The sequence below is a fragment of the Panicum virgatum genome, chromosome 4K, assembly GCF_016808335.1.
Source record: "Panicum virgatum strain AP13 chromosome 4K, P.virgatum_v5, whole genome shotgun sequence".
NCBI classification, from domain to species: Eukaryota; Viridiplantae; Streptophyta; class Magnoliopsida; order Poales; family Poaceae; genus Panicum; species Panicum virgatum.
The window spans coordinates 33477586-33548941 of NC_053139.1; the positions used below are offsets into that span (position 1 = coordinate 33477586).

A 71356-nucleotide genomic window follows, 5' to 3' on the forward strand; every position below is an offset into this window, starting at 1 on the left:
TCATCCGACGTAGGGCTCTGCGCACTTCTACAACTATCACCATGCCGTCGACTGGCGCCACAGGATAAGGACGCGCTCCGGGCTTGGGCGGAAGGATTTGCAAGGACGATAACCACGTCTGACGCCATGCTCCACAGCGCTCGGCGACAGGGACAACCAACTGTTCTCCCCCAGACCGCGGGGGGGGGGGGGAGAGAAGGGTAACCTCGTAGATATCCGACACATGTAATCTTCCCCTCCTTGGACTATAAAAGGAGGAGGAAGGCGCCTAGCACACCCAAGGACGCACGAAAAGAAGGACGCACGAAAAGAAGGACGACGACAAGAGCACACGCTCCCACTACACCCGATATTGGCACTCGCCTCAATCACCCCTAGCACACCCAGGGACTTGGGAGCTTCTCTCCCTCTTTCGCTCAAGCTTGTATCTCCTACTACAAGCACCCGGTGCAAGTAATACAGTGCCTCCCTTTCTGCTGGACGTACGGCCTCCTTGGCCGAAACCAGTATAAACCCGGTGTCATTGTATTCCTCTTGTATCAACCATATGGAGACAGAGACGCGCAACACATTTACTAGTTGGTGCTGGACCGCGAGGTCCGGACACCGACAGTTGGCGCGCCAGGTACGGGGGCTGCGTGACAACTCTTTTCTGTTTCCATTTGATCTCCAGATGGCGGGCAGATCAAACCCGTTTCTGATGGGTGTGGCAGATCCGTTCCCAGCTGGTTATGTGATCTGGTTCGGGAGTCTTGTGTTCCGGGCAACCGGCAATGGTTACCACATGGAGCGCCTCCCGCCCAGGGTCAACCCCGAAACCCCAGCACCGCAGCCACGGCGCCGGAGGTATTCGGGACGATGCGCGTGGCAAGTGCGCATGGAGCGGCGCAGAGTGGCATGCCCTAGCTCCCCCATGTGGGTCGAGGCTAGCATACGACAAATCAATGTCACAGAGGGGGGCGCCGCCTCTTCGCCATCAACACCGACTACAACACTGACAGGGGAAGGCGCGTCTAGGCCACCACTCTACCCGCGGTCCTCTACCATGACATACGCGTCATCTGTTAGCACCAACATGAGCGCGTACGATGATTTTCCTGGGCATCATCTGCTCTCGATCCGCAATCTCATCGCGTCAACACATTGCAGCTCATACCTCGACTCTGCCGAAGAAGGGTCTATACCTGAGCAGGGTCACGTGAACCCGGAGTGGGATTACTCTGGGATTCGTGATCTTGAAGCATTTTTGTCATTTCAGGCTGTGACAGACTATTGCCTCACCTGTTCCGACGACTCCAGCGAGGGGGACTATGATCCAACTCGAGAATGCTTCGTCGCCGTGATAGGAGAGCCCAACGACGACGACGACATCGCGACAGATGTGGCTCGCGCCGCGACGGCCGCGGCAGGACCGACTGCAGCTCCTGGGCCATCCACCCCGGCAAACGTGGCGGAACAGCAGGCACAGCTGGCGCAACTCCGAGAGCTTGAAGCCAAGCTCGACGAGGAGCACCGGCAAACGCAGAAGCTGCGCCTCGCGCTCGAGCAAGGACGTGCCGCCACGGTACGGGAGCTCGAGAGTCGGGACGTGTCGCTGTTGACGCTCCTTTGCGCCCCGATTTGTATACCGCAAGCGCACGGTTTGTGTAGCTTTTCCCTTAGAGTATTCCCCCAAGGTTTATCAATCCGTGGATCGGCAAAGAACTACCTAAGGTTTTCCATCTAATCTAATGGATCTATCCTAACATGAAGCATTGATTGCATATTAAGGGTAAACCTTTGACAGATATGAGTGATGTGTAAAGGTTGATCTCATCCATGAACATAGGCTTAATCATAGCAAAACCAAAGACATGACTAGGCCTATCGTCATCTAGTTGTAGTTCAAGCTAACGAGCAAATAAATCATGCATCTCAATCAAAAGCATCTTTAAACTCAAAATCTCCAATCCGATCCCTCGATACTCCGCCTACTCTGTGGAGACGGCCTGTCACGACGCCCCCCTTTTGAACAAAATACCCTGAAGCAAGTCGAACCCAATTTGGTAGTTCCGCCATGAACCTCTAGCCACCATGACTACAAGATCATGTTAAGCGATCTATATCAATAATAGATCTAAGATGAAGCAAACCCAATGAAAAGAACGAAATCGAAAGAGAGAACATGATCGCTAATAGATTCGGAAGACATGATTATCATTACTCACATAATAGATTCGTTTGGATCGTCACCACCGAATACATACCATTGACGACTCCAATTAGCTCATGAACTCCACCATGGCACAACCACGCAGGGAGGCCATGGCAGCTAGGGGTGGCATAAGCCATCTCCTAGACAACTTCGAAGACTTGCGGCGGCCGTCGTCTCCCTCCGGTCTTGGCCCTAGGTTTTCGTCGAGTTCTGGGTGGATGGATCCTTCGAGTTGAATAAGGTGCGAGCTATTTATAAGCCGAGGAAGCCACCGGTCGAAGGGGAGGCCGAACCGCCTCAGAAACGGGCTAGGCCGGCCGGCCCCATGGGCCTAGGCCTGCCGGCCTACCCTCTTTCGGGCACGCCTCGGTCTCATATTTCGCGTGCAGACTCCTCGCATATTCTAGAGTTTATGTCCTTCATGATTGCACCCCTTTGGACGTCGTTATCTTGGAGATATCTTCGAGGAAAGAATAGGATAGGGAATCATTCCTTAAATCTTCATTTGCTTTGCTTAATCCCGAAGTATCTTGATCTCATCTTTGTGGGCTTGGTCCTTTGGGCTCTCTTGGAGGATGGATGTGCATGAATGGGCTTCGAATCAACATGGGCTTTGGTTCTTCCTTTGGGCTTTGGCCTTCGTCTTTCTTCGTGTTAGCGCTCGATCACGGGCCTCGTCATTTCATGCTCCAAAATAGGCCAAAAACCTGCAAAAACGAAGTTCCTCCAAAATATATGTGCAAGTGTGAAAATGACCAATAATTAGGCCGGGGTTAGGACGGTTAGTGATTTTGGTATTAAATTCATGCCATTATTAAGGATAAACAAGGGATAAAAGGGGTACTTAAGGAGCGCCAACAGTCGCCCGGGAGCGGATCCTGGCGGAAGGCCGCGAAGGAAGCCCCCTGGCGTTACCCAGGGCTAGCCAAAAGATCACCGCTGCAGCACTCCTGATCCGCGCAATGCCTGTGCCATCTATGCCCGAGGGTCGCAACTTGCGCAAGGAAGCACAAGCGCTCCTCGAGGACGCTGCGGTACAGCAGGCCGAGAGCTCCGCGTCTCAGATGCGCTCGGTGGCTTCGGCGAGAGCTGGCGGGACGCCACAGCAGGACCGTGAGGTCTCGGCGCGCACCCCACCGGAGAACAGCGCAAAGGCACCCTCGGTGCACGATCGTGTCAAGCTAATTCCTGTAAAGGATCGACTTCGGGACACGCGCGGCAATGCCCACGACAGCGACGCCCGCAACGTCCTGAACCAGAAGAAGGAGAATGGTGCCGCTCATGGCTACCACCCTCGACGTGGTGGATGCTACGATCGCAAGGAGGATAGGAGTCCATCACCAGAGCCTCCGGGCACCCGTCTGTTCAGCCGGGAAATCCGCACTGCTCCTTTCCCCCCACGCTTTCGGCATCCCACCACGCTCACCAAGTACTCGGGAAAGACAGATCCCGGGCTCTAGCTCAACGACTACCGCCTAGCGTGCCAGCTAGGCGGTGCAACTGACGATGCCGTCATCATCCGCAATCTTCCTCTGCACCTTGCAGACTCTGCACGCACCTGGCCTGAGCATCTTCCGGCCAACCAGATCCACGACTGGTCTGACCTGGTCAGGACCTTCGTGGGCAATTTCCAGGGAACGTACGTGCGCCCTGGGAACTCCTAGGATCTCCGAGGGTCCCGTCAACAACCCAATGAGCCTATGCGGGACTACATCCGGCGTTTCTCCAAGCAGTGCAACGAGCTCCCCAGCGTGAAGGACTCCGAAGTCATCAGTGCCTTTCATTTGCGCACCACGTGCAGGGACCTCATGCGCGAGCTAGGACGGAACCCTCCTTCTAGCAACAACGAGCTCTTCGACGTAGCAACCAACTTCGCCTCCAGCGAAGAGGCGGTTGGTGCTATCATCGATAGCGAAAGGGGCAAGCGCAAGATGGACGCGCCCGCGGAGGGCAGCAAAGCCAAGGAAACCGTGAAGAAGCCCAAGCGGGCTAAGAAGGGCAAGAAGAAGGGCCCGCCGAACCAGCGCGGTCAGGGGCAGGAAGAGGACTCCGACGAGGCCCTCGTCGTTGCCCCAGATAGCAAAAGTCCACGAGGCCCCTCTCGAGGCGGAGGCGGCCTATTCGACGATATGCTCAAGAGGTCGTGCCCTTATCATAAGGGTAGGGTTAACCACACCCTCGAAGAGTGTGACATGCTCCGCAAGTACTTCAACCACCTCGGCCGCAAGGACGAGGCCAAGAAGGAAAAGGACAAAGATGACAAGGGTGGCGACGGTTACCCCTCGGTGGAGAACATGTTCCTCATCTTCGGCGGGCCTACGGCGAACATGACTGCTCGGCAGCGCAAGCGAGAGCGCCGAGAGGTCTTCTCCATCACCAGGGCTACGCCAGCCTACCTCGACTGGTTGGAGGACACGAGCTCCTTCGGTCGCAACGATGAAGATGAAGATGTCGGGTCCGAAGGGTGTCATCACCATCGGCCCGTCGTTGGAGCACACCTACGAATGCGACGTCGAGTGCGTCGAGGACGCCGAGGCTCAAGCAGAGGACGAGGCCCTCGCTGCCACCCTCGACAAGATGGCGAGCAAAGCCTTGGACTCCATGCACCGGCACGCAGGCAGTTTCGAGCCTGCCGAGGGTATCAAGACGGTGCCCCTCGACCCAAGCCGCCCCAACGACAAGGCGTTGAAGGTCAGCGCCACCCTCGACAACAAATAGGAAGTGGTGCTCGTCAACTTTCTCCGCGCCAACGCAGACATCTTTGCGTGGAGCTCCTCGGACATGCCTGGCATACCGAGGGAGGTTGCCAAGCACTCCCTTGACATCCGACCTAACTCCAAGCCGGTGAAGCAGCGCCTGCGACTCATCGATGAGCTCAAGCGCCGGGCGATCGGCGAGGAGGTGCAGAAATTTCTGGCGGCCGGATTCATCAAGGAGGTATTCTATCCCGACTGGCTAGCTAATCCTGTATTAGTGAAGAAAAAGAATGGAAGTTGGAGGATGTGCGTAGACTACACTAGTTTAAATAAAGCATGTCCGAATGTTCCTTTTCCTTTGCCACGTATTGATCAAATTGTTGATTCAACTGCGGGATGTGAACTTTTATCCTTTCTTAATGCTTATTCTGGTTACCACCAAATCAAGATGAAAGAGTCCGACCAGCTCGTGACCTCTTTTATCACACCTTTTGGCGTGTATTGCTATATCACGATGCCCTTTGGCCTCAGAAACGCCGGAGCTACATACCAGCGATGTATGCTCCATGTGTTCGGAGACCATATCGGGTGGAACTTAGATGCATATGTCGACGACATCATTGTAAAATCCAGGAAGGTGGACGACCTGGTCGCCGATCTCAGGATCGCGTTCGATTGCCTAAGGGCCAAGGGGGTAAAGCTCAACCTCGAAAAATGCATTTTCGGGGTACCTCGGGGCATGCTCTTGGGTTACATCGTCTCCCAACGAGGCATCGAGCCCAACCCTGAAAAATTCGAGGCCGTCAGATGGATGGGACCGATCCGTGGCTTAAAGGGGGTACAGAGGGTCATGGGCTGCCTGGCAGCACAAAGCCGTTTCATCTCAGGCCTCGGTGAGAAGGGTTTGCCTCTGTATCGGCTCCTGAGGAAGACCGAGTGTTTGATGTGGACCCCCGAGGCTCAAGAAGCCCTCGACAGGCTAAAGACGTCGCTCACTCATGCCCCCATTCTCACACTACTGGTTGACGGCGAGCCCTTCTACCTTTACATAGCCGCGACGACCCAAGTGGTCAGCGCGGTGATCGTCGTGGAAAGATAAGAGGAGAGTCACGCTCTGCCTGTCCAACGGCCGGTGTACTACATCAGTGAAGTACTGTCCGAAACCAAGACGCGGTATCCACAGATCCAGAAACTGCTATATGCAATAGTCTTGGCTTGGTGCAAGCTCTGCCACTACTTTGAGGCCCATCCCATCACCGTGGTCTCGTCTTTCCCTCTGGGAGAGATAGTCCACAATAGGGAAGCCGAGGGTAGAATTGCCAAGTGGTCTGTGGAACTGATGGGTGAGACTCTCACTTACGCGCCCCGCAAAGCGATCAAGTCCCAAATCCTAGCTGATTTCGTTGCTGAGCGGACCGACACCCAGCTGTCCCCACCGCAGATCCAGGCAGAGTGTTGGACCATGTACTTTGATGGGTCGGTGATTAAAACCGGCGCCGGCGCCGACCTCCTTTTCATCTCACCCATCGGAGAGCACATGCGCTACGTGGTTCTCCTACCCTTCCCAGCGTCCAACAACATGGCAGAATACGAGGCACTCATCAGTGGTCTCCGCGTCGCCATCGAACTCGGCATCAAGCACCTCGACGTGCGTGGTGACTCTCAACTTGTCATCGAACAAGTGATGAAGGAGTCTAGCTGTCGCGACCCGAAGATGGAGGCATACTGCAACGCGGTGTGCCGCCTCAAAGATAGGTTCGACGGCCTAGAACTCAATCATATCCCGCGCAAGTACAACGAGGATGTGGGCGAGCTAGCTAAGATCGCGTCAGGGCGGACCACCGTCCCCCCAAACATCTTCACTCGCGACATCACCAAACCCTCTGTCGATTTCAAGGATCCAGAGGAACCGGGCCCGTCAACTGCTGAGCCCTCTGATGGGAACCCCTCGGCAGACGATACGAGCCCATGGAGATGAAAACCGAGACCTCCTCAGCGGACAAGGGTGAGGCCATGCAGATTGACGAGGCTCCGCTTTCGCAAGACTGGCGCGACCAGTACCTCGACTGGATCAACCGAGGGATGCTACCCTCGGATCGCGCTCAGGCGCGACGCGTCGCCAGGCGGGCCAAGTCTTTCGTTGAGATCGACAGGGAGATGTACAAGCATAGCCCCTCGGGAGTTCTGCAGCATTGCATTCCTTTTCCCGAGGGCAAGGAGTTGCTTCGGGACATCCACGCCGGAATTTGCGGTCATCAGGCGGCGCCACGCACCCTCGTGGGTAATGCGTTTAGGCAGGTTTTCTACTGACCCACGGCTATCACTGACGCCACAGAGATCGTTCAAACGTGCGAGGGCTACTAGTTCTACGCCCGTCAAATGCACCTCCCGGCTCATGCTCTGCAGACCATCCCCATCACATGGCCTTTCGCTGTGTGGGGATTGGACCTCGTCCGACCACTGCAGAGAGCGCCCGAGGGCTACACCTACTTGCTGGTGGCGATCGACAAGTTCTCCAAGTGGATCGAGACTCGACCCATCGCCAAGATCAAATCCGAGCAAGCCGTGCAGTTCTTTACCGACATCGTCTACATATTCGGGGTTCCGAATTCAATCATCACAGATAACGGCACCCAGTTCAAGGGCAAGAAGTTCTTGGAATTCTGCGACGACTTCCATATACGTGTGGATTGGTCGGCGGTGGTGCACCCACAAACAAACGGCCAAGTAGAACATGCCAATGGCATGATCTTACATGGCCTCAAACCAAGAATCTTCAACAAGCTGAACAAGTTTGGCCGGAGGTGGCTCACGGAGCTACCCTCGGTCATCTGGAGCCTGAGAACGACCCCGAGTCGAGCCACGGGTTTCAGCCCGTTCTTCCTGGTTTATGGTGCCGAGGCCATCCTCCCCACTGACTTGGAATACGGACCCCTGAGGCTCAAGGCCTACCAAGAACACCAGAACCAGCAAGCCCGAGAGGACTCGCTGGATCAGGTGGACGAGGCTCGAGACATGGTGCTCTTACACTCGGCACGCTACCAACAGTCCCTGCGACAATACCAGGCGCAGAGGGTTCGACGTCGAGACCTCAACAAGGGAGACCTCGTGTTGAGATTGCGGCAAGGTAGCCGGGGGCGCCGCAAGCTTACCCCGCCATGGGAAGGCCCGTACATCGTCGTGGAAGTTCTAAAGCCCGGCACCTACGAGCTAGCTAACGAAAAAGGCAAAATCTTCACTAACGCTTGGAATATCCAGCAGCTACGTCGCTTCTACCCTTAAAATTCCAAGTTGTTTGTACATATTTTGTACTCGTATCTTAAATTTCCCGAGATAATAAAGAAGTACGCTCTACTTACAAATTTCTTGGGGGTTTTTCAATCCCTCGGGGGCTCGGATGTGCACACACACAACTTTGAGTGAGCCTCGGCTTTGCCCTTGGCAAAGCCAAACCTCCCTCGGGGGCTACAAGGGGGGAACCCCCAAATGTCCCCAAAAGTGTCACGTTTTTTTTCCGAAAAATTTCTCGCCCCCAAGTCTCTCGAACACTTAGTAAAAATGGACGCAGGGCGTAAACAACTCGGGCGAGGGATCAGCCGAGCCGTGGGACCGCCTACACCTCCAGGATACAGCGTCCCCACTCACCTCCCAGCGCCTAAGTAGTTTATGAACATGAAAATCCTTGCGGAAGTTTATCAAAGTCACACGCGAGCACGCGAGAGCGCGAGAAAATAAGTAAGAAAAAATAACACGTGAATATACACGAAGGCCTCGAACGGCCATATTGTTAAGATTGTGTCTTTACATCAGGGGGCAAAATCTAGACAAAATTCTAACCAAACTGCTTTGGTCGATCGCCCAGGCAATCTACAAGCTGCCTCCTCCCTCGCCCTCATCCTCGTCGTCGACAGCGTCAAGGAAGAGGTCGCCCTCGAAGAGCCCGGCCAAGGTGGTGGCGGCGCCTTCGGCACCTGCGTCAGCCTGCTCCATGGCCTCGACCTTGGCATCGTCATCGCCATTGGGGATGATGTAGCCCGTGGCCAAGTGCTCGAAGTCAATGACGTAGTGCGTCGAGACAATGCCAAGGGCCTTCTGGACGCCGAGGCGGAGGGCGCCTTTGAGTCGCACGGTTGCCCAAGGATCTCAGACGACTGGTCAACGAGCTGCCCGATTGGCCACCCTCGCCCTCGGCACCCTGGCACGCAGCTAGGGCGGCTTCCTCCAAGTCGTCGTAGTCCCTCTGCATGGATGCGTACGCCGCCTAGAGGGCCTCCTTCGCCGCGGTCTCGTCCAACACCTCCTTCCGTAACTCAGAGTAGAAACAAAGATAAGTCTTCGTAAAATCCAGTAAACGCTTAATCTTGGTACTTACCCGCAATGCGTCTCCTTCCCTCTTCTATCTCCGCGCGCGCAGCTGTGAGGGCAGCCTTGGCGGTGAGGAGGGCGTTCCCCTGCCCCTCGATGAGGGCCTCCTTCTCGATGAGGGAGACGGCCTGCGCTTCGAGGGTCTCCTCCATCTGCTCGCACCGGGCCGCCCTTGCTTCGAAAGCCTCATCCTTCTGCCACAGCGCGGCGGTTTGTAGCTCGACCTCCTGGGCATTCTGCTCTGCCACGGCCGTCTGGGCATCGTGCTCCTTGACGGCTCGGGCCAGCTCCTCCTTCCACGCACGATCTTGCGCCCCCAGGTCGGACACCAAGGTGTTGGCCTCGCCCAGCCGCGCGATCAGATTGGTGTTCCACTGCTCGAGCCATTGCACCTTAGAGTACTGCTGGGCCAGCTCGGCGTTCTTGTCGTGTGAGATTTCCTTCAGCCACTGCGAGCGGAGGGTGTGAGCGGAAGATATATAAATGTGAGCGGAATGGGACAAGTTCTGGGGAAGGGCACTTACATTGCAGATTTGGAAATCCGTTGTCTTATGGAGCTGTAAGGCGCGATTGAGGGCGGCCTGGATCTGGCAACCAACCTCGTACTGCGCCTTCCAGACCTCCTCCTCCTCCTCCGACTCGTTGCGACTAAAATTCGAGGGGGGCTCCGTGCTGGACCATCGCCCACTCAGCTCCCGCGGGGAGCACTTGTCCGGCATCAAGGCCACCCTCCGAAGAAGGGGCAACGCCGGCAGCGCCAGGGGCGGTGTTCAGGGCGACCCGCTCCGGGTCCACGGATTGGCCCAACACCATCACCTCCGGCTCGTCTTCTGGCAGCATCTCCACCACCGGCCGCGCCGGCATCGCCACTGGCCCCATCATAGCTCCCTCGTCCCAGGCCACCGCAGGCTTCGGGATGGGGTCCACCCTCTCCACCTGGCCGACGGGCCGCTCCGTCACGGACCCGTCGGTTCTTCCACCTTCGCTAGCATCTGCCCGGGCGGCATTCTCCGCGCCGCCCCTGCTGGTCTCCCCCTCGGTTTTCGGCCGGGCGGCGTCCTACGCGCCACCCCGGCCGATTTCTCCCTCAGTGCCAAGCCAAATGGCGTCCTCCGCGCCATGCCGACTGGTGTCACCCGCGCCCAGTTGCGCGTGGCCGACGCATCCCCCCGGGCCATCGCCGCCCGGTACTCCTCGGCGATCTCCTCCGCCGTCCGAGGCCCCCTGATCGGGGGCTGCGGCGCCATGCCCAGCGTCGCGGACCTCGCCGTCTTGAGGGCTTTGGTGGGCGCCAACGACGGAACCCGAGTAGTGGGGGTCTTCATGCTGAGCGAAGCAAGGGAGAAATCATGCCAACGAAAGCAAAGGTAGTAGGCAGAATCGAAAAACAAGAGAAGGGAAACTTACCTCGAGGTGGCCTCCATCTTGCTTTTCTTCGAGCCGCTCTTCGGGGCCCGCGCCGGCCCACCAGCTCCTGACAAGCGATCGCCGGGCGCTGCGCCAGGACCGGTCTGGTGCCTCGGCGGTGGCACCCGTTCGAGGGTCCCCACGTTCAGCTGCGCGGGCGACCCCTCCTCCGGCGACGGCGCATGCATATCCTCGCCCTCGGCCTGCGCCGGGGGCTTGGTGCCGACTTCCCGCTGGCCCGGCGACTGGCACTCGACCCCATTCACGTTGGGGTCGGGAAGCGCCGAGTAGTTAAGCTCGACCTCCGCCGAGGCCGAGGACTCTGGCTCGGGCGTGGAGTCGGGCGTTGGGATAGGCGACTTGCTTTGCTTCTCCCGCGTCTGGTTCTCCTTCTCCCTTGCCTCTCGGCCCTTCCTTCTCCTATCACGGTGGCGCTTCTCCGCGTCTTTCCGCTCCTTGTTCCTCTCCGCGAACTCGCGGTTCGCAGCTCGGACTTCTGGGAGTGGAGTGTCTGAGGTGTACACCTGGCCGCGCACCCCCTACGAACAGGGCACGGATTAGGAAAGAAAAGCGATGTCTTTGCCGAGGGCTGGGGATGAGGCTTACCACGTTGATGTACCCCGTGTCAGGGTGCATCGTGACCCTCCAATAGTCCGCGAGGTTGTTCGGGGGCTTGGACACCACCCGCGCCGCTCGCTGAGTGGCCACCTCGTCGGACAGCAGCTCCTCCATCATCCGGGTACCCTCAAATGGGGGCGCTCTCCGTCATCTAGAAAAGAGGAAGCTTCCTCTCCATGACGGTGGAAGTTGGCGATGATGATGGCCGCGGTCTGCCCCTTGCCCGCCAGACGTTGGAGCGCGTCGGTGTACACCTTGAGCCTCGCCTGGCGATCGGGGGGCGACACCCCGAACCCCCGGCGTCCGGCTTCCCCGTCAGGACCTTGCCGGTGTATGCCGGAAGCCTCCCGTCGTCATTCTACAAGTAGAACCACCTTTGGTCCCACTCGCGGTTGTTTGAAGTCATCGTGCAGGGGATGCATAGGTCCTTCCTCGACCCCCGCAGATGGAGTGTCAGGCCTCCGGCGCGAACGGGCCTCCGCACCCTCTGCGAGATGGACTCGGTGTAGAGTTCACCCCGAAACAGATGCCTCCACAAGTCCCAGTGCGCCTCGACCCCCAGGTAGCCCTCGCAGACGGCGACGAAGACTGCCGCCTGCGAAATGGCATTGGGGGCAAAGTGATGTAACTCCACCCCATAGTGGTGGTAGAGCGCCCGGACGAAGCGGCCGGTGGGAACGCCGAAACCCCGCTCGTGGAGCCGCGCCAAGCTGATGACGTAGCCGCTCGGGGCCTCAGCTCCGCATCTGATCCCGGCGCAATCCACTCCGGGCGTGCGGGATCGGTGATCGCCGACAGAAGTCCGGCGGCAACCAGGGTCTCCAAATATGACCCGTCGGCGGTGGACCGGCCCCAGGGCACTAGGTCTTCCATCCTCACTAGCTTCACCATGGCGACGGTGGAGAGGAACGGGGAAGGAGTTGCTCGAACGAGAAGAAGGTGCGCTTGCTCTCTCTCTCTCTCTCTCTCTCTCTCTTCTCTTCTCTTGTCTATTTGCTCGAGCGAAGAACGGCGAAAGAAGGAAGGAAGCAATGGCAAAGGTAAGCCGAACTGCCCCGCCCATACCTTCCTATTTAACCACGGCAGGGGGGCGGATTCACCGCAGCGGTTCCGAATCCACTGCATTCAATAAGGTAGATACCACTGATGCGCCCCACGATCACGGGAGTGCACGGGCGTGCACAGTAATTGCTGAGGGACGGCTCCCGAAGCAGCGCAGGCGCACTGTTGATGGCGTCCCATCACCCTGCGGCCGCCCGCATCGTTCTGTCTGCCCAAGGGCAATGCCTCAAAAGGCGCACCCACCCTGCACGCATCGGGCCACAACGCGCATTACTCCATGGCACCGCACGCCACGCCGAAAATTGTGATGGAATATTCTCCTCTGGGGGTTCCTTACTACCAAAGGAACGGCTATTCTGAGCCCTACTGATTAGGGGTTCGAAGGCTGACCCGCCGAGGGTTCGAAAAAGCCGCCTCAGATCAACAGAGTCAGGGGCAACCCAGGCATGCTCATACAAAGTCTAAGCCTCGAACGCGGAGTTCGAGATGCCCAACATCGTGTTTGAGGCCGGACAGAGGCGGCTAGTACGAGGGACCCATCGAGGGAGAGCACCGAGCCCTCGGACCCAATCGAACGGGTCCGAGTCCTGCCTAGCGAACCTCTGCGAGTGCTTTATGGAACGTGTCTCCGGACCACGAGCCGACCCTCATCGAACGGGGCACGGATGTTTACTCGAATTACCCGCTAACAGCTCACCAAAACATCCATGACTCGCGGCCCGGGCAAGGGTAGCATGGATCGCTTCACCCCTCCTCCTTGCGGAAAGGTAGACCGAGGGTCGTAATAGTAAGATGAGGGTTCCCATGATCGCCCTCGCACGGGCTAGGGCTCGGGGGCTCCTCGCACGCCTCGGCAAAAGCCGAACCCTCGAATATGCCGGCCGCCGCCCGGCGGTGAAGTCCTGCGTGTCAGATATGCCCCCTTGCGCGCTCAGTGAGCTGTTTGAATTGGTTCGCAAGGGACAAAGGTCGCCCTACCAGCTGAAAGGAATGCCGATGCTGACTAAAATAATGCCAAGGCCGGCTGAAATGAATGATGTGTGGCCCCGATACCCCCATCAACCATGCAAACATTATGTTCACAGCCCTTGGACGAGTGTCTCCACTCCTCCAAGGCCTCGGGGGCTACACCCGCGGGTGCGCTGATGCGCCCCCTCGGAAAGAACTTCACAAATTCGAGGGACAAAACCCCAAGTAATCGAGCAAAAAAGCAAGCCGTGCCAAAGAAGTAAAGACTTCATTGCTTTTTGCGAACAAATGTTACAAAGGGTTACTGGCTCAAAGCCGTCGAAAGGTACAAACGCATTGCCACGTACGTGGCAATCTTTTCTGTCTTGGGGAGGAGCGAGCGCCGACGAGGAACGCCGAGTCTTGGCTGACATTGCGACCAAGCTGCTCGGGATTACGAGAAGCAGTCCCCAGATCGCATGGGCCCGAAGGCTTGCCCTTCTCGCAAGCTTTCTTCTAGCCTCTCCTCCTCCGAAGACCTTGCGGGGGGTCAAGCTGGCGGACAGCACCCTCGACACCGTCTCCCTGAGAGCAACCTTGTCGCCAACAGGGATGGTGCGATGAACGACGACGAAGCCTGGCACCGACGTCATGGTCAGGCGCCTCAACGCCCCTTCAGGCTGAGGGACATCACAGAAGCAGGTCCTCACGGGCCCAATGTTCTTCCGCTGATCCCACTGAAGCTGAGGGATGTCCAGCGCGCCCTCTCTAGCATTCATCCGCCACTCGCAAGCATTCTTCTAGCATCAGAGCCTAAAGAAACCAGACCGCCCGATCCAGGGGCTGGCCATGGAAGACGTAAAGAAACATTACAAACTTAGGCAGGGCTAGGGGCAAGAGCAGGGAAGTTGGAGAGGCGAGGGAGTCCCCGGACCCCTATTTATAGCCCCATCGGGCGTCAAGCCTTAGCCTACATCGTAGACAAGGTCTGTGGCACATATGAAGGCACAGTGCCGCACGATGACACGACCGGACGAGGCAAAGCCGAGCCCCTGCGCGCCGAGCAGCGCGGCGTCGGCACGACCCGGCTGCCCTCGGATGGCGCGCCGCGAAGCGACCGAATGAACTAGAGCTGGGACCCTGCGCGCCAAGCAGCGCAGGGTCAGCACTGGCCGCTGGGCATCGAGCGCCATCATGACTCTGGCTCACCCAGCACGACGATGGGTCCCGTCACCAAGAATAAAACAAGAAGGGGCGCGCGCCCCAGAATCCTTTTCCCACCAAGCGCACCTCCCTTGAGCGAGTCGTCGCATCGCATGCAGGCTCGGGGGTTGCGCCGGCCAGATGCACTCAGGCGCGCCTGGAAAGAAAGGCCGCATTGATCAACCGCATCAAAAGCCGACCCCGTCAGTATGACCCTCTGACTGAGTCTCTGACTCACCCAGAGGCTCGGGGGCTACTGTCGGGTACCATAATTTGGGGTACCCTAACCAAGGACAAAAACTCCCCCAAAAAACAACACAAAACACAACCCAACATATGGCCCAAATCCTCTTCGAGCACGAAAAGCCCGAGTACGTACTCGGCCCACAGCCCAGCATCATGGCACGGTCCCGTCGAGGGCTTGCCAACCGTGGAGCAATCTCCGCCTCGCTCGAGGGCTCCCCGCCGAGGCCCCTCGAAGCGCGGGCAATCTCCGCCTCGTTCGAGCCCCCTTCAGCCGAGCCCCCCGGGAGAACTCGGCTAGGGGGGGGGCTCCGCCACATTCGGGACCACCCTCGGCAGACTGAAGCGGCGGCCCAACCACTCGACGGGACGGGACGCATTAATTCGCCAACCACCCCGCGGCATGGGGTGGGAGTCAGATGGCGTCAGCTGGCGTCGACCACCACGCCGCACAGCGGATGTGATCGGCGTCCCGTCAGCCCGCACCCGCCACTGTGCCACTATTCCCGGTACGGTGAAGGTCTGCGGCGCCCTGTGCAGACTTGTCTGACACACCCTCGCCACTGTGCTGCCTACCCTTGTACTTTTCCCCCTGCAGGACCCTCGGTGGGCATGGGCGGCGACCCTCGGACACAGTACGGTCTTTGATCGGGGAAAGACCGGAGTCTTCAACACCTTCGACGCCCCACCTCATCTGACGTAGGGCTCTGCGCACTTCTACAGTTATCACCACGCCGTCGACTGGCGCCACAGGATAAGGACGCGCTCCGGGTATGGGCGAAAGGATTTGCAAGGACGATGACCACGTCTGACGCCATGCTCCACAGCGCTCGGCGACAGGGACAGCCAACTGTTCTCCCCGGACCGCGGGGGGGGGGAGAAGGGTAACCTCGTAGATATCCGACACATGTAATCTTCCCCTCCTTGGACTATAAAAGGAGGAGGAAGGCGCCTAGCACACCCAAGGACGCATGAAAAAAAGGACGCACGAAAAGAAGGACGACGACAAGAGCACACGCTCCCACTACACCCGATATTGGCACTCGCCTCAATCACCCCTAGCACACCCAGGGACTTGGGAGCTTCTCTCCCTCTTTCGCTCAAGCTTGTATTCCCTACTACAAGCACCCGGTGCAAGTAATACAGTGCCTCCCTTTCTGCTGGACGTACGGCCTCCTTGGCCGGAACCAGGATAAAGCCAGTGTTGTTGTATTCCTCTTGCATCAACCATCTGGAGACAGAGACGCGCAGCACATTTACTAGTTGGTGCTAGACCGCGAGGTCCGGACACCGACAGCGGCGGCGAGCCGCGGGGAGCCACGGTGGCGCCAGCAGGGTCAGCCGGCTCGACGGGCTCGCTGGGCTGGCGTGCTCGTGGGTTTGTCAGGTCGGCCCGACATGATTAAGCCTCCACCGTGTCATGTCTGGGTCGAAGGACGGGCACGTAGTGCCGGCATGGCACAGCATGACTAAGCTATCGTGCCTAGTCATGTCGTGCCTAGTCGTGCTGTGTCAGGTAGGGTTAGCGTCGGGTCGTGTCGTACAGGCCCATTTGGCCATCTATATCTAGGCCCGCCACTGCCTTTGCGACAATAGTGTTACCCTAAATGTTAAAAGGACTAAACGGTCACCTATCCCTAAATGTTTAACGGACAAAACAGTCACCTATCGTGTAGCTATTTATTTGAGCTAAATGGCCATTTAAACAGATTAAAGAATGATTAAATGGAATAAACGGCTGATTAAATAGACAATAAGTCAGTGTATAGCGTGGGCACGGTTTGTTCACGGGCTAAGCGGCTACGTACACGAACAGTGAGCGGCAGATGCAGACCATATCTTTCATGCATTTGATGCTTTACAAACACAAGTTGAGGCGGTATTCGTAAAATAAACCGTACCGAGAAAAAGATATTGCAAGCAAATTGTAGAAAATAGCCGGCTATAGCATTTTTCTATCTCCCGCTATAGTTGATTGGGGAGGGGGCGCTATTTGCTTCCATGTGCAATTTAGCCGCTATAGCTCCATTTAGCCAGCTATTAGCTGTTTTAGAAGACCAAACGCTAAATGACCTAGAACATCTCCAACAAATTACTCATACCTCAGACCCAAAACACACATTCTCTCATTTACCAATAACTACTTTTATGTTTTTGGTAATGGTTGCTACAGCAGACTATGAAAATCCAACCATTAAGGATAGTGTAGAAGGATGAATCCTTTCATTTAGATGAGAGGGAGGTTGTTTTGATGTTACCAAAAACTTTTTAGGTAATAGGGATTGAATTGACAATCTGTTGGAGCACCTCTAATCACCGTAATATTAATTTTTTTTTATATCAAGAGAGGGATAAGCAATAACCGAGACTTTTGTATATATTATGAATTGGCTAAAATGGGCACTCTAATCTAGGAAACAAAACTCAACTGCAGTTCCAACTAGTTCGAAATTTCACATTCGGAAGAGCCTGTGATATGGTGGCCCATCATGTGGCCTCATATGGCTCTTTGTTGAGTAAGGATAGGCAGATGTTGTGGCTAGACAATATCCTGGACGTCGTCATCCCTACGGTTGCTGCAATTTAGCCACACCGGTTGCATGTTCCATCTCAGAAAAAAATGGAACCTGCTTCTTACTCAACGCAATCATCTTGAATGACATGACATGGATAGCTGCCCTAAAAATCCATAAAGCAATATTACCAAATACATTTACCAATTTTTCCTCTTGAGGATAAAAATAAATCCAACCTTTACGGTGCTATGATAGAAGAGCCCAATTTCCAAGGACTATAACAATACAACATGTTGCGAAATGAGAAGTTGAACTATATATCTCTCAAAGAAAGATACAGTCGTGTACCCTGTAATCAGCTGGCCTGTGAGATTGAGTTATTCTTTTATTCTGATCATATAGCTCAAGTCTCAACAAATTATCTCATCTACGTGCATGTATGAAGTACTACATGAACTTTATTTGTAAAACCTCTTTACGGATGAGTGTAACTTTTCGAGACGAATTTAATGACGATAATTAACCGATGATTGGCTCAGTGATGCTACAGCAACCATCCTCTAATCATGCGGTTAAAGGTCTTGTTAGATTCGACAGGGTTTCTAGCGCAGGGTTTCTGTAGTTAGTTTTGTAAACTGACTTTATTTAATACCCCTAATTAACTATTAGGAAAAATCGCAAGGTTGCCCTTGTTTTGAAGTCTAACTATGCATTTGCTCCTATTTTTTAACTTTGTATGTTTGCACTTATTTTTAGTCTTTCTGTTGCAATACTGCCTCTGAAAATATGCAAAACAGGAGCAGTTTTGCAATAAAACAGGAGCAGTCTTCCAACTGAAAAACTATAAACAGTGGCAAAAATGCAAAGTAAAAAAAATAGAAGCAAACGTGAAATTGAACCTCAAAACAAAGGCAATTTTGTAAATGGCCCTAACAGTTGTGTTTTCTAGAGTTCTAGACGGCAACCTAACAATCCCTCGGTACTAGCATCATACCATATTACCTTTCCGATCTCATCTGGCGATCGTGCTCTGTTTTTCTTTGGGTGGAGAGAGATTTGAGCGGCAACGCATCGGTTTGTGTGTGCGAGGGCGGCCGTAGTAGAGTTGGCAACAGGATGGGGAAGCTACGACCGGAGAAGACGAGAGCCCAGGCCACGCCGCATGCGGCCCGTTTTCCTTTGTGTCCCAGTGACGGGCAGAGCTGGTTTGGGTGAAAACGGGACCCCGACCGGCACCTTTTCCGAAATTTCCTGACCGTTTCCGTTTTAGCCGGAAAAAAACAGGAATCCAGTCGGAAACAGTGACGAGGCCACGGGAACAGGAACGGAATCAGGAGGGAACATTTTCTACCGTTTCCTCGGATCCCGTTTTTCTCTTGCCTACCTGTTAGCATGTGCATGGTGGCCTACAAATCTGCCAGAGTAGCCCGTCATTTCTTTTTGGGGTTTCTGTTTATGTTTCCGTAGTGTACTATGATTATATGCTAAGTGAAATGTCATGTCATGTCACTCATGTATGAAATATATATCAAAGCAAATGCCCCATATGGTTACTATTGTTCTTTATGGATCGTTGAATTAATCTTCTCGATTTGAACTATCGATTCCCGATCGGTACCAATATATTCCCAATCAAATTGTTCCCGTTTCCGTTTCCGAGTAAAAAAAATGGTAACAAAAGTGGTTAAAGAATTTTCCCGACCGTTCCCGACCGCTCTCTTTTTGTATTTCCTTTAATTTTCCATTCTGTTTTTCCCAAGTATTTCATGACAATTACCTCTAAAAAATATTTCATGATAATTTAAAAATAATATTCCCTGTTATTGTTCTATATGAGTATTATGTTCATTGTATCATCTGTTTATCTGTGATACTATGGGCCCTGATTAGTTTGATTTCAAAATTTGCCTTGCCAAAACTAGGGTGGGCCAAAATACTGGCAAGATTTTTTTTTCTAAAATCTTGTCAAGTACTTTGTGAGGTGGGCTACGTTTTTTTTTGAAATCCAACCAATTGAGTGCCAAAATTTATGGTTGCCAAAATTTTGGCAAGACAAATTTGGGAACCAAAACCAATCAGGCTCTGTATTCTTATCTATCTACTATATGTTCTATACGTACCTCTGCTCTGTGTGTTGGGAGACGATTTCGTTGAGCAACTGAAAAAGAGTTTTAGGGTCCCGTTTGGAGCGAGATCTTGGTTGAAACTTCTCGTGTACAAATTCTAGCAAAATCAACGCGTTACAACTCAGCTAACACCAAACGCTCAAGTAATTCACACCATAGACTGATGAGCGGTATATCCAACTGGGCATGCTTCTTCGTCCCTTTCAACGAGGCAGCAATAACAGATCAGTGGCGTGCATGGAGTAATGGAGGCCAAGCAAAAAAGGGCGCGAAAAGCAGATACACAAACCAAATCTACGTTCTTGCAATCGACCAAATTCCTCACTCAAAAGGGACAATTCAGGTATAGTAATTTTTATAAAAAAAAAACTTACATAGTCCTTTGATAACTAACTAACTTTTTTGGAAGAAATATCTTGAAGCTAACAAAAGTTGCCGGTCCTAGTATCCAGTCATAAACAGATGCGTCAAAGTGGCCAAAGGAGCCGTACTTTTTCAAGATTGAGATCTTATATTCTGTCCGACATGTATATATGTGACGCGGCCGTTAGAAGATCCGGTGGCTCTTCAGCCTTCAGACACATGCTGATCAGATGCTCTTCAAAGGCATTGTTGACTAGGAAGTAGGCAAGGGTGAAGATCTGCCACCCAACACATTTGATTTCATATTGACAAATCACATATCTTTCTCCTATGCATTGTTGACTAGGAGCCAAGTGTTTCAGCCTCATATGGAATCCAGCACCTTCAGATTTAGAGACTACTGATTTTGGACCTGCGTCAAATATTCCTCAAATTAGATCATCAAAAACTGCAACACCTTAGTTGTCTGAATTCACCGTTTGATAACCAGGATCACGAAGCCAACTGCAACCAGCACCACTCTTTGGTCTGCTTTAGCCCCATCCCATATCTGTTTTAGCAAAAGAAGTTATAAGGTTATTTACCATCGTAAAAGAAGCTTCCATTTTGCAACCTTCTTTGAAACCTGAAAGTGTGTAAAAAAAATAGATGAATTGCTTCTCTGATGACTTATCAAAGAAATTATCAGGTTACAACCAATGGCCGTGTTTGGTTCTACGCCATAACGAACCACGCCTTGGATGTGGCATCGCCACAAACACCCAGGCCACTCCTTACGATGCGGCACACCACATCTTTCTGGCTTGCGGTCGGTTCATTTCTCAGCCGCAGGTGTCGCGCCACCACAGTTGCGGCTTGGCAAGTGGGGGGGGGGTGTAGGCCATATATGCCCTCAAATTGAAGTCCAAAAGCATTGTTGTCATGTTGTGTTTAAGTGTATGCATGACCATGTATAAAATGATCTTCTAAATGTAAAAAATGCACATTCTAGAAAAAAATTATAAAATGGTAGCATTGAAGGAGAACTATATTGCATACTGTATTCAGCCATCAAGGAAGAATCACATTAGGGCTAGTCTTCAGCATCTAAAATTAGTCAAATAACCATTCTCAAAAGTCAAAAGTCTTCATCAAAATTAAGCATACTATGATGTCAAATAGCCATTCTCTTTTAGTAAAAAGAATACCGTTATTGAATTGCGGCAACCATTTAATCTGAAAGTGTATATTGAAAAATGACGTTGATAATATAACAAATTCAATTAATGTGTACTGCAGAAGCATCAGTTATAATCCAAAGCGGGGAGTAAATGAAAATATGAACCACGAAACTAGCTTCTAATGTGTGGCATCTAACTTTGGGGTTGGGGGGTTGAATTCAAGAATAAACGGAATAAAAATGAAGTATTAGAGTCATTTTAAAGCATAAGTGTGCAAATCCAAACAGGTGAACGTGCATTATGCATGCACACATAAGTAATACATTCTACCAACATTAACCATCCTGTTACTAAAGAGATTGCAAATGTAGATCACTGAGCAAATCTCCTTTGGCAGAACAAACCAGATCCAGCAAAGTGGGGTTTAATCACTCTGCCCAAGGAGAAATGGCCCAGTAATCATTGACTTGCATCCGTGCACACACCAATGTACTATTTCACTCTTCTTATTGGCTTACCTGATGAATGGCTGCTGCATCCTAGGTTCGACCAACACAGTATTTATATGCATTGCACTGTTGCTAGAGTAGCATATGGCATGGAAGCTGGCATCAGCATATCCGCTTGATCTTTTCTCTTTACTTGACCGGCGTGGTACCAAAGCATATTTCCAGATAGGCCCCTTCCAGATACAAAGAAGCATATTTTCCAAGCACACCACTGGCATCTTCATCATGTTGCAAGTTTGCACTTTTGCAATAGTACACATAACAACTAACTTGCAACTAATGTAATGTCCATCAGTTTGTAGTACTTGCCATCTTCAGTCTCTCAGTGTATTCAAAGAGTGGATCCATCGCTCTTGTCCTTGTGTATCTAAGAAAATTTACTGTCTTCCACTCTGCAAAAGGTGTGATGCTATTGTGCCATTTTCTTGTCTACCTCGCTGATTTTTACTTGCCACTTAGCAAAATTTCAATCTATTCCCCTCACCATGGGGGTCACCTTGCAATTCATTCTCCGATGATGTTATAATTCAGGCTCACACTAGTTGGTCCGACACGTTCACCCGAGACCTAATACGTGTCACATGGACAGGGCGCAAATATGTTTTGATGATTCCTGCTGTGTCATTTTCTCGTTGCTTCCTACAATTTTGACTAGTTAAAACACAATTGTATTATAACTTAGTCAATGGTAGATCTTGTGGGGAAACTGAAAAAAAATAGTCAATGATAACTGTTGATTAGAACTTTTAATGATCAAGAAAAAGAATCAGCAGTGGCATATTTATGAATCAAAGTTTTCATAAAAGATAAAGATATATTGAAATGTTATGCGGCCTTTCGACGCCCGCAGCAGTTTCAACTTGCGGGATGTGCGTCCTTTCTACAAAGCTCATGGAATCAGATACCTACTGGATTCTTCAACTGAGGCAGCTTTGAACAGCACCAATGAGAAGATCCATGGGGATGTTCCACGACAAAGCATAATATCGATGGACCTTCGTGGAATAAACAAATATGATACAATCTGATTGTGTGCATTCAATGAATGTATAGGTAATTAGGGAAGGTGTTTGAATTGATGGAAGAAGATGCTGAGTTAGGGACCTTCATGTTGGAATTGACAGAATGAGGACTAGTTCTTTGGCACAAGATCAAGTCTCATTTTTGCAATGGTAACAAAGTCATTTCTGGTTAGCACCATAGCCACTTCTATTCAAGTTCAAGAAATATAAATATGTTTCAGCACACACACTCATAGTCGCAAATTTGAATCCAATAGAATTTAAGAAAAATACAGTGCAATGAATTACTTTATAGATTTTTATTTTTTCAACCATAAATAGTTATAGGACGTCAATAACAATCAGCAGTGCATTGCTACAATGAGAACTCTATGTAACTCCTATTGTATTGATGTATTCCAGTAACCAGATTAAAAGAAATGACCTATAGAATGAAATAAGGTAACTTAAGAAACCTAATAGAGATGGTAACCACTTTGTAGAAAATAACCTGGTAGAAGATTTAGTTTCTGTTAGTAATAGACGAGGTTGGTCTCTAATGCAAAATGTATCATTGATGCAATGTGCTTATTTTGGCATCAAACTTCTTTTCCAATAACAGTGACAGGGAATAAGATTGCAAAAGAGGCATATGCCTTTTAGGTGAGTTGGCAAGAGGGCTATAGACCAAGGGCTATTCTCTTTCTACCGTTTAACTCAATAAAGAGTAGAAACTAAAAAGGTAGGGGTAGAGGAATACCTCCTGGAAGCATTGTCCTGATTTGGAAGTATATCCAGCAGCATATCCAGATTTTGGTTGCCCATCTTGGCCCTATATATTTGCCATGGCAACATATAGTGCAAGGCAAGAAACAGAGTGAGCACAAAAGAAGAATATGAAGGCCTGGCTACAGCAGAGTGATGAGTGATGGACTTTCTGGTAAAATAAGAAATGAGAGAGATCAAGGATGGATAGGGTGCATTTCAGGGTGAGAATCACAGTGCGGTTCTCCTCTGGCATGGAGGCCAATGTAGCAAGCGTTGGAGAATGTGCAGTGCTATTGCCATCCCTGCCAAAGGAGAATTGCCCTGCCATTCGGTATACCCCTGCTTCAGTTTCGCTCTCCCATCAGAATGCTATTTGAAAACCAATGGTGGAAATGGATGATGCAACAAAGGTATTCCATATGGATCCTATTCAAGCTTCTTCGTAAATGATTGTTGTAGAGAAAAATACTTCTAAGATTATCATTTTGTATAGTACACACCTAAAAAGTCACAATGAGAGCATCATTTTTTACTTGACACTTTATATTAAAAAGCACATCATGTCTAACAAACCATGGATAAAGTTAATGCTAAAAACAATCTCAAATACGACAAATAAATGTCTCAGTGACTTGAAGCAGATTTTTTTTATACCCTAGCTGTTTGTTCATCTAGCCCTAGCTGTTTGTTCATCTAGCTATCCATCTTCTGAATAAATGAAGGTATAAACTACTTTTCTCTTTTTTGCATTAGAATTCTTAAGTCATAGGGCCAGGTTATCAAGGTGCAGAAGAGTACGCCCTCCATTTTTAAATATATCACGTTTAGTACAAGCTAATTAGTACACTTTTGAAACAATTGGTGACTATCTTTCAGTCAACAGTTGCAAATGAGGAATTATTACACAGTCGACGAGTTCTTTTGGTCCTAGCCTCCTAGGTAACGCCAGGTAAGAAAAACACCTTTACAATAGGTGCCAGCTAAGAAGAGGAGGTGAAGATAAGCAAACGCATTCTAGGTATTTACCTTGGTTAAACAGACAAATTGCAGGTATTTTGGTCCCATGTATTTACTTATGACGAAACCTTCTCATATTAGAGAGCTTAAGGACCCACAACATAAAGGGTTAATTACACTGATTATTACAGCCTTCCAGGTAAGATTTGATGAATAAAAATTGTGAAACCATATATCATTGTGTTTCCCTGATCATACTTTCGAAAGATTCACATAATTTGAAATATCCAACTTCAAGCCAGGGGGAATAACGATGAACGTCTAAACATACATTGTTTAAAAAGAACAGCACAGCATAACAATTGACTGTGCATTCTATAGCACGGAATACTATTTGACATTTTTTGAACTTAAATACTATTTGACATTTTGCTAACTGTTTGACATTTGACTAACTATGCTAGCTATGTGCAACATAATGAATAACCACTTTTCACATGGTAATCATGCAAATAGATATGCAAATGCAATCAGGTTTATAATCAAAGCAAACAATTGAACAGCCAATCTCCAAACTCTAAAGGATAACAGTTAACAATATTTATGAATTTCGCTTTTTTTGCAAAAACTGTCCATCGTTTGTTTGGAGAAAACACCATTAGGTTTCTAAGCACAGTTGAGCAGTCTTCCACTTGTTACTCATTTGTCTTGAAAATAACTCCTCTAAATCTCCGCATCTTAACTAGGAATAATTGTGATGAGATCTAAGTAATTAATTTAACCAACCAAATTACAATCATTCTCTTAATATATGATGGTTCTCTCTGCTAATGGATAATATACACACAGAGCAATTATAGTTGGCCTATGTTGATTGCTGACCATTAAGACCATCATGAAACAGTAGGTACAGTTAAACTGCACCTGCTCCTTCATGAAACTGGGAAGGACAAAAGGCAGAAAGCTTGGAGAAAAGAAAATGGCTCTCCAAGGACGGCAATTTTCTTCTTTTCTCTCAAACACGCAGAAAAGTGTGTATCCTCACTCTCCAGGGGGCGGTAAAATTCTCTAAAGCCCAAATTGTAGCTTGCTTTGGTGGTAATAGCCGGTGCTCACCAATCTTCCAGTTTTTTGAAGGCAAAACTGATGTACCAAATGGAATGAATAAGTAATTTGTCTGCTGAACTGTGGCCTTTTCACATTTATTATTTTGAGGAAAGATATGCTTGAAAAAAGTTATTACTTCATCAACTATGTAAGCAGTACAGAACCACATTTGTGTGAAACAAAGGACAGGCTCTTTGTATTTAGGTTAAGGAACAAATCCCTGGATAAAGGGATGGAGTTGGACACCTTAGTGATTTTAGTGGAAGCAAATGACAAGCACAGGCTTTGGTGATCCCATCACCTACTCCTCAAATCAGTTTAACCGGGGATAAACTACCCAGCAGAGTTAGCGACTTAGTAGCGTTCATTAATTTCTTGCCAGAATCATATAGCCTAAACACAAGGCACAAAGATACCCAGGATACAGAAGACATAAACATCTACAGCTAAAGTGAAATGTACAAGCATGTAACCAAGCGCTGATCGAGAATTGGCAGCCATTACCGTTATTTTCTCAATATCAACAAACGTAAAGTTCATGAAAGCTAGGACTGCTACTACTAGCAAATTTGACCAACAACGTCAAATCTATGGTACTGCTGTGTATGGCTGTATGCATCTGGTTAACTCACAGCAGAAGACTGAAACACGTGAAAATTACAAGAATTAATCTGTCGTCCACATATTTGACATCGGAGTTCATCTGACTGGTTTTGCAAACCTAATAAATTTCTCGGATGGAATGATTGTCACCAGAAAATAGAGTAGGACCGATCCTCTCCTGCAGTCCTAGGTTGCATACCTCCATGAAATTTTCTGGTGCGGTGTTGTGACAACAGATGGATCGAACGACACACCATGTGTTGAGGTTGGCATCTGCAATCAGATCAAACAAGCAGACATGCGTTGCTGTGGCCTGTGGGGAGAGAACCTACCATTTCTTCCCGACTTACCCACCCACCGCCGCCGGAGCGCGACAGGGAAGAGCAGGGAGGCAGCTCCGGATAGGGGAAAAGGGGGTTGGTCGCCAGCGCGCAGGTTGAGAGATCGCCGGCGGAGCCCTGCTGCGCCCTCGCCGGGAGAGGCGCCGGCCGCCGACGCTAGGTTATTGCGGCATGTAAGTGTCTGTTAGCTGACACAAGGGTCCACCTGTGAGCGACTGCTAAGTTAAAATTGGGCAAAAAAAAAACGCACAATTCAAGGATGGCACGCAACACATACATACAAGCAAAGCAACTATGCATTCAACACACACAAACAAGGGCCGTAGTGGATTTTTATCTTGATTTGGATCCTGATATATGAAGCATCACGCCTCTACTAACACATCAAGGTGTGGTTCCCAAAGTGCATAATTTTGTAATCTGAAAGTAAATCGGTGGTATATAACAATTTTACAATCCAGTTATTAACATTTTGCTGAATTTTCACTAAATCATATAACCTCTATGTTGACAAAAAAAAAAAGTACATCCCCAGCCCATAAATTGAGAAAGATGGCTTTGAAGATTTCACGGAGTCAACACAGAGATGAAGTTGCTAAATGCACATGCGCAGAATTTTCTTGCATTCTGAATGGAGAATGTGGCAAGCATGAAGCATATTTCTATTTTGAACAGTCCGTAAGCTTAAACATGGTAGCAGTGGATTCACAGAAAAATCAATACCATGCCTATAGCAGTGGATTCACAGAAAAATCAACACAATACAATAAACATGGTAACAGAAAGATCTAAACTGATCTAACCTTCAGTTTTTAACTTTTCCAGTTTGGCAATAAACTCTCTAGGTAACATAGAAGCTGCTAATGCCACTAACAATTCTCGGTCGCTGGGAAAAAACCATAACATAAGCTACATCACACAACTCCAAAAAATACACCAGTGCTGCTCAGCTAAGAGCAGCAGCCACCACTCTTCACCGCCGAAACATCATCCTTTATATTGATCTTCTCACCCTTGCCAGGCCCAGAGGCTGCGTCTTCGCCCGCTTCGACTGCTCGCTTACTCACGATGCGGTAGATCTGGGTCAACACCTCTGCGAATGCGTTCTCAACATTGGTGGACTCGAGCGCAGAGGTCTCCATGAAGTAGAGTGATTCCCTCTCTGCGAATGCCTTGCCTTCATCTGTTTGAACTGCTACAAGATGGCGCAGATCAGATTTGTTGCCAACCAGCATAACAACTATGTTGGGATCTGTATGGTCCCTCAATTCCTTCAACCAGCGCTCAACGTTCTCAAAGGTTGAGTGACGAGTGACATCATAAACAAGCAAAGCTCCAACAGCACCTCGGTAATATGCACTAGTGATAGCTCGATATCTGCAGTAAGATCCAGATCCAAAATGCAGTGAAATAAGTATACCAAAAGGACAGCAGTCTGATGTGCAACAAAATTCAGTATCATGAACATCAAATGAAAAACCCTAATCAAATTTACACAATAAAGTCAAAACTATTGAATAAATCTGAAACAAATGTCCACAATCTTCCATTTTATTCGTATTCGATGTACTGGTCATCTTCAAGTTTTTTCTGTATCCCACATTGATTATTCAACAAAATTAGTTAGGATTTGGTTTGTTCAAAGTTGATTGTCTTCAGGTTTGGCAATCCTGATTCCCTTTATTTTGACCGGATGGTGCACAAGTAAATCAAGCCCTGTGTCAGTCAATGCTGATTAAAATCATCAAAGGAAGCTCATAGTAAATCATTAAATCATATTTAAACATCATCACATGTCAATGAGAAGAAGACAAATTCAACCTGAGATGGTTAGCACAAAGAACCCGATTACAACATCAATGAGACAATGGCAATGGCCCTACTTGAGGCAAGAGCATTTCCTAGGATTCATATCAAATTTCGTACAGAATTCCATCACTAAACCAATAAGACAACTCGATAGCTAACAGATGTAACACTACAAAGAAATCCGTAATAAGTTTATCCACCCATCTAAAGGTAGTTCATCGCCTTAAAATTGTTGATTAATCGATATGGTAGAGTATACTGCATGAATGCTATTTCAGATTCTGGGAAATTATTATCACAAATAAACTCAGTTATCAGGGACAACTTGAAAATACAAAACTAGATAATATTAATATATTAACGATTTTTATTGGACACTGTTCATTCAATGGACCCTTTACTTTTATCTCTTGCCGCATGCAAAACTGCAAATATATTTCTGTGTGCACCTTTCAGGGCCTGGCACTCTGTACCATTTCATTCAGGTCCCAGTCCTCCAACTTTGAAAAATTAAAAAAAATCGCATTCTGATTTGGTGAATTCATCCCCATGATAAACCAAGACAACCCAATGGGATCATAACTGATTTTGCATTCTGATCATAACTAGCTCATCACAGAAATCATAGCTAGCTCATCACCACCCAGTAAAGGGAATTATTTGCCTGAAAGTTCCTCATCAAGTGGTACATCTGACTATATCACATGAGTGCCATTTCAAGTTGTTAGAACTTAGAAGTTCTTATCTCGGATAAACTCACTGATCAAGGAATACTCGAAAAGATAAAACACGTCGATGTTATTAATTTCGGTTGAATACTATCAATTCGATGGACCCTACATTTTTCCTTTCTCTTGCTGCATGCAAAATGCAAACATATTTCTGTCTGCACCTGTCAGATCCTGGCATCCTGCATTCATTCAGGTTCCAGTGCTCCAATTTCAGAATGTTGAATGCAGCTACCAACTTAAACCATCTCATAGATCCCTTCAACTGTTCCCAATCTAACATGAACTCATGTTATTATTTTTTAAAAAAAATAACAATACACTCCTGTGTCATCATGACTATCTCTGGTGCTTAGCCTGCAATGGCAGAAGCTGGAAATTTGAAGCGCAGACTAAGCATGCTCCACAGTCTCGGAACACAAACCTAGGGCTTCCTCAAACAGGGACAATGGACACTGTATACCCCCTTTATCCGTTTTGTGCTATTAACATTTCTTATAAAGTCGTCACTACGGAATCACTTCAAAATGCACTTTGCATGTATTCCTTGCTTAACACTTGTGTGAAAGTTGCAACTCATTTTGAATTTTAACTTTTAATTGCTGAAAGCCCAGAACATGTATGAATCAAGACTGCCATATGCAGTGATCTTGATTGGTTATCAGCATTTCAACACATCATTATATTTCCTAGGGTGCATAAATAGTACAACCTACAAAGACAACAACTACATATGAAGAACTGGGCAGCTGGCAAAACAAGGTAATAAGAAGTCTACAAAATGGTGAAAATGGACTGCGAAGGAATTAGCATTCTTGACTCCAGTAACGTGGTACATCGTTTTTTTTATCAAATTTAAGAATGCAAAACATAAGTCATCATTTATTTGATGGATACACTGCGTCTTTTCTATTTAAATTTAAGACAATGGCTGTGTTCTTCGAAACAGTAAGCATCGCTCCTAATTTTAGATGACCAAATAGTATTCTAGTACTGGTACCAAAGGTGTCTGAACTGTAGAAAGGGCATGAAGCATGAAAAAATGGTATGCAAGAGCCATCTATTTTTGGCATTGTGTGCGTTTTACTGTTTTGACCAATTGAACAGAAGCAGCCGCATGCATAGAATGGAAAATTGACTGATCTCCGTCTCGCGCAGCAAGTGACCATCCTTAGCCACGCGTACAAGGAACGACCTAATCTTCAAACAGTCCTCCCAAGTCCACGCCACGCTGCCACCCTACGAGCGAACCAGGCTCCAAACGGCATCATAAATCCGTTTTGGGAGTAGAACAACATCCTTGCATCCTAGAACTTGTACTAGTATAGAACAGGATCCCGACTCGCTGATCCGCGCGTAACTTGCCGGCCCCATTTCAGTATCGGATCCAGCTACACGGAAGCACCAAACCCTACAGATGGCTATCGACACCAGCACGCGATGCAATTCGGCAATCGAGATCCAAATCGCGGCAGCGCGCGTGCCATGCATCGGGAGAACGCGAGCAGCAACCGAGCCGCGGCGCAGATCAGATCTGCCAGCACCGGCTACCGCGGCGGCGGGGAGAGGGGAGGAGACGACGGCGAGCTGCTGCGCAGAGCAGAGAGCAGAGGCGAGGCCGGGCCGGGACGGGACGGGAGGGGACGGGACGGGACGGGGCGTACCTTTCCTGGCCGGCGGTGTCCCAAATCTGGGCCTTGACGACCTTGCCGTCGACCTGGAGGGAGCGGGTGGCGAACTCGACGCCGATGGTGGACTTGGACTCGAGGCTGAACTCGTTGCGCGTGAAGCGGGAGAGCAGGTTGGACTTGCCGACGCCGGAGTCGCCGATCAGGACCACCTTGAAGAGGTAGTCGTAGTCGTCCTCCGCCCGGTACCCCGCCGCCATTGCTCCTCTGCCCGCTACGCCCCCGGCCCCCCTCCGCTCTCCGCGCCGATCTGGTTTCGGGGCGAGCGAGGAAAGAGAGAGAGAGAGAGTGGTGTGGTGGCGGCGTGGGGAAAGAGAGAGAGAGAGAGGAGAGGAGAAGGAAAGGAAAGGAAGGGGGCACGGGCACGGCAGCGGGCGCGGCGGTGCGGTGGGGTGGCGCGTGGAATGCGGCGGGTGGGGCTACCTTTCTTTTTTTTTTAAACAATAGTGGGGCTACATTTCTAATCGCGTGGGGTTTCCGCTTTCTAACGCCAGTGGTAACCGAGCTCCTGGCTGCGCGACAGCAAGGCGGAAAACGCGTTAAGTTTTGAAGCTTTGCTTTGAACTTTTTTTTAAGGAAATTTCTCTCAATTGAAAATTCCATGCTGAATCTAGAAGTCTGTTATTTCGAATTTGCATGATGAAACTGGAGAGACAAAAATTATGCTGCAATATCATTCCTAGCAGCTTTCTTAACGGCGAAGAAACTTGGAAGAGTCGAGTATCAAGTTGCATTGTATGTTCCTATCTATCCATGCAAGTTTGTAAAAGAGTAAAGTCCGTCACCGGTCCTTAAATTTGTTCGGTTGTGTTATTCCGGTTACTAAACTTGCAAATCGACCGTTTAGGTCCTCAAACTTGTTCGGATGTGTCATCTCGGTCCCTAAACTTAGAAATCACCCGTTTTGGTCTTCAAATTTGTTCAGTTGTGTCATCTCAGTCCCTAAACTTGATTTTGAGTTTCATATGGGTCAAAACAGGATGATCTAAAAACTCTATATTAAAAGTAATTTATAATTTTTTTATACGAACTCGAATGAAGATAAACTTTATGTCAAAATTATAGTCCTCAACATGGTCTACAACTTTATAGTTGAAAAGTTTTTTTATTTGGAGTGATTTAGTGTCCCAAATTTTAATTTTAAATTTTAGATTTTGAAACTTTATAGTTGAAAAGTTTTTTATTTGGAGTGATTTAGTGTCCCAAATTTTAATTTTAAATTTTAAATTTCAAAATCTATAGACTTACAGCAACATTTTGGAACCCTAAACAATTTTAATTCAGAAACTTTTCAACTACGAAGTTATAGATCGTGTTGAGAGCTACAATTTTGATATAAAGTTTGTCTTCATTCAAGTTTATATGAAAAAATTATGAATTATTTTTCGATATAGAGTTTTTAGATCGTATTGTTTTAACCTAGATGAGACTTAAAATCAAGTTTAGGGATCGGGATAACACAACTCAACAAGTTTGAGGACCTAAACGGGTGATTTCTAAGTTTATGGACCGAGATGACATAGCCAAACAAATTTGAGAACCGAGATAACCCAGATGAATAAGTTTGAAGAACTAAATGGTCGATTTGCAAGTTTAGAGATTGGGATGACACAGCGGTACAAGTTTAGGGATTGCCGATGGACTTTACTCTTTCTAAAATTCGTAACAAAAAGTTGTAGATGATATAAATTTTAGGAATTTATTTGCAAATTTTCAAACACAACAAAAATATTCTAATGAGTTTTAGGTAACCCATAAGAGAAACGAGTATTCACTAGGAAAGGACCAATACAATGCCGTATAAACATTACGAGCTAGCTATGTCTGATTAATCACCCGTTTAGCCCATCTTAATAATGGTTTAATCTGAATAAATATTTAAATGATAGGTGACCTACTATTCATTTAACATTTTGGATACCATTGTTTGGTCTAAAATTTTTCATTACTAAGCAATCTTCTACGTTGTTTATTAATGATCAATCTCCTGTCTCATACTAAAGGATAGATACCCTCTTAATATTTCTTCACTACTAAAAAAATGATTTATCGTGACTTTTTTTAACACCTCCAAGGTGGTCACAAATTTCAACCACCTTCTTTAATGCCAGGCATTAACCGAATCCGTCATTTTTCTATTAACCAAGGCGGTCAAAACATCCGCCTCGCAAAATCGATTAGCCGAGGCAGTTGTTTTATTTACCGAGACAGTTGAAAATACCCGCCTCAATTAATCATTTACGAAAGCGAAAATGTCTAAGGCATCCGTCTCAAAAAAAATCAAACCCAGCCCACAACCCACTACCACACTCAATTACATAACAAAACCCTAACCCTCTTGCTCCACTCTCTTCCTCCATCGCTCCCCATCCGGCTCTGCCCCCTCCCTCCACTCTCTCTCTCTCCCTCCACTCCCCCCCCACCACCACCACGGTGGTGGCGCCGCCCCTCCCCCACTGCTTCGGTGGGCTTTCGGCCGGCGGCAACAACGACAACAGCGAGCGGCAGATAGGCGATGATGCAGTGGCCGCGGTGGGGCTTGAGCGGCGGCTCAAGCTACTGGCTTTACAGCTCCGTGCTGGAGAAGGTGGCGAGCGGTCTGGGCGTGTCGGCGGGGCCGGGGCCAGGGCCAGGATCGGGAAGACGGCGGTGGCTGGCGGCGGGGCGGGTGGGCTTGGATGGATCCTCTCCCAGCAGCAGCGACGGATCCCGCAAGCAGGGGCCGGATCCGGCCTCCCACGAGCGGTGGCTCATGCTGCTGGCGTTGTGGCTCGCCATGCTGGAGAAGGCGGCGAACGGGATGGGCGGTGTCGGAGTCGTCGGGAAACGCCGTTCTTCCCGCCCTGGATTCTGCTGTCGAGCGCCTGCGTCGCTGAAGTCCGCCCTCGGCGCACGTCTTGTCGCCGAGGGTCAGGAGCCTGTTCGGATGGTGGCCGAGCAGCCCTGCACATGACTTAGGATCGGTGTTTAGTAACATACCCACGTGGTCCCAAATCCTGTTGGCAGAGGTCCTTTGAGATACGCAGCCGGACCTGTGGAACAGAGCTTAGGAGGCCAGCCCTCAAGCTAGAATGAGGTCCGGACCTCTAGGTACGCAGTTCTGGGTACTAGGGCACCTGTTACAGAGTGGTGGAGTGCACAGGATTAGGGTATGGAATCAGGCTAAGCGGCTGCACAGGGCTCCGGACCACCCCCGGGAACAAGTACCTCTTCCCCGAAGTAGGTTCCTAAGGACCCGGACCCCCCTCTAGCAGTGAGGGGGTCCCAAACTGAACCACATGCCGGCCGACTCAATTCGGTCACAGGAGTGGGAACCACGCGGGGGTTAGCGCAAACAGAATGCGTAGATCGAAATTGGAATGTAACATCCTTAGAGGCGAACTGAGAATAAACTTTTCCTTTATAACTAGTTGTACATGAGATGTGCGATGTAAGCCAGAACACGAGTTTATGAGCCCGGAGCTGTCCGGACCTCCGGGCCCCCAGTCTTAGGTACTACGGTACTCGCCCTAGGGAGGTAGAGTATGCAGGCTTAGGGTACGGAACCAGGCTAAGCGGCTACACGACTCCGGACCTCCCCGGAGGGTGAGTATGCTTCCCTGAACCTGGTTCATAGAGGTCCGGACCCCTCCATTGGGGAGGCTCACCGGACTGGACCACACGGAAGTACTACCTAGTTACAAAGAAAAATGCTTTATTCTCTGCTGGGCCTCTAAGGGTAGGACTTACAGAGATGTAGAGTCGGGAGTGCGACCGGAGTCGGCTTAACATCGGAAAGAGCCACCAGAGTCGGTTTGGTGCGACCGGAGTCGGCTTTCCGCCGGAGCGGGCTTGGTGCGGCCGGAGTCGGCTTTCCACCGGAGCGGGCTTCCTCACATGAGTGAGGTATGCTGCGAGCTGGGATTTGTTGAGGCCGTGCTCCCCCCAGACCTGCTTGATGACGAGCTGGAAGAGCATGACCCGCTGTCGCCATCCTGCTGACGCGGGCGCTTGCCGCGCGAGTTTTGGCCCCCGGGCGCTCGCCACCTGAAACATGGTGATGCCGAGCCGATGATCAAGCGAAAGCCAAGCAGCCCCTACCTGGTGCGCCAAATGTCGTGGTGTGGAAAACCACAGCCGGGTGGCGGATTGCACCCGCCTAATCCTAAGTGTAGGATGTGCTTGGGGGCAGTCAGGGAATGCTCGATTTAGAATCGTAAGAACACGGAAGCACACAAGGATTTAGAGTGGTTCGGGTCGCTAGAGCGTAATACCCTACGTCCACTGTGTGATGTATTGCCTGAGCTTGTGTGCAAGCTGGGGGAGGAGCTATGCCTGTCTCTGCATGTGTAAAAACTTGTGGAACCTGTGTTCTAGCGGGCGTGCTCTCCCTTTTATATGTCCAAGGGGAGCACGTACACTGAGCGGGGTCCCGACAGGTGGGCCCGGCGATATATTTGATATTGTACACAGCGGAGCCTTAAATGCTACAGATCCGGAGATCTTCGTCGTCGGCCTCCGTGCGTAGCTTCTGACCAGGGATGGTCTTGAGTTGTCTTGTCGGAGTAGAGTCTAGCCTCTGGAGCCGCGCGTCGAGGTCATGATGAAGCGCCGAACTACTGACTCAGTCCGTTGTAGCAGCGTGCACTGTTGCTCCAGTTAGTAGCTGGTCATCATGACTCGTCGCACACGCGCGCAGCGCTGAGACACTGCTGCATGCCTCGGTAACAGACGAGCCGCCTTGGAAACAGGCGGGCTTACCGTGTTGTCTTGTCACGCCTGTGCAATCTGCCAGAAGTCGTCCCATGCCCTGGTCTGGCAACACACGTCTCAACCACCCGCATTTAATGCGGCAGGCGGCTTGGCTTCCGGCAGAAGGCTCGCCTCTGTGGGACACGTGGCGGAGCCGGACCCTGGGGTCGGCGGCCGCGCCCACAGGGGCACGTGGCAGCTCCGGACCCCTCCCGAGCGGAGTGTCGAGCCGAGGGCTCGGGGGGTCCGGATAGGCACGTGGAGGTCCCGGACCCGAATGTGGGGGTCCGAATCCACGGTAGAAGACCCTGAGCATTTCCATCTCTGGGACACATTGCGTCACCGGACATGTCCCTACGTGGTGGAGTAGGTCCGAGGCCGTTGGCCCGGTGAAAAGGAGTCGGACCGCTGGGGTCCGGCTGCTCAGGCCCTCAGGGCGTAGTTACGGATAACTATGCGTGTATCAGACTTGACATAGTAGGAGTGGGTACACTGACAGGCGGCAACGACGGCGGTGGATTTGCACGACGGGCTCGAGAATAGGCTCGTCTAGGGCTTTCTTATTTTTTATTTTTTGTATCCGATTAACCGAGGCGGGGCGGCCAATCGTCTCTGTTAATGCACCATTAACCGTGACCTTGCATCGTAAGTGGTTGGCAAAACTGCCTCTGTTAAGGCTTTTTGCCCACCTTGATTAAGAATATTGTAGTAATGCTTACTGTTTTACTTGTTAAAAAATGCAAGTAAAACTCCAATGCCGTGAATAGATAATAGGCCCTAAACATTTGCTTATACCTCCTCCGATAACGCCAACTCAGCTAGCTCATAGAAATTCAACTCATATTTTTCCTTACATGAAAGAAAGAAAAGATGAGGAGAAAGAATGTACTATCTTTTTTTTTGGGAAAATTCGATTCATGCCACCACAACTCCGTGAAATTGGGTGTCATGTTGAAAATCATGCCACTCAATGGCATGATTTTCAACATGAGATCCAATTTCAAGAAATTGGAGTGGCATGGATCCAACTGACCCCTTTTTTTTCAAGAGCTAGCTCATAGAGAAAAATGACTAGTCCAACTTCATTAATGAGAGAGAGGTTATGAGATCCAATATGCTTTGAACAAATGTACTATAAGCGATTGCAGGGGTAACTTTTTAGCTATCTCTTCTATGAGGTGGACAAGCTTAGAGCAAATGCACTAGCTCAACCATTTGAGGCGGCCTTTGATTCAACGCGGATTTGGTGAGCGGCAGGTGCCCACCCTAAGTCACCTCCGGGTCTGCCGCCGCCGGCCACCACCCTCCGGCTGTCCCACCTCGCCCGGCAGAGAGCGCCCCCTAGCTCATGCCGCCAGACGGACCGCCGCTGCAGCCGGGTCTGCTGCCGTCTCTAAGTCCGGCGGGCATGGCACCCCTGAAATCCAAACTCCCTGAGCTCCGCCGCCTCCCTCCACCAACCCGGCCGCCGGCGATCGCCCTGCCCACCAACCACGCGGATTTTGAGAGGTGGTTTTTCATAACCACTTCGGTTAATAAAAAATGACTACATCGGTTAATCGCAGGCATTAATCGAGACGGTTTTTTAACGTGCCCGCCTCCGAGGCTATTTTTAAAGGACGTGGTAAATGGTTTTTTGTGTAGTGCACCCATGGATGGCACCCCGGCGGCGGCACGGATCTTGGACATGAGCCGATGCGCTCATCAGAATGTTAACGGCCTTTGATTGTATTATATTCTTTGGTTCTCTTAAAACAAAAGTGTTGAAAATTGTGTTGGCACATACAATTTGGTTGTTTCCTGATAGTTTCTGTTAAACCAAAAGCCTTGGCTGTGTTCTTCTCACCCTGCTCATGCTCCGATTGGATCTCGGATCTAACGAGTCCCATCAGCCCATTGCCCCCATCCCCCCCCCCCCCCCCCCCCCCCCCGTGCAGTGACAGTGAGACCGGCTCGGAAAAGGATGTGAGATCATCTTCGATTAGCCTGTCCGCCCCGAATGGTCGGTGGCTCACGACCCACGACCCTACCGCCCGGCTTGTCGTCCTAAAACCTCAGGGCCAACTGAATAGCTGATCCATGATACAGAAAGGCTCAGCTCTGCTGTTACTATCTTGGCGAGGTGAACCCTCTCAGCTTGCTACCCCGGCCGGATCGAGATCCGTTCTGAAAGGATGCCCATAATAATTGCCAAGGAATGAAGCTAATTTATGGTGTCTTTCAAAAACAAAAAATGAAGCTAGCTTATTTATTCAGTGCAAGAACATGGCAGCGACGGACTACTATACTACTGATTCTTATTCGTTGCCATTACCGTGGCATTCAGTGATTGTAGTGCCCACGCTATCTCCATTCATCAGAGCACCATCATCATCAAGGCTATCCTTGATTCCTTAGCTTGTCCCGAGTTAATGCCCTCTCCTGGCTAAGTTAGCTGGCTGGCCGGGCTAGACGTGAGCTGAGGCTTTGCTTCGTCATCGTCATCTCCTACCAGCGCGCGGCGGCCGTGTTTAGAGGCGTCACATGCCTGCCGGGGAGGGAGCGAGGTGCCTGGTTGGTCGCTGGACGGAGAGAAAGAAAGGGATCGGCCGCCGCATCCATGATGAGTATCACTGTCACCTCACCTGTTGCGAGAGAGGTGAGCGGCGAGATCGGCGACGACACTGGAACGTGAGGCGGCAATAAAGAAAGCAGCAAGAGGTGGCCTCGGATCGGAGTGGCCCCCCACGACACGACCATGGCTCCGCTCCATGAGCGACACCGATCAAGCAATCATGCGCAGATATTTATCCTCGGTAATTAAGTTAATTAAGGTTATTAGTTTCAAACTCACACAGCAAAGTACAAAACCAAAACTTCTCCTATCAGCCTGGGCCGGACCGGTCTGACTGGTCGAGACAACCGGTCTGACCGGTTGAACTGGGTTTCAACCGTTTTGGGCCCCACAGCATTTAAACCACACTCTCTCTTTCCCTCACCGACTCCTTCACCCTCACCATGCTCAGCTCGCCTGCTGAGCTCTCTCCCTCTCATTTTTCTTCTCCAAACCCTACTCCCCAAATCCTTCCTCTCCATTTGATCCAAGGCCGAGGAGAGCTCTAAATCCACGTGGGGGATCATCTCTGCCATGTGCTCCTTCCCGGAGTGAAGTGGAATTTGAGTTTTTCGTGAGGAAGAGGCTCATTCAAGGTATTTTACTGGGGACGGTCGATCTCCCCTTCTAGATGGTTTTAGGTGATTCCCTCCGGTCAAATACGTTCCAATGTATCCCTGAACTGGTTTCCTAGTAGGGTTTTAGGATTAGTGGCTGGATTTCACCACGATATGGATTTTAGCTTTTGTTCTGGGTAGGTCCGGTCTGACCGGTTGGAGTGACCGATCTGACCAGTGGCATGGTTGAATTAAGTGTGACCGGTCTGACCGGTCGGATGGATCGGTCTGACCGGTGGGGTATTGGCTGAGTGGGTGAAATGCGGGGTAGTTAGTACAAATGGTTAGAAATTAATTGGGTTATTAATTACTCATAATTTTTGTAAATCATGCATGCCTTCTCATGTCATGTGCATATACATACGTGTAGCAGCTACGGCGGCGGAGGTTGTGTACGAGGTGGCTGGGGAGCCTCAGGAGCCGCAGGGGCAAGCCCTGCAGCAGGAGGATCGTGGGGAGTCGGCCCAAGGCCCATCTCACCCTAGCACTGAGCCACAGACTCAAGGCAAGCCCCGGTGCACATCCTATTATTTTAAATTATGACACCTATATACGTAACTATTACTTGTGCATTAGGATTAGGAATGGTTTGGAACACTAGTTGCATGATCCCTAGGATTTCCTGAGTTATACTAGTATGTATAGGACGATAGAAGTCCTATGCTTAATGGTTTTCCGGTAGAAGACGAGTGATCTCTTGCACTCGCGAGATATAGGATGTTTAGAAGTCGAGTAATTTCCTGTTACTCGCGAGATATGAGATATAATTATAATCCAGTACATGAGATGTTGAATTTGACATGGAATAAATGGAGAACTGAGACCGGACGGGAAATGATGAGGATACATAGGAATGGCAACAGGACAGGGTTCCTGGGTGTCTTAGTCCCGTCTGTGTCGATTAAGGACCGGTCGTTGTCGGCAGTGCTGATCGGGGATTGAATTGTACTAACCGCATGCCGGGAGTAGCAGGTAGTCGAAACCGGTAAGCCGAGTACTGCTTTGCTTCGAAAGTACAGGATTCCATCTCACCTCCTATGGTGGTCGAGTAGTCGCGGAGAAACGTGGATGCATATATTACTTTTGGTGGTCTCACGTTGAGCTCGGCTGACCATATGATGGTGGGGCTGTCCTGTAGTTCGAGGCGGTTATTGTCCCTGAAACAGGGTAACAACAGTGTCCTACAGTATGCCCAGGCCTTCAACAATTTATCGCAGTATGCGGGCTACCACGTGGACACAAATGAGAAGAAGCAGGCTTGCTTGAGGCAGGGGCTCAGCAGTAAGCTCCAAGATCGCCTGGCTATGGTTAAGTTTGACACCTTCAGTGAGCTGGTCAACGGTGCTATTGTAGGAATATGGGGTAGCAAAAACAAAATATTCTAACACATAAACCAGGATTACTGCAGTTATAGATCACGGGATTACCACTAGACGCGCGGATGCGGAACTTCTGTCGCGCGTCGATGTAGTCGAAAAGATGGAAGCCGGCAGTGCAGTTGCGAGAAACTCCTCACGTGCGGCTCGTTCTTATGCTACAGATGTAGCACCTCCAAGGTATCCACACATACGGGAAGAAGCGTCGCGATCCGGATTGCTAGATCCGCGAAGGCGACCGAGGGCTTAGGCACGAAAGGGGGCGGCACTATTCACCGTGGCTACTATTAGCCTTTTAGTGCTGTGAATAGTAAAGGGTCTAGGGTTCACTTTGGCCGTCCCTTCCCCTGTTTATATAGCCCCTAGGGTGGGCTGCCTTGGGCCCCACCTTTGGTGCCCCCTTTTGGGCCTAAAAAGCCCATTAGTGCACCTAAGCCCAGTCTAATTCGGATCTCATACTTATCAGGTTTCTTTCCCTTAAGTGTGTGACCCTATGGGCTCACATGCGAATAGACATGGCCCGAGCACTCTTACTCGTCCCAATAGTTGACAGTGGCCTCTAGCAAGACATGTCAACTCCTATATGTACACAAAGATCATATCAGACGAGCCGACACAATATCATATACATGTTGTTCCTTTTGCCTCACGATATTTGGTCTAGCTCCAAGCCAACCGCTCTTTCTCGATCCTGTGATTCGGAATCCTTGGTTAACTCTTAACCCCAGCATGGCCATGCATTTCATGATCTGAATCACTCGAGGGGCCCAAAGATATCTCTCTCTTGTAGAGAGGGGCAAATCTCATCTTGACCGACTATGTCTCATAGCATGCTTCTTGACAGACCCGAAACCCACCTTTATGACTACTCTGTTACGGTGCAGCGTTTGATGGCTCATAAATAATTCGATTCACATCTTGAGTACATACGACGATCTCAGGTCTTAGGACACAGCGTACATATTGTGTAATGAGAAGTCATCATCTCGTGTTGAGTCAGTTCAGACTCATGTCCCACATGAGCCCACATTATTAGTTTGACATCTACATGTCCATGAATTGTGAAACATAGTCATCAACTAATACATGTGCTAGTCTAATATTCATGTGTGTCCCCACATGAACTCCGACTAGAAACAGCTTTAGAATAACCATACAAGTAAAGAGTCTCACAGACAATTCACATAATTGTCAATCAATACAAGTTGCCTTCCATGGATATTCAAGGAACACTTCATTATTCATGAATACAAGGAAATATGATCATCTCTATGATTGCCTCTAGGGCATATTTCCAACAGCTATCATTCAGGAGGATGCCCACTTGGCTCACAAGGCAGAGAAGAAGAGAAAGTCGCCGGCGACGGGGTCTTTGAGCAGCACTCCACAGAGGTTTCGCTTGGTGCAGTCGGGCCCACAGCGTGCCCCCTTCCAGCACCAGCCACCGCAGCAGTGAGGATACAGGCCCCCTCAGTACACTCAACCACAGGGGCAGTCAGACCTCCTATTCCTCCACAGAGCGAGCAGAAGATTTGGGTGCCGTAGCAGAGGGTGTGCCCAAATTTGTTCCCATGCTACAACTGCGGACAGCTTGGACACTTCGCACGTAATTGCCCCATGCCGCCGAAGCAGGGACAGCCGTCCAGTCAGCAGAATCAGAAAGGCAAAGTCGCTCACTTCAAACCGGGACAAGTGCATTACACCACCCTTGAGGGTATTCCGGAGGGAGCTCCAGTGATGGCGGGTACGTTTTCTGTAAACGATCGTCCCGTCACCATATTGTTTGACTCTGGGGCATCTCATACATTCATTAGCAAGGAGTGTGCCATTAGGCTGGGATTGAGAATAGAAAACATGCAAAATCCATACAATATTTATTCGCCCGGGGGCTAATTAATTACCAACCAAATTGTCAGGCTAGTGCCTCTCCAGTTACAAGGAAAAGGATTTATAGCACATCTTATAGTACTCTCAACTATAAGAGTGGATATTATACTTGGCATGAACTGGATGAAGGAACAAGGAGTTATTTTAGACACTAATGCACATTCTGTGTACATAAAATCATCTGACCATGGGTCTATGACCTTATCTTTAAAGAACCTTGAGTCAACCACTTCCACTATGAATCACACTAAGGGCAAGGCTTTGGCTGACATACCAGTGGTGTGTGAGTACTCGAATGTTTTTCCGGAGGATTTACCCGGAATGCCACCGGATCGCAATGTTGAATTTGCAATTGAATTGCAACCGGGAACGGCACCAATTTCCCGAAGATCTTATCGGATGCCACCCAATGAACTGGTGGAATTAAAGAAGCAATTGCAAGAGTTGCTCGACAAAGGTTATATTCGTCCTAGCACTTCGCCCTGGGGCTGTCCAGCACTTTTTGTTAAAAAGAAGGATCAAAGCCTCAGGTTGTGTGTGGACTATAGACTTTTGAATGTCGTCGCAATCAAGAATAAATATCAACTTCCCCGTATTGATATTTTGTTTGATCAGCTATTCGGGGCCAAAATATTTTCTAAGATTGATCGCCGCTCGGGTTATCATCAGATCAAAATCCGAGCCGAAGATATTCCTAAGACGGCTTTCTCTACCAGATATGGACTTTATGAATATCTGGTGATGTCCTTCGGGTTAACAAATGCCCCGGCACATTTCATGTATCTCATGAACTCAGTATTTATGCCCGAGCTGGATAAGTTTGTCGTGGTTTTCATCGACGACATTCTTATATTTTCCAAGATCGAAGAAGAGCATGCAGAGCATCTTCACATTGTCCTTCAGCATCTCAGGGAGCACAAGTTATATGCCAAATTCAGCAAGTGCGAATTTTGGCTCAAAAAGATACAATTTCTAGGCTATGTCATCTCGGAGGACGGTATTTCTGTCGACCCCAGCAAAATCCGAGATGTGCTAGATTGGAAGACCCCTGAGACAGTTCCGGAAATTTGAAGTTTTCTTGGGCTACCAGGATATTATCGCCGGTTTGTACCGTACTTCTCCAAAATTGCTAGGCCCATGACAGAATTGCTTAAGAAAAGGGTAAAATTTGTTTGGGACGACAAATGTGATCAGGCTTTCCAGACGTTGAGAAAGGTTTTAACGTCGGCCCCTGTTCTGGCTCAGCCAGATATCACTCGACCATTCGATGTTTATTGTGATGCATCAGGTACGATTCTTGGCCGCATTCTCATTACTGCCTTTGGCTTAGCCAGGTATTACTCTGGCCTTGACGTTTGTGTGTAATGCATTAGGTACGGGTCTCGGCTGCGTCCTTATGCAAGATCAGCGGGTGATTGCTTATGCCTCCCAAGCACTTTGCCGGCATGAGGAAAATTATGCCACCCATGATTTGGAACTGTCAGCAGTGGGGCATGCATTAAAAATCTGGCACCATTATCTTCTGGGCAATCCAGTGCATATATACTTAGACCACAAGAGTCGGAGTGCGACACTTGTCAGAGGGTTAAAGCGAGCCATTTGAGATCAGCCCGCCTTTTACAACCCTTGAGTATTCCATCCTGGAAGTGGGAGGATATTAGTATGGATTTTATTGTCGGCTTACCCAAAACTTCCAAGGGTTATGATTCAATATGGGTTATTGTGGATCGTCTCACCAAGTCGGCACATTTTCTGCCGGTAAAGACAACACATACGACAAAACAATATGTCCAATTATATATGGACCGTATTGTGAGTCTCCACGGGGTTCCAAAGACAATCATTTCGGACCGGGGTACTCAATTCATTGCCCGGTTCTGGGAACACTTTCACGCCGCTCTTGGTACACAACTGATCCGCATTTCAGCCTATCATCCTCAGACAGATGGCCAGACCGAGAGAATAAATCAGATTCTGGAGGATATGCTCAGAGCGTGTGCGCTCACCTATAGCCAGAAATGGGATGAATGTCTACCCTTAGCCGAGTTTGCTTATAACAATAGTTATCAGGAGAGCATCAGAATGGCTCCTTTTGAGGCATTATATAGGCGAAGGTGTAGGACCCCATTGAACTGGTCAGAAGCCGGAGAAAGGAATTTTTTTGGACCCGATATTGTTTGCGAAGCTGAAGAACAAGTCCGGGTTATTCATGAAAATTTAAAGATTGCGAAATCCTAACAAAAGAGTTACGCGGATAATAAACGTCGATCTGTCTAGTTTCAGGCGGGAGATTATGTTTACCTGCGGGTCTCTCCAATGAAAGGGTTCAGTGATTCGGCGTAAAAGGAAAACTTGCGCCTCGCTACGTTGGGCCTTTTCTTATCATTGAGCAATGTGGGCCAGTAGCGTATCGCCTGGAACTTCCTGCCCAATTATCCGCGGTTCATAATATATTTCATGTTTCTCAGCTTCGGAAATGTCTCTGTGTTCCAGAAAAGGTGGTTGACATAGAGAAATTGTAACTGGAGCCCGATCTTGTCTATCCAGAGCATCCAGTAAAAATTGTCGATCACAAGACTTGGGTCACTCGAAATCACACTAGCAACTTCTATAAGGTGCACTGGAATAATCACTCCGAGCGGGAAGCTACTTGGGAGACGGAGGAATTTGTTCGGACTAAATGTCCGGAATTGCTATAAGCCTATCGAGGTACTCACCAATTTCTAACTTTCCATTTAGCACCCTCATTAAATCTCGGAACGAGATTCCTTTTAGGGGGTAGGATTGTAACTCCCAGGTATTTATCCTCGGTAATTAAATTAATTAAGGTCATTAGTTTCAAACTTACACGGCAAAGCACAAAACCAAAACTTCTCCTGTCAGCCTGGGCCGGACCGGTCCGACCGGTCGAGACAACCGGTTTGACCGGTTGAACTGGGTTTCAACCGTTTTGGGCCCCACAGCATTTAAACCACACACTCTCTCTCCCTCACCGACTCCTTCACCCTCACCATGCTCAGCTCACCTGCTGAGCTCTCTCCCTCTCATTTTTCTTCTCCAAACCCTACTCCCCAAATCCTTCCTCTCCATTTGATCCAAGGCCGAGGAGAGCTTTAAATCCACGTGGGGGATCATCTCTGCCATGTGCTCCTTCCAGGAGTGAAGTGGAATCCGAGTTTTTCGTGGGGAAGAGGCTCATTCAAGGTATTTTGCTAGGGATGGTCGATCTCCTCTTCTAGATGGTTTTAGGTGATTCCCTCCGGTCAAATACGTTCCAATGTATCCCTGAACTGGTTTCCTAGTAGGGTTTTAGGATTAGTGGCCGGATTTCACCACGATATGGATATTAGCTTTTGTTCTGGGTAGGACCGGTCTGACCGGTTGGAGTGACCGGTCTGACCGGTGGCATGGTTGAATTAATTGTGACCGGTCTGACCGGTCAGATGGACCGGTCTGACCGGTGGGGTATTGGCTGAGTGGGTGAAATGCGGGGTAGTTGGTACAAATGGTTAGAAATTAATTGGGTTATTAGTTACTCATAATTTTTGTAAATCATGCATGCCTTCTGTTGTCATGTGCATATGCATACGTGTAGCAGCTGCGGCGGAGGAGGTTGTGTACGAGGTGGTTGCGGAGCCACAGGAGCCGTAAGGGCAAGCCCCGGTGCACATCCTATTATTTTAAATTATGACACCTGTATACGTAACTATTACTTGTGCATTAGGTTTAGGAATTGTTTGGAATCCTAGTTGCATGATCCCTAGGATTCCCTGAGTTATACTAGTATGTATAGGACGATAGAAGTGCTATGTTTAATGGTTTTCCGGTAGAAGACGAGTGATCTCTTGCACTCGCGAGATATATGATGTTTAGAAGTCGAGTAATTTCTGGTTACTCGCGAGATATGAGATATAATTATATTCCAGTACATAAGATGTTGAATTTGACATGGAATAAATGGAGAATTGAGACCAGACGGGAAATTATGAGGATACAGAGGAATGGCAACAAGACAGAGTTCCTGAGTGTCTTAGTCCCGTCTATGTCGATTAAGGACCGGTCGTTGTCGGCAGTGCTGATCGGGGATTGAATTGTACTAACCGCATGCGGGAGTAGGAGGTAGTCGAAACAGGTAAGCCGAGTATTGCCTTGCTTCGAAAGTACAGGACTCCATCTCACGTCCTGGGGTGGTCGAGTAGTCGCGGAGAAACGGGGATGCATATATTACTTTTGGTGGTCTCACGTTGAGCTCGGCTGACCATATGATGGTGGGGCGGTCCTGTAGTTCGAGGCGGGGAGGGGAAAGGTCGGTACATGGGGTCTGACGGGGCTTTAGCGTGCCGTGTTGGTTAGGTCCACCTTGCATGGTTAAATCGAATCGATTCGCCGTGTCTCGCGGTTACGAGGACATTGATCTCTTTGCTGCATCGTAGCAAAATGTTAGAATGTAAGTTATTTATGTATATATATAATCTTGGACACATTGAGATATTTGGATTGCACCACCATGTTTGCTATAGTTGATCCCTGCAAATATTAGATTAGAATTAATTGAATTCATATATAATCTGAGGCTAAAATACTGAAAGTAAGAAATTACTTTAGTCGCTTTTCTGCAAAATAACCACCAGCCAAAAGCCTCGCATGTCTAGATATGTGGGCTAAGTTATACCCACTGGTCGGGTAAGTCTTGCTGAGTATTAGTTGCTCAGGGTTTGTTGCCACATATTTTTATTTCAGGGCACCCGGACATTGACTTCTGTCCCTGCTGTGTCAAATTTATCCGCCGTGATGCAGAGGGGTGGGAAGTGGTGAAGCGAGACCCCTAGATTAGGGATTTGGTGAGTTGCACGTGTGTGGGCGATGTGTGCAGCTTCTCTATCTGTTCAGACCAGTCTGACCGGTCAGTGGGACCGGTCTGACCGGTGTCTACGTAGAGTTCCCATGCTGACCGGTCTGACCGGTTGGATGAACCGGTCTGACCAGTTGAGAAGAGGCAGAACACTAGCGTAGTTGTAGGTTTTTTTCTATTTGAACTTGGCTACCCTAATGTATAGTTTGTAAACTATTTAGTTTATGTAGATTATGTAAACTATTGGTGTATTTGAACTCGGTTTGTAAAACTCTTTGTTAATATCGTATGTCACTCTTGTATATTTTTAAATATCGTAGGGCACCCAGACGTCGATCTCTGGCCCTGCTGTGTCAAATTTATCCGCAGAGATGCAGAGGGGTGGGAAGTGATGAACCGAGACCAGTAGGTTAAGAAGCTTAGGGGTTGCGCATGCGTGGGCTAGATGCGCACCATGTCTGTTTTGTTGGACCGGTCTGACCGGTGGCTACGTGGGGAGCTTCATGCAAACCGGTTTGACCGGTTGGTCGGACCGGTTGTCTAAAGGCTGAACACTAGAGGTGTTGTGGGATCTTTTTCGTTTAAACTTGGCTACCCTATTGTAAAGTTGTAAATTATTTTATTTATGTAAATTTTGTAAAATTATTGTAGTCGGAGTTTAGTTTGTAAAAGTTATGTATTATTTATGTCGTGTTGTTGTATTTTTAAGTATTTGTCGTGCTTGTACCATCTGCGTCCCCCTTCGCGTTGGACTACCGGTGTTGTTTCGATCGGGATGTGGGTTGAGAAAAGATCGCCAAATTAAACCATTAAACTAATGCGTCCGATGTATTTAAATGATAATTATTATAATTAATTAGAATTTTAATTTATTGGTTCAGTCGCATGCAGCGGGCGGGCGGGCAGGCGGGCGGGCAGGCAGGCTCCACGGCTGCCGCTTCCTCCCCCGGCCCGGACGGATCGAATGGAATGAGGCGTCCGGACGGATCGGAGCAGCCTCCAGCACGAGCAGGTCCGTCGTCCGTCCTTTTCCCTTCAACCACCGCACGATCAGCCGCGAATCCCCCCCTGCTGAAAAAGAGAGGCCTGATATATTATCCCGCTACCGCGGCAACAGCTAGCAGCTCACCGCACCGGCCGGCGGCGGTGCCGGATAATCCGCTGCTGATACGCGCAATAATGACGCCGCCGTCGCCGGAGATCGCGAGCTGCGGCTCGTCCCCGGAGGAGGACCCGTCGTCGCTGCCGGCGATCGCCCACGACGACGAGCGGCGGCTCCTGGTGGTGCAGGTGGTCCCGAGGGGCGTCTCTGACGGGCTCCTCGGCAAGTTCGCGGACACGAGCGCGTTCGACTTCGACTACGACCGCAGCGGGCTCTGGTCGCCGCTGGTGCTGCGCCACGAGGTCCTGCTCCTCGCCGCGCAGCCGTCGCCGTCCCCGGGCCACGGCCGGCGCCGCGGCGGCGGGCGGACACGGCGGCGGTGGCGCCGGAAGCGGAGGAAGGTGCGTGTACTGCCTGTTGCTCTGCCGAATCAATTCTTGCAGTTGCTCTGCTGCGGTGGAGAATGCTTGGGGTTGGGGCTTTGTTCGTGGTGCTCATCACTTGGGGTCTTGTCTTCTCGTGCAGGCGCTCTGCTGCTGCTGGGGATGGTGGTGACAGTGCAGTGTGGGCTACGGATGATCCATCTGAATGCTGCTGAATCTTCGCATTGCAACATGTATGCATGCTGCGTTCGGTGCTGCAAAGCCCAAATGCAGGGCGACATGTGTCATGCAGTTCTTCAAGGGCAGTACGTACACCGCCTTTTCTGTGACTGTGCTGATCATTGTTCTTGGAGGCATGCATCTGGCGTTCGGATGCACCCTGATCATGTAATTACCTTTTTTTTCTGTAGCGTTATTTTTGGTCTGTGCAGTGGTATTTTATAGGCTGATGCATGCCTGCACCGTTGCATCTGGCAACAGACAGAACTGAGGTCACAAATATATGCGCTATAAAAGTCCCCCAAATCGAATGAGTGCAGAAACAACTTGCAGCCTGCAAGGGAAAAAAAAAAGAGGGGGGAATGAAAAATTAGGTCCCACCGAGATTTGAACTCGGGTTACTGGATTCAGAGTCCAATGTCCTAACCGCTAGACCATGGGACCTTTGATGCATGGGGGCACTTAGTTTCCTTATATATACATTGTGTGGCCCTTCCCACCTGAGGATGTCACGGATTAGGAGGGGCAGAGCCCCAGCGACGAGAAACTGTGTGGCGCCTACCAAGTGGTGCGTGCAGTGTGCCTGATTAGCGAAATACAAGTGCACGCCTTCACTGCAAAACCTGCTGCTGCGCGCACACCCTCGCCTCCACCAGCTGCTGCGCGCACTCCTCCCGTCCTCCGTCATATATATGGATGTTCTAGACATAGGTTGTATGGCAAGCCGAGTTAGTAGAACTAGACTAAGGACTAGCTTACTGAGTTACTGATTATAATGATTGATAAGCTTTGGTGGATGAACAATGGATTGTAAGTTTACTGATTGCTGATTATTACTATATAGCAAAAGGCCAGCTCATTGAAAAGGATATCAGGATAAGTCTTTGAGCATTGAGCTTTAGTACAGTTAAACTGGATGAGGCTTTGTGAGCATCACAGCTGGAAGAGTCCAAGGGACAGGAAAGGAATAGTCACTTCCTCTGAACTTTTCTCTCCGTCTAACTTCCCAAATAATTTACATAAGCTTCTTTTCCATTAATACTCCCTCCATTCCAAATTATCAGTCGTTTTGACTTTTTCTAGATGCATAATTTTTTGTATGCATCTAGATATAGGGGAGTTCTAATTTACGGGCACGGTATAGAGGAGTTCTAATTTACGGGCGACCGTGCGGGGGCGTCGGTATGGTCGATTTCCGACCAACTTTTTTTTCTTTTTTAGTAAACTTTTTGTCATTTTATGACAAAAAAAATTCAAAAAAATATTTTAAAGAGAGAAAAAGGAAGATTTGAAACAGAAAATTTTCAAAATAGTTGGAAAAAATTTGAAGAAAAATTTAGCATCCAAATCTAAACTAAAGAACTTTGGAGAAAATTTTCAAAAAAATATTTTGAAGAGAAGAAAAAGGAAAACATTTGATGAGAAAATGTTTGAAACAAAAAGCTTTTAGAATAATTGGTAAAAATTTGAAGAAAAACTTTTGCATCCAAATATAAAACTAGAGAAGTTTGGAAAAAGTTTTGTAAAAAAATTTTGCATCCAAAAACTCAAAAAGAAAAAAAAAAGGTAAAAACCTACAGGGGAGCTCCTCACCTCCTCCGAGGGTTAGCGCCCAGGGGAAGTCCCCGCTGCCACCTGGGCGTGAGCGCCCGGGAGCGCGCTGCCGTGCCGCACGGGGAGCTCGCCTCGCGGAGCCCGCCGCCGCGCCGCCTCCGCCCCACCGTGTCGCTCAGCTCCGCTCCCTTTGCCGCGGCACCGCTGCCCATGCCCCAGCCCCAGCCACGCTGCTCCATCCCGCCGCCACAGCTGTTGTCGCGAGCTCGGCCGTGGGAGTCGAGATGCACCAGAAAAAAGGAGAACGAGAGAGAACCGGAGAGGAAAGACGGAAAGAGAAGCGAGAAAAAGAGGAGGAAGAAAGGATAGGGAAGATGTGGGGCCCACCACGTGGATCACCTCTGTGCAGCTGCGGGGCGGTGGGAAATTGACCGTGAGATTCCTTTCAAGCAGGCGATGATAAAACAAAGATTGGGCTAGATATATATTATCTCTAGATATATAATAAAAATTTATTTATCTAGAAAAACTAACCGACTAATAATTTGGGACGGAAAGAATGCATGTCTAATGGATCTTTGGATAACAATGTTTTTTTTTGGCAAACACCAAGCGACCCCACTTGATTGCGAAATCAGATTGAAGATCATCAATGATGTACCAAAAGGATTGGCTTATTTCGCAGTGAAGCCACAAAGCATCGTGTTGGACGAGATGTTTGCTGGGTATCCGACTCTGGACTTGCCAAGCTAATAAGTAACTGATGACGAGCAGAGCACTATGTATACAACGACTAGGTTGAGAGGCACACCCTGGTTATTTGGCACTGGGTGTCTGACATCTGCAGTCGTCGGATGCATCTCTGTGCTGCTATGTTCGTTCTTTAAGCATGGATGCATCTCAACTCTCGGCACCTTCCTTTACTTGTAACACCGGAAGTGCCCGAAGCTCAATCCCTGCGAACGGAGCACTGTTTCCTCGAGCAATAATCTCGTGAAAAAAGAAAAGGAAAGATGCTCCGCGGCGGCATCGGGCCAGCAGCTAGTTGCAGAGAGCGGAGCCCAGACAGTAGGCGGATCGGCAAAACGGCCCGTTGGGCAGCTGGGCTGCGACAATGGGCCTGCATGCCGATACCGGGACTTGGATCAGCAACAGAAGAGAGCGCGCGCGCACTTTTTCCTCTTCATTCTTTGGATCCGTGGTTGTGCCTGTGAGTTGTGAATGGAATCGAGAAAAGGCGAGCCCCTCCGCGCATCAGCTGCTGCTGCTGCTTCTTCTTTCTACCGCACCCACCAAAAGCGAGCGGGGATAATGGCCGCGCCGCGGTAACTTTCCCACACCACACCCGAGTGCCGAGTTCGTACGGGCGTTGAAAAGGTACGGTCGCCGCCGCTCCGTCCACGAGTTTTACCGTTCCGGCCGCTCAGCTTTGGCAGCCAAAGCAGCGCACCCACGCCGCCGTAATTCCCAAGGCGATCGATCCGCAGGAACGGAAACATGCAGTGCAGGAGTGGCGCTGCAGTCGCTAGCTGGGCCGGCCGGTCGTCCAAGACAAGACCAGCAAAAAAACGACGTTTCAGAGCGAGGCGCAGGGCACCCGCCCGCTGCCCCCGGCGGCGTGAAAAGACGTTCGCCCCAACATGCGGCGCGCGAAGGGCGAATAAGACAGGCGGTAAACGCACAGGAGCCTCCCCCACCCCCGAGACAGATCCTTCGCCGCCGCGAATCCCGAGGCGCGCGAGCGCGGCCACCGCGCCTTGCCTGCGGCTAGCCGCCGCTTTGGGCTGGCCTAGCCGTGGCACAGCCTCGCAGAGACACAGGACACTGTGGTCTCGCAGGTGGTCGGCGGATAAAAGGCGGCCGCGTTGGGCCTAGCCGTGGCACAGCCTCGCAGAGACACAGGACACTAGGTTTGGGATGGGAGGTCGGCCGGCGTGGGGTCGGCGGATAAAAGGCGGCCGCGTTGGGTCGTTGGGTGGAGGTGGCCGACCGCCGGGCGGGCAAAGGCCCTGTTTGGATCGAGTAGCACGAGTAGCGCGCGTAATTCCCGAGAAAAGAATCTTATATGTATAGAGTACTAAACAAAATTTATTTGCAAAATTTTTTCACGGATGGGTGTAACTTTTCACGACGAATCTAATGATAGTAATTAATCGATGATTGGCTACAGTGATACTACAGTAACCTTCCTCTAATCGTGCGGTCAAAGGCCTCATTAGGTTCGTCTCGCGAAGTAGAACAGGACTATGGAGTTAGTTTTGTAAATTACCTTTATTTAGTACCCTTAATTGTTGGTCAAAATTTTTGTGCTACTCTCATCCAAACAGGGCCAAAAGCGCAAAGGCTCCGCATGCAGCAGGGGTATTCCCGGCCCCGCGGGTCGCCGTGCGGGGCCAAGAGGCCGGCAAGGACGACGCTCCACCACTGATCCTGGGCGCGGCGCCGCGCATGTGATCCTGAGTTCCTGCCGAGACCCGAGAGCGTGGCACTCGCGCACTGGTACGTGATGAGATGCGAGCCTCTCGATCGGACATGTTCCATCTGTTCCTGCGCCGTGGGCGAGGGCGTGGGCCATGCTCCCCAACGTTTGAGAGAGAGAGAGAGAGAGAGAGAGAGAGAGAGAGAGTACATCTCCCTCCCTCACGGAATGGAACAGATATTGCATCGCCACCAACGCTCACATGGGGGCATGGGCTAATGGGCTTTGCCGTGCCACCCTTTTTTGATTCTATACATTACACCCACCACCCGGAGAAAGACATGGCGGTGGGGTTTCCATGTAGAGTACCGAGTACGTAGTATCTCTGCATCTTGGATCTCTAACGCCATGTAGTCGGCCGTCAGGGGACAATATATCGCCACCTCTTCCAAAAACTATACGATTCCGCGCGTCCGTCCAGTGGCTTAAACAGTTAAACCAGCCACCACCCCGATGCGCCGCATCCAGCCGTTTTGGACAACAAGGACACGATTATATATTGGACGAGCGCCACACCAAGCTGCTGGTGGTCGCGATCTCTCCCCGACCCAAGCACGCAGTAGAGTCATCATACAGGACTAGACAAGAGGGGGCGACCAGCTGATCTCTGTCGAGTGTCGACCACGGCGCGTGCCGGCCACGGCTGAGCGCCCGGCTTTCTGGCTCCTCGCGAACGCAGCAGTGCCGCGCCGGCCGGCGAGAGTTGGTGGTCGCATGCATGCGCCGCCCCCCGCGCGGACCGGCCGGCAGCTAGAATTGACACCAAGTTTGGTACGTACGGCCGGGATGCCTTTTTCTATTTGCAGAGCACGCATGATGCACTGGCCAAAATCTTGGATTCTAATTCGTGGTCCCGGCCGGATGTGCGTTTGACCGGCATCATGCATACTCGCGGTTGTGTTGTGGCCGGCCCCTGCCTGCTCTGCTCGCGCTATCGCCCTGCATGTGCGCGAAAGCCTCCTCTAGCTTAGGTCGCCGAAAACATGTGGAGGCAAATCATGGCGTGCTGCTCATGCTCTCGCCTCTCGCTCGCTCCATGCGTGCTGCTGCCCCCCCCCCCCCCCCCCCCCGCGTCGCGATGGCGGTGGTAGGTAGGTTAATTATGATTGGGAATCCATGAAATCCGTGGACGATGATTGTATCGACCGGTCCGAGATAACGGCTAGAATCTACTCTACACTTTGAGTAAACCACACCTGCTAAATAACTCTCTTGCGCTTTCGTACTCGCTTCGCGCAAAAGGTTCGAACCGGAGTTACTAGCTTCCCAGGGACCGGCTATTTAAGCTGGTTCGGCTCCCTCACCGTTTCCAGTGTGGGACTAAAAGGTCATGTGCCGCGGCGCTACAGTAACCGTGCGCTACATTAACCCGCGCGGCCCAGTCGGCCCGTGGGCCGTGACAATCTCCCCCATTAGGATTCGACGTCCCCGTTGAACCAGCTTACCCATACGGGACAAAGGAGCAGGATCACCTCTCTTGGCCCACGTCCCATACGTCTAGTGCTAACGATCTCATGTGCCACGTCCGTGGGTTCACTGCCAGCAGTCCATGTGTGTCCGTCTATATGCTGTTGGCATCTGTGTTTCCACGCGCCGACGTGCTCATGTACGCGCACTTCTGCCCCGTACGTGGCGTGAAACCGCGAGAGTATAGCTTTGATACCCCTAGAAACTCAACACTAAGACAACCCATTCGCATCGTTATTCGTCTAGAGCCTACCCCCTTAAAGAAGACGAGGTAGAGAAAAACATTTTAAGAGTTGCATGAAAAGACAGTTGTAGTAGTTCATATCCACACGTACTTAAGCACCAGCGCGCACCCAGTGGCACAGTCGTATAGCTGCAGTCCATACGAGCCGTCGCGGCACTATAGTTCATGGAACAATCACCACTACAAAAGAAAATCATAGGGAGCAACCCAAGAAGCACAAATTGAGAGAGAGGTTTTTCAGATTTCAAAAACATCAAAAGCTTTACGCAGACATACGTGACACATAACGTCAGTTAGTCTATCATGCGGATTTCACTATGTTAAACTCACACCCAAACAACATGTGATTATGCAATGCAACAAATATGCGACCTTATTCATATTTATTTGAGCAACAATGTAAACAGATCGGAGTTAGGTGTATGAATCAAAGCGATTAGAAATGAACGGACATAAACACTAGAAGAACATTTCCTGACATTAGTACACTAACTGGGATGCCAGTTAGGGGTATCAATGGCACATGGGATCGTTAGCACTAGATGTATGGGACATGGCCCAAGAGAGGTGATCCTGCTCCTTTGTCCCGTATGGGTAAACTGGTTCGATGTCTCGACGAGGATGTCGAGTCCTCAACGGGGGGTGATTGTCACAGCCCGTGGGCCGTTTGGGACGGACCGAATACGCGACACTGTAGCAAAAAGATACTGTAGCGTCGCGGGTACTGTAGCAACGGCACAGTACTTCCTAGTTAGTTCCATACTGGAAACAGAACGAGAGGCAGACCAAGTTAAATAGCCGGTCGCGAGAAGCTAGTAACTCCGGATCGATCCTTTTGTGCGAAGTGAGGACGAAAGCGCAAGAGAGTTAATTAGCAGGTATGGTCTACTAACGTGTAGAGTAGATCTTAGCCATTATCTCGAGCCGGGTCGTTACAATGATATATATGCCAAATGCCATAGATCCACTGTAGCGGCATAGCGCTTTCCGAACTGTTTGACTCCTTTTCTCTCAAGCCTTAGAAAAAGATTTTGACATTCTTTTCCCTATTTCGAAGTGAAATCTGATTTTACCTCTGTTTTTTGAACTACACGGATGTGCCCATACTTTTTGAAAATAAAGGAGCCATTTACCCCTGCTTTTATTAGTTAGAGGCCTCCTAAAAAATTAAAACAGGTTGGAAAAGTATTCAAAGCAACGAGAAAAAAATTATCTTATCCAAAAGTTCTCTCCTTCACTTCAATCCCCCATCTATCACGATTCCTGCTCATAGCAGGCGGCGGGGCAGCACGGTCCACCTCACGCGGCGCGTTTTTTTCTTTTTTATATTTAAAAAAAATAAAAATTTCAAAAATATATGTTCGTTTTGAAATATTTCAAAACTACTCCCGGTCGCCCCTCATAGGGCGACAGGCCCTAAATGTATTTTTTTTCTTCAAATTTACAACGAGGTCCCTGGCAAAAAAAATGCAACGGGGGCCTGTCGCCCATCCCAGGGGCGACAGGGTCCTCCCTCCCTATATAAGCCCTGGCCGCCATTCCCTTGTCATTTGAGCCTAAAAATTCAGAAAATAATAGAGGGGTGAGGAGAAGAAAAGCCGCGAAGCTCTGCCGAATTCCGCACTTGTGATCTACCGGTTACTTCCGTATGAATCCGTTGATATTGTATAACAATTTAATTTAATTAGCGGATTAGCTGAATTAGATTTGGTGCTTTAGAATACTCGTTTAGTATTACAATTTGAGTACTATTACAGACTTGTTTTTAAATTAATTATGTATTAGAATAGAATTATGACAGTACCTTATTGATATTGCAGCATAAGACAATATAATTATGACAGTACCTATATTTTCACGCATCGATTTAGTATACGATATGTGTATTATTTAAATCATTGTTCGTCATTTGGCGCACCACACTATAGCGCCAATGTCTTCGTCAGGATCAACCTACATTCCGTGGAGCAAGTGTGAAGCCACCGTACCTGAAGGAATTGATGTGCCAATGTGCTTCTGCGGTTCGTTATGCAAGTTCATGCAATCTGAGGTTTTAGGAGATGACTACGGCATGAGGTTCTTTATGTGTGAGAACTACGAATGATCCACCTAAGCGACACGGCAAAGACCGGGCCAAGGTAGCAGGACAACATACGCTATTTTTCTTTGTGACCTAACATTGAGTTATGATTCTAACTTTTGTTGGACAAAGTCTCCTCCGCCTCTTTGTGATTTTATGCAGTGGTTCGACACCGTGCAGTCGCAGCAGGCAAAGGACTTTGTGGAACAATAAGCAAGGTGGGCTGAAGAATGTTGGCGCCGAATGAAGCACGAGGAACAGCAAGAGGAGAAGCGCAAGAAAGATCAAGAAGAGATCCGCAAGAGGATGGAGGAGGTGGATCGTAAGGCGGCGGCTGAACGTGAAGTTGACAGGGAGAGAAAGCGAGAGAGGGCACGCCGTGCGAAGGAAGCCGGCCCCGAAGTAATTAGGAAGGGCAAATATCCTCGGTGCACTCAGTAGAGTAGTACCATGTAATCCCGGCATTTTACATTCCATAAGGCATGGTAGGTTTAGATGCAACAAGAAATTACCTTGTCGCGTGCACATGCCACTGCAATTAGTTGTTTATGTTTTCAGTTGAGAGCTTGACTCTGTGTGTTGTAACTTTTACCATTAATTTGCAGTTGTAGCCGGGAATATATGAAATCTTTGAACTTGTCCTTAATATTTTCGGAGCTTTTCATGTCACTAAAATACTAAAAAGCACACATTTAATTAATATAACTATAAGAAATAAGAACTAAGAAATGCATTACATAATGTGAACCATCAAGTTTACATCATAATACAATGATAATGGAACACACATCACACATGCAGTGGCATGGCAGAACCCGTTGCAAACTACGGTAAACAGATTCTGGACTAACCTAACATGCCTTAGGTAATTTAAAAAAAAACACAACAAACACAACGATGCAGCATGTCACTAGCACTAGGGTAGTCCTAGTAGCCATACCCCCACGTAGCAAACTGCGTTGAGCCTTCTCTGTAGTATCCACCCATTGCAGGTGGTGCAGGCGGTGGTGCTGGAGGCACAGGGCCCTTCTTCTTGTGACAAGGGCAGTTGCAGTAAGGAATAATGCATGGTTCATCCTGTGAACCGGCAGCATTGCTGGTATCATCATCTTCGTCGTCTTTGTTTCCCTCGCTCACTTCCTCATAATGATTCACTTTGCATTCCAGATCAAAGATCTTTATCTGGAGGTACTCGATGAACTCCTGAAAAGAATCAATTGGTGCAGGATCGACCCACCTAGTAAAACCACAATTTTCTGGAGCATCGGAAGACTGCAAAACAAATTTCATGTAAGGTGTCTCATTGAAGATAAAGAAATGAAACAACCGAGTATTACCCATGCGTGTGGATATTTAAAGAAACGCCGACCGCCATCCATCCCGTCGGTGCACATCTGCACTAAACAGTCCTCACCATGTCTGCATTTTGGCCATGGTTCTCTACGGTTATCGTATTGTCGAAGAGAATTTTCATTGGTAAATTCACTCTTGTGCTGTGGCGGAAACTCAAACACTGGTTCAGCAAAGGAATCAGGTCCAAGAGGCCCCTCCCATATTATGGGGTCTCCCTTTCTTCCCCTTTTTCCTTTCCCAAAACCGTAGTAATTCTTCCTAATAGACCCACCTCCAGACATTGGGTATACAATGAGCTTTGGTGTTTGAGTGCTGCTGGGAGTTCACAAACTTCGAAGTATTTATAGGCGCACAAAAGTCTGATACCCGGAGTGTGGAGTGTGCTGTGAATACCCCAAGACATCGGGGTCACCTTGTGCGGCAGGCTCGTCTGGAGTCAAGCTGTCGAGTTCGTCTAAGGTGAAGCCCTCGTTATCTGGAACGAACGTACTCGAAACAAACCCTGCGTAACATATAAACATAAACCAACATATGTTGCTTGGTAAATTAGTGAGTGTATTGAGAGAGTGTATTGTACCAGGTCGAAAGGAGGAAGAAGAAGGTCCGGCGCCCGCATCGGGGTAGAATCCTACGCATAAAATGCGGATGTTAGCGTACGCTTGTGTCTTTCGTCATGACATGTAGAAACTGAAATACGAAACATAAACTAACCTGTGTAGGCCGGTATCTATGGCCCCGGTACCATCCCTGGATACGGTCCGCCAACCGGTCCAGTATGGCCGAACGCAGTAGCTGGATCGTATCCTGTATGTGATATTAGTAAATATGTAGGAACACTTGATCTAGTTTTAAAGAGATATGTATGTTACCTGCACTTAGGAAGAACTGCGACGTCGGCCCGTGCACGGTCGACGGACACGGGAACGACGACGAGGCCTGGGACGACTCGTGGCTGTCTTCGTACTGCACACGGCTTCCCAAGTTGTGCACTACCTGACGCAACTGGTCACACTACCTCGACCATGCCTCTGTCTGCTCAAACTGGGTCATTGGGGATCCGGCACGTACCCTCGTTAGGTAAGTTGAGCAGTCCGTCTCCATCATGTTGCAAAGGCGAAACTGCATCCATTCAGTAAAGGAACAGTTAGAAACACATGAATTATCCTATATATATATATATATATATATATATATATATATATATATATATATATATATATATATATATATGCAAATATGATCAAGAGACTCACCGCGCCAGCTAGTGCCTCCACGTGGTGCCGGGCATAGCCATCCTGAGGCCTCGCTTGGTGTGGCTGCGGGAAAGTGTCAACATAAACCAGACGAGCCCGAGTCCGGGGTAAGTACCAGGTGAGGTAAGCCCTAAAGGAGCTGTCTGTGTGTGGTCCTGTTGGATGGACCAAGTGCTCGTCTGCCTGTTCCCATTGGTCCACCCACAGCTGCATCTTGGTGAGCCAATCATCAGAGCACGGCAAGCCACTCCTTGACAACCTACAAAAGTGGACCACGAAGAATCGTTAGATTCGACACGAATGTATGAGCCAGTCTTCATTCATAATTACATGTGGTCCTGGCGACTGACACGCTCCAACGCAGTGGGCACCGAAAACTCCTGGCGCTGCCCAAACTGTCTCCTGACTCTCCAGGGGCAATATGCCTCAACCGCGATGTCATAAACCAGGACGGCTGTAGTAAGCCACAGGCTCGCATTCGCGGAGCAGTGCGAAGATAGGCCTGCTGGTGCACGGGTGGCCACAGTCTCTGGGTTGTAAGGCTCCCAGACAATGTCCTCGGGCGTCAGCATGTCGAGCTCCGAAACAAACTCAGGATATGCGCATCTAACCTACCTGATGATAGAGAGGCCGAGGAGGTAGGCCACGTCCTGCAGCGTAGGAGTCATCTCCCCACACGGGAAGTGGAACGTGTGTGTCTCCGGCCTCCATCTGTCAACGAGCGCTGTCAGGAGGGATCGGTCGAGCTGAATAGGCCCACTGTCGACAAGATGGCCCAGAGTCAGTAGACTGGCCTCACGTAACCTGCAATAAACAAAATTGTCGAAACAAAGGAATACTGACGAATACATAAGTGATAAACAATAATATTTCATTACATACCTGTCACACCAATCGTGGTGTATAGAGATCGCCTCCCCGGGTGGACGAGGACGTAGCACCTCTAGGGCTCGGTGCTCAACTGCTGCAAAGTAAGACCTGTGGCTCGAGTCGGTAACTGGGTCTAGCAAGGAGTCCATCTCCATACCGGCATTCAAAAATATATGAGAACACATAGGTACATATATGTTTCATACAAACTGGACGCGTAATATTTATACATTACAGATAGGTTCAATACAAACTCAACGCATGATTACTACATATTATAGAGAGGTTCGATACAAACTCCACGCATGATATTTATACATTACAGATATGTTCCATATAAACTGGACGCACGATTACTACATATTACAGATATGTTCGATACAATTGTGGATCATGACACCGAATGCCTTCCACGAGCAATTCTCGCCGATGTCGTCTGAACGTAGGAGGTGCTCCATCTCTAGGATTTCCGGAAGGACCGACGTCAGCAGCATCGTGAAGTGCATTCTGAGGACACTTCTTATAGTTGTGACCCAATGCTCCACATTGGCTGCAACGCTTTTATGCCTTGCTTGCTTCGGACTCGTCCATACCATTCCGAATACGATGTGTCTGACGGCGGCCTTTGCCTTTCTTAGTGGCTGGATTAGGAATAAACATCTTATTCTCATTATCCTGAATGAAAGGCCCCACTATTCCAATCTCGTATACCTCATGTCCCCAGGTGGATACAGCTGCTTCCTTGCTGAAGTAAGGTGAAACAAATACTCCTGGCTGATACGCAGACTCTGCACATGCCGCAATGAGATGCGAGCATGGTAAATGCAATAACTTAGGCTTCATGCAGGAGCAGAAGGCTTTGCCATCTACTGTAATCAAACTCTTCTGTATCACTCTATCTCTACGGATACCACGACCAGCTCTATCCTTGTATAGAACCTCAAATCTATGCTCCATTGTACCTGTCGATATGACACGGTGCAGTTTGGCCTTTTCAATCTTCTCTTGCATATATTGTGTCACTCTTGTGCAAAACTGAATTTGGGAGTTCCTGATGTTTATGCTTGCAGCCATGTAACGCTCTCTGAAATACTTCATGCACCCATACATGATGAACTCAACAATTCCCACAAGAGGAAAGGCACGACAAGAACGCATAACCATATTGAAACACTCTGCATGGTTCGTTGTCTGAATACAATACCGTATTCCGTTGGTATCATAAAGGAATGACCATTTCTCCTTATGTGCACCTTGAATCCAGTGTGAAAATGGCTTCTCAATTGAATCCCTAGCCTCTGCAGCTTGACTCGTGCCTGTTCCTGATGCCCTTACCTTCACTAGCTCTGCAGTCAACTGATCAAGCATCTGCCATAATGCATTGAATTTTCTCTGTTGATTTTGGGTGCACAACCTCTTAAACATGTTCTTAAGCTCCTTGTTCTTGAAGTGGTCATAGAAGTTTGCACCCATATGCCTAATGCACCACCTGTTTTGGACATCGGGCCACAATGGAGGCGTTGTCGCAGTTCCACATTGCAATTTAAGTATTGATTGCAGTAGACCTGCATGCCTATCACTAATAAGGCACACATCTGGACGTGCAACAACAACATGAACCTTCACTCGTTCAAGGAACCAATACCAACTGTCTAAGTTCTCATTCTCAACAAATGCAAATGCGAGCGGAACTATTTGGTTGTTGCAATCTACCCCGATTGCGGTGAGTATCTGACCTTTATACCTTCCAGTCAGAAATGTGCCATCAATGCAGATCACCGGAAGACAACACTGAAATGCTCTAACACAAGCACCTATGCAAAAGAAGGCTCGTTGCATAATTCTTTGCCCCCTAGTCACGGCTGGTACGAGGTATGTGTCATAAAAGCTTCCAGGATTTCTAGCAGCAATCTGGGATAACATACGAGGTAGGTTATCATATGATGTCTCGTATGTGCCGAACCGCATCTCGAACACCCTTTGTTTAGCTCGTCATGCCTTCAAATAACTAATGGTGTACTGGTAAGTCTGCTCAATGTGTCGAACAATCATTTTTGGCTCATAATTTAGGTTGTCCATAATCAACCCATATATTTGCTTTGCAACAAAGTCGCATGATATATTGCGATGCGAGGGAAGAACTTCTGACAGCAAACAAGTGTGCTATGTCACAATGGAGTATTTCCAGTTCGACCTCCATATTCCCTTGAATGCATGTACTCACCATGGACATCCATCATTCACACACTTCACCTCATATTCTTTACTGCTAGACTTTACAACTCTAAATTCTCGTTTCAATGATATTACCCATAGTCTCACAGCATCTTTTACGGCTTCAATGTTTGGATATGTTGCACCTTGCACTACCTCATTCCCTCTGTACTCCCACTCCTGATTTCGTACGTCTTCTGCGACATGACTGCCAAAACCATGCTCCTTCCATTCTTTTGGCAATGAGTACTGCTCGTCATCAGATGAGCCCTCATATTCTACCATCTCTATTGCGGTTTGGTCTTCTGCCTCCATCTCGTCCACAATGCTATGTATCCTCTCTCCCTCATCAGCAAGGCCCTGTGGTCCCATGTTTTGGTTCTCTATCTCTTCTGAGTCATCTTGCTCAACATAATTGATCTCTCTTCGAATACTCGGAGTTGCTTGATCTGCACCATGTTGGATTTCATTTTGTGTCTTCTCCCGGATTTGAACAAGAATGGCCAGAGGCCACCCACGCTCTAGAGCTGCTTGCATGTACTTCTGCCAGTCATCAGTGCTGTGTATCATCATCAATTCCCATAAATCACTTTCTACCTCCCAACTAACAAGAGACTGGACGGTCATCACATGTGTCAACGGATCAACACGGAACCCACGCTGCAGCCACTTACATATGGAACCAAAACTCCTTTCCAGAGGTTTATCTATGGCGCTAGATGTGCACTTAAAGGCAGAAAAGTCTACTCCATTTGGCCCATACAAAACATTGTAGTCACCATAAAATATTTGAAACTACATCTTGCTCGACATATCTGTATATCACAGAATACTTATCGAGTTATACTCTTTACTTCACTACCTTATTCAATAATCCGTAAAAACTAAGTATGGAATTCAACTACAACGTATAAGTATTCATAACTAAGTGATGACACTCAAATTCTATACTGCATATGCCAAATTCTATTCTAAATCGTAATTAATTTATAAACACGTCTCTAATAGTACTGCAATTGTAATAATAAATGCGTAGTACTAATTTTCTAAACTAATTTACTACTACGTAACTAAAAACTAAAGTATCATTAAACACCTACTTAAATGTTTCTACTATAGCACTAATTAAATTAAATTACTCTACAATACCAATGGAAAAATACATAAATTAAATGTACTAACCTGCAAATCACAAGTGCGGAATCCGTCAGGGCTTCGCCGCTTCCCTTCTCCTCACCCCTCTCTTTTTTTTTGGATTTCTGGTGGAATTTTTGGGCTCAAATGAGGAGGGAATGGGGGTAGAAGGCTTATATAGGGGAGCAAGCCCCGGTCGCCCGAGGGGGGGGGCGACAGGCCCCCCTGTCGCCGGGGGGGGAGGGGCAACAGGCCCCCCTGTCGCACCTATGGGCGGGGCCCATCGGTCGCCCGAGGATAGGGCGACAGGCCCCCCTGTCGCCCGTTGGGGGGGGGGTGGCGACAGGCCCCCCTTGCATTTTTTTTGGCCAGGGACCTCGTTGCATATTTGAAGAAAACAAATTACAATTAGGGCCTATCGCCCTATGGGGGGCGACCGGGGGGTAGTTTTGAAATATTTCAAAACGAACATATATTTTTAAAATTTTTATTTTTTAGGCTCAAATGACAAGGGAATGGCGGCCAGGGCTTATATAGGGAGGGAGGACCCTGTCGCCCCTGGGGTCGGCGACAGGCCCCCCTTGCATTTTTTTTGCCAGGGACCTCGTTGCAAATTTGAAGAAAAAAAATTACACTTAGGGCCTGTCGCCCTATGGGGGGGCGACCGGGGGGTAGTTTTGAAATATTTCAAAATGGACATATATTTTTGAAATTTTGATTTTTTTAAATATAAAAAAGAAAAAAGCGCTCACGCGGCCGCCTAGGCAGCAGGCGGCAGTGGCGGCCGTTGCATGCTCGGCCCGGCTTGCGCGGCGGCCAGGCCCCTAGGTGGCGGGCCCAGCTACCCATGCACACACAATGTCCTCCCCGGCTATATCTCAGGATATTGCCATCCGACTTTCATAACCTCTCTGCTACTTGGTTTTATTGTTAGAAATATTGTCGTGGTGTGGCAAACCACAGCCGGGTGGCGGAATGCACCCGCCTCCGCCCAGAGAGTGAGTACTCAGGGGTTAGCTAGGATTAGTTCGATCTCGCTCAAGAACACGATAAACACAGCAGGTTTAGAGTGGTTCGGGCCGTCGGAGCGTAATACCCTACGTCCACTGTGTGTTGTATTGCCTTTTCTCGAGAGAGTCTGCGAGAGCTTGTGCTGAGTCCAGCGTGCGTCTGTGTGTGCTCGAGAGAGCCTATCGTGTACAGCGAGCGCCTCCCTTTTATATCTCAAGGGGGGCACGTACATGGCCGTTGGGTCCCCGACAGGTGGGCCCAACTGATGCATTATAAAATAACGTACTGTTCATACATTATGGCATTGCAGGCAAAGGAGATCTCTCTCCGGGATTTCCTTGCCTGCTCCTGGAATCCCCCGTTTAGCATGACCAGGCGCTGTCTTGTCGAAACGGCGCCAGGCGTGGCTAGCGGCGTCACCTGCCACGTAGCTGAACGGGCCGTGTAGCTTGCGGCGTAGGCGGCATGATGGAAAAGTGCCGTGCCGTCGTGTCCAATTAATGCGGCAGACGGGCTCTGCGTGGGTGCGGTGCAGGCGGCTGCACTGTGTACCTCGGTAATACGCGGTCTACAGTGAGACCTGTCAAAGGTGCCCCATGTGCCGCGGCAGCAGAGCACGCCTCAACCACCCGCATTGAATGCGGCGGGTGGGCGAGTCTTCCAGTGGAGGACTCGCGCCCGCGCCCGCGCCTGTGGGACACGTGGCGGCTCCGGACCCCCCCGGTGGTATGTTAGTTCTACGCACGTCGGAGGTCCGGACGGACACGAGGAGCTCCCGGACCCCTATGGGAGGTCCGAGATCTCGGCGGTTGGCTCAGAGCTTCCCTTCCTCAGGGACACGTGGCGTCTCCGGACCCGTCCCAGAGTGGGGAGCGGGTCCGGGGCCGTTGGCCGGGTGAGGTAAGAGCCTGACCTGTGGGCCCCGGCTGCTCCGCCCTTTTATCGCATAGTTACGGATGACTACGCGAGTCCTGCCTTGCTGCAGTAGAAGTGGGTATCCCTACTACAGGGTACCGACAGCGGCCCACGGGCCCACCTCGGGGAAGGTACGAACCCGCAGGTGGGGCCATTACTGTGATTTGGCTCTGCATAACCTGAAGCCTCTTACTGCAGGGGTCTTGACCGGCTTTGACCATCCATCGGGTTGTTTGCTACTTCATCACATCGCAACGGCTTACTGACTCGTGGCCCTCACGCTCAGTGGTTCACCGAGTCACGCGCGCGACGCTCGGCATTGTTGCGGCTAGAGTAAACGGGATATTTACCACCGGCGCAGTTCCTGAAAAGCTTGGTCATGCCAGCACTTAATACGCGCACGTCAACTCAGCTTCCGCCTTGCTTCGCGCGCGGGCGACGGTTCAGATCCCGCCTTTTCACACCTTTGTTTGTTACCCGCTCTCCCTGACAGGCGGGCCTGGGCCCCCCTTGTCATGGACTGGGCGGTTAACACCAGGTGCGGGCGTCACTTGGGTTCCAGCGATGGTTCTGGGGCGCGCCGGTTGGGTCAGTCTTCATAAAGGGGCGAACCGCATACCGCGGTTACTTTCCCGCATTCGCCTTCTTCCTTCCAACCTTTGCGCCCTTTTGCCTTCGCGCTTCCTTGCGTCTCGCTTTCCTGCGTACATTGCTCCCCACCTCCATAGCGAAATGGCATCCCTTGGTCGTCCCCGCCATTTCCAGACTGAGGAGGAGCTGAGCACAGTGCGCCGCCTGCTTGGGTGGAGTGCGCTGGAGACTGCTTGGGGGATTCGAGCAGGCTCGCTTCCCCTCGGGAACCTGCGCGTCAGGGAGTTTGTGCTATTCATCTCACACATCTCCACTGGCTTGGGGCTGCCGATCTCCTCATTCTTCCTGCTGCTGCTGGAAAATTTCGGCCTCCAGCTTCAACACCTCACGCCGCACTCCATCCTCCTGACGGCCATCTTCGTGCACCTGTGCGAGATGTTCGTGGGGGTGCGGCCCTGCATCCTCCTCTTCCGCCACTTCTTCATCTTGGTGAAGTCCGGGAAGGGCAAAGACGAAGTGGGGGCGTACTACTTCCAGACGAGGAGTGACCTGCGGACGCCGTACATCCCCGGACTTGTTGGTGGGAAGTGGGAGGAGTGGCGCAGGGAGTGGGTGATTGCCACCACTGATGCCAACGAGCCACTGGTCATGCCGACTGGGGGGCCTGCCTCCGACCGTCTGTCCTGGAGGGCCAAGCCGTCCCTACCGCCGGATTTCGACTCCGTGCTGGACAAGATCAGGGCGCTGGCAGAGGGCGGCGTCATCTCGCTGCACGTGCTCGGGGACTTCCTGAAGCGCCGGATCGCACCCCTGAAGCAGCGGTCGCGCCCTGCTTGGAGCTTCAACGGCCTCAACGACTACAGTAGGACCCACTGCGGAGAGGGGAGCGACCAGACCCAGGAAGCCCTGGAGGTCCTGGTGCGGGCAGTGACGGGGGAAATCTTCATCTCGGAGCACCTGATCCTTCCCCAGGGTGTCGTCCCCCTCTGCGAGGACTCGTGCCTGAGCACCGCGGTGCTGGCCACCCTGCTGACTCTTGACGACGGTGGACTGGTCGCATGCCAAACCGGAGGCGACCCGGACCGTGGGATCCGGATCCCTGGTGCGTCCGGGGAACAAGCCATGCCGAGCATCGCGGGGTCCGGCCCCACTGCCAGGGGCAAGCAGGCCGTGACTGGTAGCGCCGCCACGAGCAGTCCCAGCCAGGCCCGGAGCAGCTCGGGCGCGTCGTCGGGGGAAACAGGCCGGCGCAGGTTGCACCCGGGCGACGGGACCCTGATTGTGGAGCCCGCCGTGAAACGTCAGAGGACCGCTGAGGGCGCGGGCCAGGGTAGTTCCCGGGCCCCCAGCTCTCGCGGGACCTCCAGAGTAGCCGCACCGCCACCACCACCGCCGAGAGATAATCCCCCCCGACAGCAACAGCAGCAGTGGCAGCCATGGGTGCAGAAGCAGCAGCAGCAGGAGCAGCCTCGGGTTACGCCTCCGCCCCCGCCACGGGAGTAGCAGCAGCAGAGGCAGGAGCAGCCTCGAGTTACGCCTCCGCCGCCGCCACGGGAGCAGCAGCAGCAGAGGCAGTCGTCGAGCCTCCGTGGACACTGGAGACCCGATGCTTCAGGGTTAGTGTTATTCTGTCCACTTCCTTTATTCTTGGTGCTCCGCTTTTTTGCTGAAGGCTTCTTCTTTTTGTTTGCCAGGACCTCTCGCCCAAGCAGTTCTTCCACCGCCTCGGTGGCGACTGCGGGTGCGACGGCGGGTGCGGGGAGCCCGGGTGCAGTGGTTTCTGCTAACCCGGTGGCGCCCAACACGGCGGCGGGGGGTGCGCCAACAGCTAGCGCTGCAATGCCCGACGCAACGGCAGGAGCTTCGGTGGGTGCGGGGAGCCCTGGTGCAGCGAGTTCCGCCAACCCGGTGGCGTCCAACACGACGGTGGCGGGTGCGCCAACGTCGGGCGATGCTACGCCTGACACAGCAGCGGCGGATGCGGCAGTGCCAGGCGCAGTCGCACTCGACGTGGTGGCGGCGGATGCTCTAGTGCCAGGCGCAGCTACACCAGACGCGGTGGCCCCCGAAGCCTCGGCTACGGCGACAATCGTGCCATCACCGGACTTGGTGTCGGCGAGCGCAAGCGAGCTCCATGGTTCCTGAGGTCCCGACGCCTGTACCGGACGTCCCCTCCCCCACTGCTCAACCTGCGGCAGAGGATGAGCTAGAGGAGGTCTGCGGCAGGCGGCCCCTGCAGGGTCCCCCGGAGGAGGAAGTGGCTCCCCTCCCCCAGGTGCTGGTCCAGATCCGGCAGTCAATAGAGGAGGCGACCTCTACTGCCGAGGCGGCCTTCCAGCGGGAGTGGGCTGCTCTTGAGAGCGAGCGCTAGCGCCTCGGCGACTGGCACACCCGCCTGGAGGCGCGTACGAAGGCCGAAGCCTCCCATGCTGCCGATGTTCGGTCCAAACTCAAGGCCGACCAAGAGGCCTACCGAGCCAATCTTCGGAAGGTATTTGACCGGGAGGTTGTGGTAGCAAGTCGGGAAAAGGCCCTGGCACAGCGGGAGGAGGCTTTTGGCAAGGATGTGGTCAGCTTCGCGGCTCAGCGGTCCGAGCTGGAGACTCGCCTCGCGGCTCAGCGGTCCGAGCTTGAGGCTCGCAGCCAGGGTCTCGAGACCCATAAGCAGGAGTTGGACAAGCTCTCTGGGACCCTGCAGGGATGGCGCAAGCAGCTGGAGGAGGCTGCCAGCAAGCAGGTTGCTGACGAGTTGGAGCTTGAGGAGGATAGGAAGTCCCTCGCGAGGCGGGAATCCCTTACTGCCAACATGGAGCTCCAGCTCGAGCGCCAGCGCGAGGCCCTCAAGAAACTGAAGGAGTCGGCGGAGAAGAAAAAAGCCGAGCTCGAGGAGAGGACCCGCGAGGTGGAGGCAGCCAAGGCAGCACTGGACACCCGGGTGCAGGAGGCGGTCCAGGAGGCGGTCCTGAACCTACAGGAGGACCAGCGCAGGGGGGCCCAGCGGATCGTCGACTGGGCAAGTGAAGCGAGCCTGGCGCTGGTGCCACTTGGAATGAGCCCAATCCAAGTGGTGCAGCCGTCAGCCTCGATTGCCGATGCCCTCCCAGTGTTGAACTCCACTTCGGATAGGCTCCGGCGTCTGGAGCCGGTCCTCGCTGGCCAGCTTGAAGCCGAGGGCCGCGAGGTGATCCGTTTGGTGGCGGAGCATATCCTGACCTGCCTCCGGAGCCACGTACCAGCCATCTCGTTAGCCCCCGTGGTCGACGGTCCTGTGGCGGAGACGGAGGCCTCTGCTGAAGAAGGCGTGCGGGACGTCGTCGACTTCGTCGCCGCCTACTTCAAGCGGGAACCTGCAGACTCCTGAGCTGGACATTGTACTTTTGTTTTTGCGTTATGTAACAAACATTGTATCGCCCATGTTGAAATTTTAAATAGAGGAAAATTTCAACTTAGCTGTTTGTCAATTGTTGGTTTGCGGTATGCAGCACCGCGGCGCCCTGGCCCCCTGGCAGATAGGTTCAGTTGTTTGGACCTATCTGCCATCCGAGCCGTAGAAGACACTTTGGACCCCCGTATGAGGTTGAGCAAGCATCCTTGGCACAGGTGTAGCATAGATTGCAAGTCAAACGAGCAACTTATCCCCTGTGTAGCTGAAAGAACTACAGAGAGGAAAATCAAATTCGCTTGTATGGTAGCAATGATACTGCAACTTAGCTGTTTGACGTAAGCAGAATCGATCCGTGGTGTATTGGCTCAAAGCGAATGCTCCGGGCCCCATGGGAGACAGGCTCAGTTGTTTGAGTCTGTCTACCATCGAGACTGGACCTCGATCTGCTTGAAACCTTTAAAGCGGATGCCGGGACCCCCTGGTAGGTAGGCTCAATGGTTTGAGGCTAGCTACCACCAGTCAAGGCTTAACCTGCATACCACTCAAAGTCACAGCTTAGTAGCAGGCCCGCGAGACCTATTCTGGACCGGCCCCCGATCTAGTACGAGGTCCGGAGCTCCGGATACACAGGTTCAGGCAGTTCAATGTTTGTTACAGAGTGGTGGAGTGTGTAGGCTTAGGGTGCGGAACCAGGCTAAGGCGCTACACAGGGCTCCGGACCACTCCAGGAATCAACACGACCCTACCGGACATGGTTCCGATGCTCCAGACCCCTCCTAGCAGTGGGTGAGGTCATTCTGTTGTACTTGATCCTTTGAGATATGGAGCTGGACTTGCCGTGTAGGACTTAGGAAGCCAACCCTTGAGCTTAGAACGAGGTCCGGGCCCCTAATTACCCAGCTCCGGGTACTAGAGCACTCGTTATAGGGTGGTGGAGTGTGTAGTCTTTGGGTACGGAACCGGCTAAGCGGCTACACAGGACTCCGGACCAACCCAGGAAACAAGCACCCCCTCCCCAGAGTAGGCCCCTAGGGGTCTGAATCCCTTTCCCAGCAGCAAAAGGGGGTCCGGACCTGTACGGTAGTCCAGCAACTCAATTCAGATCTTAGTTGTGGCGACCAGAGTGGAAGTCCACGCGGGGGTTAGAAAAGTAAAATCTTGATAATCAAAATGCGAAATAAAATTTTGACACAAAGACAGAACTGGGGCAAATCTTTTCTTTGCAACTTGATATACATGGCTTGCGCGATGGATGCCCGAGGCCGGCTTTACGAGGGCGGACCTCTACCGCTCCGGGCCGCGCATTAATGCTAGCCGAAGGTGCGATGGATGCCAGAGGCCGAGTTTACGAAGGCAGGCCCCCAACCGCTCTGGCCGCACGTTACTTCTATCTTATTACAAAAAAAAATTCATTTCCCTGCTCTGCCTAAGTGTAAAACTTAAGCAGATGCAATATGTTCCATGGGTTGGGCAGCGGCACTCCATCTTCTGTGGCAAGGTGAACGCATCCGGGCCGGCATACTTCTGTAATCTTGAAGGGCCCCTCCCAGCTGGGGGAGAGTTTGTGGAGCCCTGCTCGGTTCAGGATCCGCCTCAGGACAAGGTCAACAGCCCGGAGCTCCCTATTGTGCACGAACCGTTGATGATAGCGCCTAAGTGCCTGGTTGTAGCGTGCATTTCGGATTGCTGCTCGCCACCTTCGTTTGTCAACGAAGTCCACATCGTCGTGCCGTAGTTGTTCCTGCATGGACTCGTCAAAAGCCTGGACCCGTGGTGAGCCAAGGTGAATTTCTGGGGGAAGGCATGCTTCAGCCCCGTAGACCAGGAAGAATGGACTCTCCCCGGTGGCTCGGCTGGGTGTGGTCCTGTTGCCCCATAGTATGCACAGAAGCTTGTCAACCCATTTAGCACCATGCCTCTTCAAGCAGTTGTAGGTGTGGGTCTTGAGTCCCCTGAGGATCTCTGCATTCGCTCTCTCAACCTGTCCATTGCTGCGGGGATGTGCCACGGACGCAAAGCATAGCTGGATGCCGATGTCCTCGCAGTACTCTTGGAAGAGTCTGCTTTTGAATTGGGTCCCGTTGTCCGCGATGATGCGGTTTGGGACGCCAAATCTGCACACAATGGACTTGAGGAACGCGACTGCTGATTTCTTAGTGATGTTCACCACAGGGGTAACCTCCGGCCACTTTGTGAACTTGTCGATGGCGGAGTAGAGGAACCGGTACCCGCCGACGGCCCGGGGAAACGGCCCCAGGATATCCACGCCCCATACGGTGAATGGCCATGAGGGCGGGATCATTTGCAGAGCTTGAGCCGGTGTGTATTTGCTTTGCAAGGAACTGGCATGCTTTGCAGGACTTTACCAGCTTAGCCACATCCTGGAGTGCTGTCGGCCAGTAGAAGCCATGCCGAAAGGCCTTGCCAACAAGCGTGCGAGATGAGGAGTGACTTCCACACTCGCCTCCATGGATCTCCGCGAGCAACTCGCGGCCCTCTCCCTGGGAAATGCACCGCATGAGGATACCATTGGCGCCACGGCAGTAGAGATCCCCTTCTATTACCGCATAGCATTTTGCCAATCGTACTATACGCTCAGCGGATAAATCGTCATCAGGGAGGATGTTGTCTTTC

The 71356-nt window shown here is 50.2% G+C and overlaps 3 protein-coding genes and 1 non-coding gene across 4 annotated transcripts; 1 reads left to right on the forward strand and 3 right to left on the reverse strand.

Annotated features, from left to right (window-relative positions):
- Positions 1-19673: 19673 nt before the first annotated feature.
- On the reverse strand, positions 19674-26710 carry LOC120704800. Its single transcript, XM_039989324.1, has 4 exons — positions 26046-26710; positions 23172-23243; positions 20326-20366; positions 19674-20153 (listed from the first exon to the last, which is right to left on the reverse strand). The coding sequence occupies exons 1-4, from the start codon at positions 26117-26119 to the stop codon at positions 19888-19890; spliced, it is 453 nt and encodes a 150-aa protein (XP_039845258.1). The 5' UTR covers positions 26120-26710; the 3' UTR covers positions 19674-19887.
- Positions 26711-26846: 136 nt separating this feature from the next.
- Positions 26847-30805, reverse strand: LOC120704801 (ras-related protein RIC2-like). Its single transcript, XM_039989325.1, has 2 exons — positions 30389-30805; positions 26847-27564 (listed from the first exon to the last, which is right to left on the reverse strand). The coding sequence occupies exons 1-2, from the start codon at positions 30610-30612 to the stop codon at positions 27138-27140; spliced, it is 651 nt and encodes a 216-aa protein (XP_039845259.1). The 5' UTR covers positions 30613-30805; the 3' UTR covers positions 26847-27137.
- Positions 30806-47391: 16586 nt separating this feature from the next.
- Positions 47392-48495, forward strand: LOC120704802. Its single transcript, XM_039989326.1, has 2 exons — positions 47392-47971; positions 48096-48495. The coding sequence occupies exons 1-2, from the start codon at positions 47438-47440 to the stop codon at positions 48123-48125; spliced, it is 564 nt and encodes a 187-aa protein (XP_039845260.1). The 5' UTR covers positions 47392-47437; the 3' UTR covers positions 48126-48495.
- A 49-nt stretch (positions 48496-48544) lies between these two features.
- Positions 48545-48616, reverse strand: TRNAQ-CUG. The gene has a single exon. It is a non-coding gene; the product is annotated as a tRNA-Gln (tRNA).
- Between the last annotated feature and the right edge of the window lie 22740 nt (positions 48617-71356).

Coding starts and splice junctions, on each gene's coding strand:
- LOC120704800 (XM_039989324.1), bottom strand. CDS start 26,119: ATGCCAACCTCAACACATGGTGTGTCGTTCGATCCATCTGTTGTCACA. Junction 23,244..26,045: donor CACCAGAAAATTTCATGGAG/GTATGCAACCTA, acceptor GCAAATATATAG/GGCCAAGATGGGCAACCAAA. Junction 20,367..23,171: donor CAGGACAATGCTTCCAGGAG/GTATTCCTCTAC, acceptor ACACACTTTCAG/GTTTCAAAGAAGGTTGCAAA.
- LOC120704801 (XM_039989325.1), bottom strand. CDS start 30,612: ATGGCGGCGGGGTACCGGGCGGAGGACGACTACGACTACCTCTTCAAG. Junction 27,565..30,388: donor GACACCGCCGGCCAGGAAAG/GTACGCCCCGTC, acceptor ATCTTACTGCAG/ATATCGAGCTATCACTAGTG.
- LOC120704802 (XM_039989326.1), top strand. CDS start 47,438: ATGAGGCGTCCGGACGGATCGGAGCAGCCTCCAGCACGAGCAGGTCCG. Junction 47,972..48,095: donor GGCGCCGGAAGCGGAGGAAG/GTGCGTGTACTG, acceptor CTTCTCGTGCAG/GCGCTCTGCTGCTGCTGGGG.